Source organism: Dioscorea cayenensis, chromosome 4 (assembly GCF_009730915.1).
Source record: "Dioscorea cayenensis subsp. rotundata cultivar TDr96_F1 chromosome 4, TDr96_F1_v2_PseudoChromosome.rev07_lg8_w22 25.fasta, whole genome shotgun sequence".
NCBI classification, from domain to species: Eukaryota; Viridiplantae; Streptophyta; class Magnoliopsida; order Dioscoreales; family Dioscoreaceae; genus Dioscorea; species Dioscorea cayenensis.
Window position 1 is genome coordinate 449,989 of NC_052474.1, and position 70,594 is coordinate 520,582.

At 38.0% G+C, this 70,594-nt stretch overlaps 6 protein-coding genes across 7 annotated transcripts; all 6 read right to left on the reverse strand.

The window, feature by feature from the left end:
- Positions 1 to 2,812: 2,812 nt before the first annotated feature.
- LOC120258855 (S-norcoclaurine synthase 1-like) lies at positions 2,813 to 5,588 on the reverse strand. The gene is made up of 4 exons (XM_039266304.1): positions 5,295 to 5,588; positions 4,962 to 5,209; positions 3,181 to 3,505; positions 2,813 to 3,077 (listed from the first exon to the last, which is right to left on the reverse strand). Exons 1-4 carry the CDS (start codon positions 5,568 to 5,570, stop codon positions 2,841 to 2,843), a joined length of 1,086 nt encoding a protein of 361 aa, XP_039122238.1. The 5' UTR covers positions 5,571 to 5,588; the 3' UTR covers positions 2,813 to 2,840.
- A 19,851-nt stretch (positions 5,589 to 25,439) lies between these two features.
- On the reverse strand, positions 25,440 to 26,075 carry LOC120258040 (codeine O-demethylase-like). Its single transcript, XM_039265380.1, has 2 exons — positions 25,773 to 26,075; positions 25,440 to 25,685 (listed from the first exon to the last, which is right to left on the reverse strand). Exons 1-2 carry the CDS (start codon positions 26,073 to 26,075, stop codon positions 25,440 to 25,442), a joined length of 549 nt encoding a protein of 182 aa, XP_039121314.1.
- Positions 25,962 to 30,888, reverse strand: LOC120258041 (S-norcoclaurine synthase 1-like). The gene is made up of 9 exons (XM_039265381.1): positions 30,535 to 30,888; positions 30,201 to 30,448; positions 29,678 to 30,002; positions 29,341 to 29,583; positions 28,982 to 29,055; positions 28,652 to 28,720; positions 26,518 to 26,821; positions 26,183 to 26,431; positions 25,962 to 26,097 (listed from the first exon to the last, which is right to left on the reverse strand). Exons 1-9 carry the CDS (start codon positions 30,820 to 30,822, stop codon positions 26,083 to 26,085), a joined length of 1,815 nt encoding a protein of 604 aa, XP_039121315.1. The 5' UTR covers positions 30,823 to 30,888; the 3' UTR covers positions 25,962 to 26,082.
- A 7,845-nt stretch (positions 30,889 to 38,733) lies between these two features.
- Positions 38,734 to 42,448, reverse strand: LOC120258854 (S-norcoclaurine synthase 1-like). Its single transcript, XM_039266303.1, has 4 exons — positions 42,116 to 42,448; positions 41,795 to 42,042; positions 39,151 to 39,475; positions 38,734 to 39,049 (listed from the first exon to the last, which is right to left on the reverse strand). The coding sequence occupies exons 1-4, from the start codon at positions 42,386 to 42,388 to the stop codon at positions 38,804 to 38,806; spliced, it is 1,092 nt and encodes a 363-aa protein (XP_039122237.1). The 5' UTR covers positions 42,389 to 42,448; the 3' UTR covers positions 38,734 to 38,803.
- Positions 42,449 to 55,594: 13,146 nt separating this feature from the next.
- On the reverse strand, positions 55,595 to 57,518 carry LOC120258851 (S-norcoclaurine synthase 1-like). Its single transcript, XM_039266299.1, has 4 exons — positions 57,156 to 57,518; positions 56,796 to 57,043; positions 56,017 to 56,341; positions 55,595 to 55,921 (listed from the first exon to the last, which is right to left on the reverse strand). Exons 1-4 carry the CDS (start codon positions 57,468 to 57,470, stop codon positions 55,676 to 55,678), a joined length of 1,134 nt encoding a protein of 377 aa, XP_039122233.1. The 5' UTR covers positions 57,471 to 57,518; the 3' UTR covers positions 55,595 to 55,675.
- Positions 57,519 to 61,814: 4,296 nt separating this feature from the next.
- Positions 61,815 to 63,364, reverse strand: LOC120258852 (S-norcoclaurine synthase 1-like). 2 transcript variants are annotated; one of them, XM_039266301.1, is made up of 4 exons: positions 63,033 to 63,364; positions 62,679 to 62,950; positions 62,262 to 62,586; positions 61,815 to 62,149 (listed from the first exon to the last, which is right to left on the reverse strand). In XM_039266301.1, exons 1-4 carry the CDS (start codon positions 63,291 to 63,293, stop codon positions 61,904 to 61,906), a joined length of 1,104 nt encoding a protein of 367 aa, XP_039122235.1. In that variant the 5' UTR covers positions 63,294 to 63,364; the 3' UTR covers positions 61,815 to 61,903. The 2 variants fall into 2 exon arrangements, with proteins under 2 accessions (XP_039122235.1, XP_039122236.1); XM_039266302.1 differs by having other exon boundaries at positions 62,679 to 62,926; positions 63,033 to 63,361.
- Between the last annotated feature and the right edge of the window lie 7,230 nt (positions 63,365 to 70,594).

Genomic DNA, 70,594 nt, shown 5'->3' on the forward strand with positions numbered 1-70,594 from the left:
ACAAAAAAAAATTGAACTATATTCTTTTATACATTACACAAACATCAGTATCCAAAATGATACATTAACCGAGTCACCATCACACGCGTCTGCATCTAACCACGTTCACCGCTCAAGCCTGATTTGCCTCGAACTTACAACATTTCTCTAGATCATCAAATCTCAACCATCCGTTCTTATCCAGATCCTCTCATAACTTTTTGCCTCGAACTTAAAACAACCTCCTTGATGATCATCATCACAGCCGTTGATTTGTCTCCCACCTGATAGGTGACGACAATACCGGTTATTCAAACATCTAAAAATACAACTGTACTCCTGTATACAAACTGGAATAACACAAAAACAAACACAGCAAACAGAATCACCTCAATACTCAGCTGCAAACATTCTCACCTTTGCTTCAATTCTTCCAACCCTTTTCCAATTATTCTCTTCAATTAATCAATTTCTAACAGTTTTTAGCCATAAATTCAAGAAGACAATTTGACAATTTCTTCACCTCCAAAGAATATTCAAGGCTGCAATATTCAAAATGCCACCGACACCTACGTCCTCTGTCACAGATCCTCGAGACCGTTGGTCATCTTTTCATAGATTGCATTTATTCATCACACATTTGGTCCTTCTTCTCACAAGTAGTCGACATTTAGCTCAATCCTCCTTCTTTGTCGAAGATTTGGACCACATGGATCCCTTCTTTCCAAACTCATTTCCAACCTCTTTGGGATCTTTGTTCCAGAGCTATCTTATGGAATATTTGGCTCGAGCAAAATAACCGTATTTTTAATTTATTAGCATTACCATCTTACATGATTATGATCAAAATTGCTAATATGATTATCTTTTGGATTTCAGCGTCGGCAGGCAATCAACAATAGTCCCTTTCTGAGGCCTCACAAAAGATTAAGCGCTCCCTCAATTTCATCAACGCTAGAGTATCTATTATTTCCGGCGATTCAAACCCTAACCTTGCCTGAGAGTAACCCATGCTGAGAGCTTCTCACAGATTAGTAGACCTGTGTTCCCAGATGGTGGCTTTCATCTATTTAGTTATTTTATCCTATTTGTGACTTTTCTCTCGCTTTCCTAGTTGTATTTGCCTCACCCCTGGTGAGAGATTTTGTACTTTGTTCTTTTGGTTTGTTTGCTTTATGTCTGTTTGAGTTGGTTCTTTTCAATAAAGTAGTGGTTTATCCACTTTTTTTATTAAAAAAAAAAGAATATCCATGGCATCCCTGAGAATTATTATTATTTTTTCAAAACCAATAATATACATATCAATATTTGTTTAATTAAAATTATGACAAAGAAAGAAAGGAAAAAAAAAAAGAATAGAAAAGAAAACCTGAAAGTAGATGGTTATGTAGGCCATAATCCAATTTTTCTCAAATGAAGAGGCGAAGTATAAAAGTAGAGAATGTCATCCCAGTCTAAATTCTGTCCCTCAGAGATAACAAACAACTGGGCCATAACCATCAAGTTGGCCAGGAGTCTGCTTGAACAGCCTCTTGGTTGGAATTTGAGCCAATATAACAAACTCCAACAAAAACATCATAGAACAAATTAAATAGAAGATGACTGATGAAATCAAAGCCATGAGAAAAAACATGAACTCATAACGATAAATTAGGAGCTCAATGTAAACATGTAAATCTTAACTTGGTTTTGGGAGCACACTTACTACTAGAAAGCACATTAACCAAGGTTCCAATAGCATGCATCAAAAACTAAAACTTTTAATAGAGCAGTATCAAGAGCATATTTGAAGCACCTGACCACCAAAAATCAAAATTAGCCCAAAACCAATCCGATGAAGCAATATCCAGCCAACTGCAAGAAAATAATTAGCCAGTGATTGGTTCAGGATAACAACCAATAAACTAGCACTAATGTAGAAAGGTAGTACATTCCGCTTAAGTACATTCCGGAACAAACTCAAATCAATGACGCAACCCAAAGAAAACAGCAAATAACACGTGAAGGAAAAGCACAAACATCTCACAGACATGTCTCCAAACATTAGAAATCAATTCACACTACTATACATTTGGACGTTAATAGCCCAGTTATTATCCCACTGTCTTTAGTTTCAGCTCTACAGGTAAGGAATGGTATTTTGGATAAGGACGTTCATGGCTGCTGTGATTAAGAAACTTTGTGTATAAATTTTATTCTCAACGAGTAAAGCCACGCACAGTGGTTGCTAACTTGCTATGCTATGTATAGGATTGCTACTTTTCACGCAAACACCAAAAAGCAACGGTTTCTATGCTATGTCTCATTCCTTCTACTGCTTAATGTGATATCACTCAGCTGACTATTATTATAATTATTATTATTGAGTTCGAACCCTAAGAGAGCGTTGGATACCATGCATGATTCAGCAAGTCTATCTTGAACTTCAAAACAAATCAGGTGTCCAAGTAGTCCTTCATAGATGATAAGACAATATAAATGCATGTTTATCAAAGAAAATGCAGAACCCAATCCCAGTAAAACAAGTTTGTACCAAGCCGGGAATCATCCGTAAAAGGACAAATGATAGGCAAAAGGGGTCATCACGGAAATAGGATGCCTTACCACTTTGTTTTTATTAACAATTGAATTCAAATCAATTTACTGCGTGGTGTTAATATTGCATGTATAATTGTTCATACATGTACTGCTGATTTTTTCCCTTTAATTGTTTGAGCTGAACACGCGCTGAAGATTATTTATTTATTTATTTATTTATTTTTGAAAATGTGGATAAACCACTAGGTTAGATGCGAGGATATTTCACGCGCATTTTATTCTAAAACAAAAGTGATAATAGAATACATAAGGTGCAAGTCGCATTATTTGTTCAGTTTCAAGCGACCCAAGAAGCTCTTTCCATCTAGTTTAGATGCTAGGTAGAGATTTGTATAACTCTCAAAGTCCATACTCTTGTAGAGTGGCTCACCTAGCTCTGGATGGGGTCCCACTGTGCCATTACTCTCTGGACCATGAAATACTGCAATAGAGAAGCGTTCTTTCTTTGTGTTTGTGACTGCCCTGTGCTCAATGCTCTTGTATTTTCCATTGCTAATTATCTACGTATAGGAAAAAAAAGACGTAATTTAATTACTTCTTGTACAGTATTATTATGGGTTGTGAACTTATATATATTTGAAAGAGAATCAATGAATAAATTACCTCCAAAGCATCTCCAACATTAACAATAAAAGCGCCAGGAAAAGGGTTGATGGGGAGCCACTTATCATTTCTCTTGATTTGCAGCCCTGGAACATCATTCACTTGAAGAACAAGAGTTAAAATTGAAGAATCAGAGTGAGGGGACAAGCCCAACACCTTCCTATCCACAGGACAGGGAGGGTAGCAGTTTATCCTCGCAACTTGAACTCCATTCTCTAAGTTTCCTGTTATCTCTGCCTGACAAAGTCCTAAGTTTTTAGCCATAAATCCAAGAAGACAATTTGCCAATTTCTTCTCCTCCATGGAATACTCATCCAAAGCATCCCTGAGAATTAAAATTTTTTTAAAAAAACCAACAAATACACTGATAAATATTTGTTTAACTAAGATAATAACAAATAAAGAAATAATCTATACATACGATTAAAGTAGATGTATAATCTACTCCGAGAGCGTTTCGGAGAACAATTTTAATTTTTTTTAATAACATTTAAGTTTTTATTTATATTACTTATAATATTAACAATTGAAAAACATTAATTACACCTAATTATTTATGTAATAAATGTCCATATGACCTTTAAAATCCAGTGTATAAAATAATTGAGTTATTTAATTATATTATTTTATATATGATATTATGTCAAAACTCCTCACAAAATTTTAATATCTCAAATGCGAAGTAGGGGAAAATGCCTGGTAATAATAATAATCAGTGGCAGAACCAGAAGAACAAAGAAAGCGGTGCTTATTTAAAAATTATAAAATTTTTAGATTTTTTTTAAAATTAAAAAATATACATTCACAATTTTTTATCTCAAAAAAAATTAAGTGGCAAAATATTAAATTTTTATAATTATTTCTTTAAAACATATATATATATATATATATATACATACTATTAAAGTAGATGTATAATCTATTTTGAGAGCGTTTCAAAGAAAAATTTTAATTTTTTTTATAACATTTAAGTTTTTATTTTTATTACTTATAATATTAATAATTGAAAAATATTAATTACACCTAATTATTTATGCAATAAATGTCCATAAGAACTTTGAAATTCAAGATATAAAATAGTTTCTATAGTAGGAGTTGTTTAATTATATTATTTTATATATGATATTGATTCAAAATCCTCGCAAAATTTTAAAAACTCCGATGTGAAACCGGGGAGAATGCCTAGTATATTTTATATGTTAAATAACTAATAAAAACCACGGTTTCAACCAATAAATATTCGCAATTTAAAATATATATATATATATATATATTTTCTATATAAATTAATTTGTAATAAATTAGGACCAAACAATAATTTTTTTGGGAAAAGAATGTTTTATGTTATTTAAACTAATTTATAAAATATCTAAATAATAAATTTTATTTTTGTTCTTAAACTATCAGTATTAATTTGTAAAAATAATAATATTTTTAGGAAAATGGAAATAAAGATCCAATGAATTATGAAAATATATTTATATAGAGGGAGGGAGATAGAAGAGAGGGATGCATAAATGCATCCAAATATTCCTCTGAATATATATAAACTAATAAACATATATATATATATAGAGGGATGGAGAGACGGAGAGAGAGTGTGTGTGTGAGTTAGAGACAGTGAGAGAGTAGAGAGAGAGGGTATGGGTGCATAAATGCATCCAACTATTCCTCCGAATATATATATATATATATATATGTAACATTGGTTGGGGGCAAGGGGTGCTCTCTGATAATAATAATAATAATAATAATAATAATAATAATAATAATAATAAAACCTGAAAGTAGATGGCTTTGTAGGCCATAATGCATTTTTTCTCAAATGAAGAGGCCAGGTATGATAGATGAGAATGTCAGCCCAGTCTAACTTCTGTTCCTCAGAGACAACAAACAACTGGCCATAACCATCAGGTTGGCCAGGACGCTGCTTGAACAGCATCTTCTCATCTAATGGAAGCTTGAAGAACTCTTCAATCACAAACATCATCCTCTGACTCACCTCCTTAGGAACATCATGGTTTATCAACTGCATGTTTGATGAAAAGCCTAACTTTAATATAAATGAAGTAGAAAAAAATGGTCGCTTGGATTCATTGTGAAGTTTTGCCAACCTGAAAGAAACCCCAGTTTTGACAAGCGAGGTGGAGCTTGGAGCACTCGGCGTCAGAGAGCTCTGGGTCGAGTAGTTTGTGGTAATCAATGACTGGGATTTCATCTTCGTCTGCCGCACCGAGGATGATGACGGCCTCGGATTCGACTTCAGGTCGGATGTATCTTGTAGGAATGTGATCTGTGGCTGTGAGAGATGTGGCTAGGGCCCGCACGCTGTCCACTGTCAGAGATCCCATCAACCTCTCCGACGCTTTGCCATTGTTCAGGGCGGCCATGTCGACGGGTCCGGTGCACTGATCCATAATGGAGGACGTTGTTTAGTTTACAACTGTATTAATTGGTGTGTGTTTAGTATGTACGTTAGAACATATCCTTAAATAGCATCCTTTTTGTCAGCTATTCACAAATTCAAGAATCAAAATTGAAAATTTTTTTTAGGAAGTGGGACTTGAAGTAATAAGGGTATTTTAGTAATTCGCCGGGCGGTGGAGTTTTTGGGTTTCTTGGGCCTAGTCTGATGGGAAACGGGCCAACGGACACAAGTCACCAGTTTGCTATGCAAACTTGTGAGTCATGCATGATTTTGGCCAAATTCCATCGTTTAGACCTCGAAAACCCTGATTTTGCTATTTTTAGTAATAATTGATTTCGCTATTACTTTGGCTAGAAATCTCTGATTTGTAAGCCGTTTATGGCGTTAGCATTTATTTTGTTAACAATTTTATTTCTTGCCGGTATTTGAAAATTTACCATTTTTAGTATATTTTCGAATTATCTCCGTTTTTAGGATTATTTTCATATCTTTTATTTTTCCTATTTAATGTAAGCTTATGGGCGAGAGTAGGATCAGTTTTGTAATAGTTATTATCTTGAATAATAAAATTTACTCTCTTTTTTCCAATTCCTGGCTATCTTTGATCAACAGGTTTTGAAGACTTGTACTGGGTATTCGTGCGTGAATCAACAGTTCGAGTATACCGCTGCATCAGACCCCAGGGACGTGCACAAGTCTCGGTGGAACAAGTGGGGACGGGGCCATGCTCAAGTGGGCGCTGAAACCACCCGTACACAACCACTTTTCACAACTCCCAAAAATGTGCCCCCAGCCAAGAATCGAACTCTCATCACTCGGTGAGAGCTCTATCGGCAGCCTGTGTACCAATAGACCCGAAGGTAGTTGGCAATCAAAATCTAGAAATTGGGCCAAAGTCCAATGGTGAACCTCAGCATTTGCTAATTCCACTTATTATTATTTTACAGAGTCAGAGATTTCTAGATTATTGATATCAGTAATCCATTCAAATATTAAAGTGAACTTAAAAGAGCCAAAGAAATTATAAAGCATTCAAAAGAGCCGTGTTAGAATTTAAAGAGTTGATTCAGATATAAAGGCCTAATGATACATATGATAATAAAAAATTCTAGGAGCACTTTGGAGGAGCTTTTCGTATCCAAATCTCATAGCAGTATTATTTTGAATCCACGTTAGTCCAGATTGCTGACCTCATTTTATAGATCTTTTACAAAAATAAATTATATATCGCATTAGTCCAGATTGTCAAGCTTAATTATTTTAAAGAATGTTGATCAAGAAACGTATCATCCACGTTAGTACTAGATTCAATTGGGTGGGATCACTCTCTAAGTCATGAGAAGTTTCTAATGTTCTAATTTTCAGCTCAATGTCCTTGATGGCCTATCCAAGGAATGCATGTGTAGCGATTCGGGGCGGCGGCTAGGGATTCTGAATGGATGAAGACGTGAAGGAGACCGGGAAGAGGCAAAAGAGAGAGAAAAGATGATTAATTGAAAGAGTAACAATCTTTTTTGGGTGCCTTGTTCTCTACGTCACTCATTACAACCATATCATCCCACAATAAAGTCTGGAAACTCCGTGACTAAACCCTAAACCCTGACACTTGTCTGCATACTGTTGCTTCCCTTTTGCATACTCCCTCCTTGACTCTTGATCGCCTGTCATAATTGTCAAATATTCTTTTGTTGACCGCTACAGCATGCAAGGAATTTTCCAATTTATAGGGTTTGATCTCGTGTGAGTTATTAGGCAAGAAAAAGCCATGCAGTGCATCGGAGGAGAAGGCTTTGGATTGTAATTTTAAGTTTAATTAATAACACAATAACAATATAATTATCCCAATAAAAGTTTTCAAATGTGAAAACTTTGTTTTATTTTTTTTATTTTTTTTTGAAAAAAAATGTGATAAAAAACTACAAACAAAAGTGGGGCATGATCCGAAGATATTCTAAACAAGTGACAGTTGATGTAAGAGCTAAAATTGAGAATCCAATAAGAATTAGCCATACAACAATCAAATTTGGTCTAATACTGAGCTAGTCTTGAAAGAGACAATGTGGTTGGAATATCATGACTTGAATTGCAGTAGATGAAAAACATGAACACAATATTTTCACCATTAGTGGCTTTTAATTAATGAGTTCATCTCCCCTGGTTCTGGAACCAGAGAATATATTAATTTGAACCTATCATATTCTGACACGTGTCTAATATGATATTATTATATTTTTTCTATTGTGATTGGGGACACATGTCAAGTTTTAATAAGTTGGAACCAAAATATTCCCTGGTCCCAGAACCAGAAGAGATGAGTTCGCTTTTAATAGGACAAAAATGATGCTAGTTAAATTTTTGTTGAACAACAAAATATGAAGACTACTGGCAATCCAAATTGTGGCTAAGGGCATAACCAAAAGACAAGTGTTTATTTTGCCCATTCCCATGTACAAGATTTAACGGTATACATTGGCTTAACATGTTTTTCCTTTTTAATTTTAAATAAGAATTATTAATTTAAAATAATAATAATAATAATAATAATGAATTATTTATTTTTGATATTAAATTATAATAATTAAAGTGAATAATGATATTCAAATTATTTTATAAATGAAAATGTTTGACCATTCCTTATTAATTATTGTTTATTTTATATAAAATTTTAATTTAAATAATAAATTATATTAGTTAATTATAATAATTAAAGAAAGTTATTTAATTTAAATATTTAATTATAATAATTAAGTTGAATAATGATATTGAAAACAGGAAAGTAACTATTCATCACCATATAATTTGCATTATCACAATAAATTCCTTCAAGTTTTGATATCCCTAAGGGGGCATTTGGTTCGCGGTAATGTGCAAACATTACCAGGAATCTGGTGGTAATCTGTTCAGATTATCATGTTTGGTTACTGTAGCAATGATAATGTTGATGGTAATGTAAGATTACCAATAGTGAAATATTACCAAGTAAGGTGGTAATCACATTACCACCAAAACAGGTGTCCATCCAGATTACCAAGTTGGTGGTAATCTGGCATGTATTTTTTTTCCAATTATACCCCCACTCATTTAATCTTATTCCTTATTACACTCCCTAGTTTTTATTTTCCTTTATTATTTTTAATATTATAATTTAATTATTTATTTATCTAAATACTTTAAATTAAGTTTTTCGAATTTTTATACGTAGACATATTTTGATAAATACAAAGATATTTTTAAAAAAATTGTGAAAAATTATCTTTTTATATTATAATTTAATTATTTATTTATTTAAATACTTTTAAATTAAGTTTTTTTCAAATTTTTTTATACGTAGGGGGTATTTTTGGTAAATACAAAAGGTATTTTTTAAAAAAATTGTAAAAAAATAATTTTTTTGATATTATAATTTAATTATTTATTTATCTAAATACTTGAAATTAAGTTGTTCAAATTTTTTTATACATAGGGGTATTTTTGGTAAATACAAAAGGTATTTAAAAAAATTATAAAAAAATAATTTTTTTGATATTATAATTTAAATTAATTAATTATTTAAATACTTTTAAATTATATTTTTTTAAAAATTTTATACGTAGGGGTATTTTTGATAAATACAAAGGTATTTTTAAAAATTGTTAAAAAATAATTTTTTTAATATTATAATTTAATTATTTATTTATCTAAATACTTTTAAATTATATTTTTTTCAAAATTTTATATGTAAAGGGTATTTTTGGTAAATTTGACATATTCATCGAGGTGATTACCATGACTAACTAAACATAGTAATGAAAGATTATCAGTAATATAAATTCTCAACCAAACATGGTAATCTCACATTACCACAACATTCCCAAGCATATAACATTCCCGATCACATTACCAAGGTAATCTCATTACCATGGTAATATATCATTACTGTGAACCAAACGCCCCCTAAAAGGTCTATCCTTTAATGTTTTTTTTTTAATCCAAATGCTTTAAATGGTGTTAAAAATACAGTTATGTGGATTTAGAATCTACCATACTGCCCCTAACCAAAGAAACACAAATCCAAGCTCACGAAATGATGATAATACCCTCTGAATGGCATTTGAAATTACCATACTACCCCCATTCATTATAATATCCTCACATGTGATGAAATGACCAAAATACCCTTGAAACAGGGCATTGGGAAGCTATGTGTTGACAGTTGTACGGTTAATAAAATTATGCACTAAATGTAGTTAATAAACAGGAAAAATATATAATCCACAGAAATCATTGGTGATACACAAGACATTCGTATAATACTCAAAAACAAGTGTAGTAAATAGGAATGATGTGTGTAAAAACCCCAATATCATTCAGTCAGCTATGACTGCATTATATGAATGGTGATTATGGTCCAAAATAAAAAAAAAACCCCAATGTCATGCAAAACCCCATTTGCGTATGTTTGCATGTTGCCACACATGTATGCTTGCATGGGAGGCCACACACTTCCCATCTTCTGCAGGAGTACTTCCATATCCACAAGCTGACTATGTTGTTGTTCTTGTCTACAACTTTGTAGTTGTTGATGTTAAATAGGCCCACCCTGATATTGTGATTGTCTTCTATAATTTGTTCCACTTTCTTCTATATCTTAGGACAAAGGTATGTTTCCCACATGTTTAATAGTTTGCATCTATTTGCTAGCATATTCATAAGTTTAAACCAGCAGATTAACATATCAACTACACGTTAACTATGTATAATACACAAAAAATAAACACTATAAATTTAAATGTAGTATAATAAACATCAACTGGGTATAATACATGGAAATTGGCTATTATACACACAAACGTTTAATAATACACACAAACATTTAATAATACACACAAACTATCTATTAAAACACAAATACTCTGCAAATACACATATAGATTAACCTTACATCTTACACCAAGCTCGCCATCGGCAAATGACGCGTCTCTCTAATCCAAACAAATCGTAGTTACTTACCTCGCTTCCATGAATGACGACCTTGACAATCTCCTTCATCTGACAGGGCCATTTGTGACTTGGTGGGAGTTTGAAAATTTTTCTTGGTGGGAATTTGAAAACAAAACTTTTCATTTCATCTGACAAGGGCATTTGTGGAAATACACATTAAATAGACTAACGGAGGTAACATCAAGGATAAAAAGTATATAGCTTAATAAAGCAAGGACTGTTTGGAATTTTGAAATGTCAGAAGGACTGTTTGGGGAAAATGAAACTATTCAGGGACTTATAAGTAATTTTCCCTTTATTATTTCACCAACCCGTCTCTTACCCTCAATGACCACTAAATTTTTTTAGAATATCTGATCCATAACCCACTACCTGATGAATCAGTCTCACTTGTTTAAAAAAAAAAAGAGAATTTTGAATCATGTCATGTCTTTGTCTCCTCTATTACGTGGTAGTGGCGACAGTGTCATCGAGAGGATTTCTTCTAGAGAATTCTCCTTTATTGTCAAGGTAGGCTATTCTTTGCTCTCTTGATTGATGCCAATCAATTGTGGACTATTAAAAGTTCTATGGTACTATGACCATTGATGCTTGTAGCAAATCTATAGCTCTCCTCCTGTTTGGTAAGTAGAATTAAGTGCTTGTTTTGTTTTCACATATATACAAATGTCATCCACACTCCTATGTTCTTGAAAATCAAGGTCAGTGATGTAAGGGTTATATGAGAAATGGAATTTTTTTGGAAATAAATTATGTTTGTCCCTATGCCTTTGAATTTTCGTTGAGCATGTATATTGTTGTTGCTATGAAAGTGAGATTTTTGACAAGTTTGTTGAGAAGTAGAGAACAATTGTATCTTGGTTAATGTTGAAGACACATGGGGAGCTAGCTTCCCATGAAAGGGAGAGTTCTGGGAAATAAAAATGGCCATGCATGCAAGAACCAAACTCTATTGATTTATCAAACTTGCCATATTTTATTACTGCTAGCATTATAGTCTTATGTATACCACTTTAGTGGGTGTTTTCCTTTAAATTGACGATCAAATCATTGATTTGTGGAGCTTGATTTATCAAAAATTCCAATGCCCTATAATTCTCTTAAGTTTTAGTATGTAATTCCTTAATGTTTCTAGTTTGGTTTGGTTTAGTTTTAGCCTGATGCTATTTCTCTGCCATTGCTATTGTTGCCATTAGAATAGAACCCATAGTTGTGAGTGTACAACGTTGGTTGAAATTATAGTTATTATTAATTTACTATAGGATAAGATGTTCTAGTGATTGTGTTCAGAAGCACCCCATTAAATCTTGTTATTTGTGCAGAAGGAGTTCTGATTTCCTTGGAATTTAATCTCAATATAGGGTGTTTCGAATAGGGGTGGCAATAATCTGTCCGAACCCGCCGGCCCGGTTTTGTCCGGCCCGGAATAAAAAGGGTATGGACATAAGGTTTGCAAATGCGGGCCGGGTCCGGACATGGCTTGGTTGTCCGAATTTAAATCCGGGCCGGGTCCGGACATAGAAATTCGGACAACCGGGCCCTTTTAACCCCTAAAACTTTAAAAGCCCACAACCTTAGGCCCATTTGTTTTAAGCCCATTCTTCTAAAAACTTTAAACATATATTGTTTTTTCTATTAACACTTAGATTTTTCTATAATTTGAGTTGAGTTTTGGATTATTGATGTTTTTTTTACATTTAATATGAATTAAATTATTTTTGTATAATTTAATATTTGAGCGAACTTAAAAATAGCTTATAGAATTCGGACAAATTTGAACATCCGGACAACCCGGTTTTAAAATAAACCGGATTTGGACATGGCAAATTTGTCCGGATTTAAAACCGGGTCGGGTCCGGACACAAGTTTTTCTATTTATATTAGTAGTTGTCCGGACCCGAATTTTTGCCACCCCTAGTTTCGAATTAAAGATGCTTGATTCAGTGTAAGGCATGGAATTTGTTCAGCCGTTAATTAGGTAAGTAACACCACATATAAATGTATGTATATATGTACAATCTTTTATTACCGACAATTATGAATTTATGCATTTATTTTTAAAATTATTTTTAAAGTTTTCTTCTATAATCTTGGTAGAATACCCTATTTAGTCCCTTTAATATAGTCAATCTGCCCCTTTGATCCTTCTAATATAATTTATTCCTAGGAGATCTCTCTATTTTAACATTTGAGAAATGTAAGTCCCTCATAAGGACCTCCTAGGTTCAAATTATATTAGAGAGAGGGAGTCACATTTTTCAAATATTAAAATAGAAGGACCTCCTACAGACAAATCATATTAGAGGGACCAAAGGAGCAGATTGACTATATTAGAGGGACTAAATCGATTAATATTAAATCGTTGTTGGACTTTAATTAATTTTTTGATATTAAATATATATTGAATTTTAAATTGTTTTTCTTTTCTTGAAACATAAACTCCCACATCTTGACTTTGTTAATTTTTGCAATCTTGATTATATTTGTTAATCCTTGATATATTAATTTATTAATTGTTTTAAATATAATTGGATTGTTTTTGCTATAAAAAAAGGGATCATGCATATGTTCATATGTTCTCTCGATGAATTATTCTGCAAATCCTGACCTACATGAAGTTCTGTCTGAAATTTTGATATTTTGTTTTGTTTTCGGATAATAAAGTCTTTTTGACATAAGTACGTTTTGTCTCCAATTAACTAGGCACTAACCCTGTCACTGGAGGTTAATCAAACACTGATCATGTTGACATGAAACTCTGATAAGAGTCTATAGTTTCACACCGTTACCATCGGTGAAAAAATAACAGTTTCTGATAATCTGGCTCAAGAAACCTAGGGTAAACAAATGAGCTCTAAAAATCTGGCTCGATTCACCGAGTTTAAATAAATAATCTCTGATATTTTGTTTTGGCTATAGTGATTGGAGACATATATTTTTGTATGTTATTAAATTTTATTTTGTTGACCACTTTGATTTTATGAACTATATTTTTGATAAATATTTGTACTATCTAATATGATTTGATTTGTTTCTGTTTTTTTTTTAAATCTCGAAATTTCACATCATCCCATTATTTGTAGTGGATTATATACTAGGTTATCAAGCTCATAATCTGGTTGTTATTTGTTTTCATCTCAGGAGTATAATAGCTTAGCAGGAGTGAACCAATAGCAAACATGTCCCTAGTCTAATTTGAGCTCAAATTTTTGTCTATATTGTAAACTCTGAGTTAGTATTTGGTAAATTTTGTATATTTTTGGTTTTGACTTTTGGAATTTACTGTTTTGTTAGATTGTATGTTCAATCTTGAGATAGATTCTGAGGCGTTGCATGCCTATTGTGCTACGCACTATGGGTGTGTGATTGTTTGTCCCCGCACCTGGTCCGATGAGCCTAGTTTGGGCCGTGACTACCACACAAATGCGAGACACCAATTTTAGCTTGAAAAACGTCTTCAATTAAGTGCTAGGAAATCACAGGACCGGTAAGCCACTTGAATTTTCATTATATCAACAATGGGGTTATAAGAGCATCTATAACCGGGCATGGGATTTGAAGCTAATGCCTTGATTTGGCACATGACGCGCTCCAACAGTGCCCCAAATCAAATTTTTGCTACATTGAAGCGCAAATAGCTACGAGTCACTATAGCAAGAGTCTTTTTTTTTTCTATTTAATAGTTGTTTAATAAAGTTTGGGTTATTAATTTACAATTTTGGTCTACTTTTAGCCACATAAATATACATCATTATAAAATTTGTACTTATAATTTCATATTTTAATCAAATTAATAACTTATAATTTAATTTTATATTTTTAATTAATAAGAAATAAAAAATTGAAGAAAATAATAAAAGAAATATAAATTCATTAAAACTAGGGTAAATTACATGAACAATCAAATAAAAATATAGTAAATAGTCTTAACATAGATTGTCATCGACAACAATAAAAAAAACTACAACACACAAAATATAACTAATGAAGTTAGAAGTATATGGGGCTAATAGTCTGGCATATTACTGCCACTTCCACAGATATTGCTGAAGAATTTATTATACATATTCGTAACAAATATAAAAAATAAAATATATATTTAAATAATATAATATTTAAACTCAATGGTTAAAAGTGAAAAAGAATTAAAGTTGATTAAAGTTGTTGACGGTATGAATATATAAATTATGAAGTGGAAAGAATATTCTTTTAATATTTTATTTAAGAGTTAAAAATACTAAAATAGAGTTGTTGGTTGAAGAAACTTTCAATGTAGAAGTTATATTTTTTTTATACTGAAGCTTCAAATATAAAGTTTTGTTAAGAAAGAAGAAATGAAAAATCAAACCTAGTTAGTTGCCCTTTTCACAGTGTTTCTAGGCAAATTTTGGGGAGCTTTTCAATGTGTTGACCCTTCTCTACTCCCTCACCGAGGTCTGCTCCGTTTGGGTGCTTAGGGGGAGTCTATACCCTTAGCCTCTAGGAAATCTCTTAATCCACGCTATCTGCAGGGCTATTTGGACTGAGTGCAACAATCTAAAACCATGTAATTAAAGATATGATTTTTGCACTCAGTCCAAATAACCCATCGTATCTTTAATTGCAACAATCGTATTTGGACTGAGTGCAACAATCGTATCTTTAATAACTCTAATATTAGTATACTAGAGATGGCTTATCCAAAGTTCTAAATTAGAAATCAATAGTCTTTAGCAAATCCTTAATATATTTACACTTAAGAACTAACTACGTATACTAGTAGTTATGTGATTTTATTAAATATTATTCCAAAGTAATCACATCACTCATAATAATTATACAAGACAATCACCCTCTAAATACTAGTGTCCAAACCAATATGTAGTTCAAAGTTCATAATAATGTAAACATTGCCCATATACTTAAAAAGAGAAGAAATGATCTTTTCACACTATATAGTTATCATCACTTAAATAGAGGACATTCAATTATCATATAAAAACCTTGGAACTAAAACTATTACAAATAAAATAATCATGATTATGAAACAAAATGGAGGTAAGAAAACAAATCGGTATGCTTGCCAATGCAAGCCATATCTAAAACATGAATCAAGTGTCATTTATAATCTTCCTGTGGGTGAAGACATAAACACACAATAGATTCATCTTTATTGATAAACATAATGGATAATCAAATTTCTTAATGCTTGTGGACGACTTAAGAAATAAGAATTCTTCATTATTTTATCCTAATTATTCATGAAAAATACAATAAAATCCCTGTGGGGCAAAATTATCATATTAATCATGACTAATCACAACTTATGTCATTTAATCTTAATGTGATCATATATGCACTTTAATGTGTGATTTTACATAATCATGACAACTCCATAATTAGTCTAATACACATGATCACATGACATCCAACTGTATGCATAAACAAGGTTCAATAATGAGTATAAAATATAAATCAATTTAACGCAGAAAGAAAGCATCTCCAAATGTCATTAATCAAAATGTAATCATGTAAAAACTCTTAATGTATAGTTTTTCATAATCATAGTTATTGTGACTAGTCCATAATCAATTAAAACTATACGATCACATGACATAAAACCTTATTGGTAAATAAAGATTTATCAATACAAAATATAAACCATGTTCGATACAAACAAAACTACTAAATATTAATTATAATTAATATGAATTTATGTCATTCAATCTAGATGTGATCATGCAAGAGCGCTTAATTTACAATTATTCATTATCATAGGTGTTGAGGCAACTCTATAATAAATGAAAATCGTACAATCACATGACAGATAACCTTATGCACAAGTGAAATTTAACAACATAAACAAAACTTAATCCAAATAAGGTATATTTATTAATTATAATTAATCATAATATATGTCAATAATCCTAAATGTGATCTTGCAAAGTCTTAATGTATAATTTACATGATCATGGATGCTATGACACTTCCAAATCAGGAAGTTTATACAATCACGTGACATATGCCAATATGCATAAACAAATTCAATGCAAATAAAACAAGTTCGTATGCTTACTAATGCAAGCTATACAGAAAGAGAACATGAATCAATTTGTTATCACAATCTCCATGTGGAAAAAGATATAGATACAAAAACATATTCACAAGCACCAATAAAACTAATGGATAATTAAAATTCCTTAATATATGTGGGCTACTTAAGAAATAAAAATTAACCATTATTTTATCCTGATTAATTATGTAAATATAACAAAATCCCTGTGGGCAAAATCATTATATCAAACATAATGAATCACAACATGCCACCTGATAAAACTAATAAATAATTAAAACTACTTAATACATGTGGGTGACTTAAGTAATAAAAATTATTTATTATTTTATCCTAATTAATTATGAGAAACATAACAACATGCTTGTGGGGCAAAATTAGGGGTGGCAATAATCTGTCCGAACCCGCCGGCCCGGTTTTGTCCGGCCCGGAATAAAAAGGGTATGGACATAAGGTTTGCAAATGCGGGCCGGGTCCGGACATGGCTTGGTTGTCCGAATTTAAATCCGGGCCGGTCCGGACATAGAAAATTCGGACAACAGGGCCCCTTTTAACCCCTAAAAACTTTAAAAGTTCCCACAACTTTAGGCCCATTTGTTTTTTAAGCTCCATTCTTCTAAAAAAACTTTAAACATATATTGTTTTTTTCTATTAACACTTAGATTTTTTTCTATAATTTGAGTTGAGTTTTTGGATTATTGATGTTTTTTTACATTTAATATGAATTAAATTATTTTTTTGTATAATTTAATATTTGAGCTAACTTAAAAAAATAGCTTATAGAATTCGGACAAATTTGAACATCCGGACAACCCGGTTTTAAAATAAACCGGGTTTGGACATGGCAAATTTGTCCGGATTTAAAACCGGGCCGGGTCCGGACACAAGTTTTTCTATTTATATTAGTAGTTGTCCGGACCCGATTTTATCCGGACCCGAATTTTTGCCACCCCTAGGCAAAATTATTATACTAATCATAATTAATTACAATTCATGACATTTAAACTAAATGTGATCAATCACACTCTTAATGTGTAATTAATAAAATAAAGTAAAATAAAATAAAATCATGGATGTTGTGGCCACTCCATAATTAACAATAATTCATTCAATCACATGACATACCAACCATATAGATGAACAAATTCAATGTAAATAATTAATTATACAAATTATAATTAATCCACTTAATATATGAATAATTCATACAGACAAACCCTTTGAAAATAAATAAATAAATATTAAGGGTTCAACATGCAAAAGCACACTTGATTTGTTTAAAGCAAAATAATTTTGCAAAAACATCCATTAATTTATTTTATTTAAACATCATTCAAAATAATGATTAATGTAGGACATAATAAAATCAAATAAATTATAAATAAAATAAAATAATAAACTTAATATTAGGTTTTTACCCTAACTTCTTATATGATCAATCATGGTAGTGTCACATCGGACACTATCTTTGCACGGCCTGGAGTTTGGAGCCTACACTCCATGTAACTCCATTATGCAAAGTTATTTGCAAAATTAAAATAATCGCATGTTTATATCCAATATATAAACTAAAATAAATAACCAAATATGATCATAAAGAAGAAAAACATCATGCATCTATTAAACAAAGATATAGTGCTCAAATATGATTACAACTAATAATCATGGTAATATAACATCTATTAATTAAAATAGATCGTCAAATATGATCATTAATAATAATAATAATAATCAATGCTAAGCAGAGGTTAAACCTCGCTCTGATACCAACTGTTAGAAATTTAATCAGAGTACGACATACGATATCTAAGCACGTAAATATGTCGTATTATAAAACCAGAGTATGACATCTAATATGTCACATTAATTAAGTAATTAATATGTAGGGGAAGCAGGATCACTTACCTCTAGCCATAGCAAATCAAACAGCACAAATGAAGGGACTAAGATCTGCACTTGAAGAAACCAAAGTCTCTTCCAATCTATCATGTTCTCTCCCATCAATGGGGCTGGGTATTCTCAAGAACGTTAGATTGGGGACCCCTGGTGCTGTACGATATATAATCCTTACCATCAAAGGATTAACTCAACTTAAAATTTAAGTAGATCATTATCCAAAGTGCCAATTAGAGTTAACTTAGAATTCCATTAGATAAATTCATGGACCACTTTATTCAGTTTGAATCCAGATTGGATTATTATCAACACGAAATTAATTCAGACTAACATTCAAACTAACAGGAGGCAGCCGACGATCATCGACGGAGGGTTCTCAATAGACTGTTGGTCAATCGATGCGGTATGGTAGATATTCTAAAGGACTAGCAGTTCACCAACATTCGGCGCTGTCAGTATGGAGGTACGATCAGCTTATAAGACACGCTATGGATTAAAGGCATGTTGATAAATCATCGGCGATATCAGGTTCCACTGACTTCTCGAAAGAAGCATCACATAAGGCACATGTGATTCGAAAAACCAACATCACTTCCGCCATGCATGGTGTGAACGTCCATAGGGTTAGACCTGACCGTGGTTCGGTTCAAACCGTAGAACCAAACTGGAACCGTCACTATTGGAACAGAACCAGAACCGTAAAAAAGGTTTCGGTTCCAAACCGGAACCTTGAACCGGAACTTTAAGGTTCCGGTTAAGGTTCTTATCAGTTGAAAACCGGAACCTGAACCGAACGGCTGGTTCCGGTTCTATTTTATTTTTTTAAATAAAAAATATGTATAATATATTTTTTTATATATTTTAATTAATTGGAATTAAATTATTTAGAACCGAACCAGAACCGGAATCGTATTGGAACCGAACCGAGAACTGGAATCTTATGACTATGGTTCGATTCCGGTTTTATAATTTATAAAATCGGAACCGGCTGTTTTGAACCGAAACCGAACAGAAACCGAACCGTGGTCAGATCTACATAGAGTGAACGAGGGCCCCACACCATGTTCTCCCAAGCTAACTTGGGTACCTCCCATAGAGCCCAATTTGTTGCCACGTGATGAGCAAAATGATGAGAGATTAAGCCATGTGATGGAAGCTTCTATGAGCTTTCAAAACATTGATAGTGGGCCCATGTGCTCCACTCGTTCCAAAAGCAAGCCTTTGGAGGATTTATATCATCCGAATGGCCCACTTGCTCCTCTTGTTCCAGACACAAACCTCACGGGCCTGAACCAATTAATTGGTGGGTTGGTTAATCCTAAAGAAGATGCCACTCGTCCAAATCTTCCTATATTGATGAGGCCATGTGAACATCCCAAAAAACCGTACTCACGACGGATTGCAGAGGCAGGGTTTGTAGTGGGCCTCTCTCATTCGACCAAAAAGAAAGGCGCCCATGGAGATTCCGATGAAGCCCCTGAAAGCAAAAAAGTAAAGCTCGAAGTTTCTGGTCTGAGCATTCAGCGCAGCTTTGTGTTGACAAATCCCTGTGCCTATATTACAGGCAGAAGTGCTACCGGTGAGAAAGACCCCAATCAGGATGAAGGCTAGCTTTTCCGTTTTGTTTACTCTCGTTTCCCGGAAGTTACATGTAATACTGTTAGAGAATACTCAGAAACTTTTTATCAGAAGTCTCGAGGAGAAGATTGCTCAGGAGTCTCAAGGTTTTGGCTCAAATATTGAGCTTTGGTGCAAGCTGTTCACGTGCATGGAGTTGTATGAAATTGTGTGCTCTGATTGGACATGGGAAGCTAGTTGTTTCCTAGTGCATTATGTTATCCTAGCTAGCATTTGCTTTTTTACTTTTTAGTTGTATGCGTTGTCATCTTCTGGTTGGGAGTGTGTTCTTTTGCTTTTTGCTTTTTCTCTTCTTATATGTAATGGTAGTGGAGTAAGAAAGGTCAACAAAGTTATTTTCATCTTGTTGAAGTTTGTTTCCTGGTTATCATCTTCTAAGAGCTGTGAGTGTAAACAAGTGTGAGGTTTGAGTGTCTGAATTTTATCAGTGGTATCAGAGAGACGGGATGGCCGACTGTAGCTCATCTTCACACAACTCACAAGCCAACGTTCCTATTTTCAAAGGTGACAACTATAATCTGTGGAGTCTCATGATGAAAACCATGTTCAGATCAATGAAACTTTGGAATGTGGTGGAGGACGGACTCAAAGAGGAAGAAGAGGAGAATAGGAACAATGATAGCATTGACAAGGATGCCAAAGCTCTATTCTTGATCCAGCAAGCCCTTGATGCGAGGATTCTCATCCGAATCTCCTCAGCTTCAACAGCAAAAGAGGCTTGGGAGATATTGAAGACAGAGTTTCAAGGAAACTCTGATGTTATCTCAGTGAAGGTACATGCACTACAACAGGAATTTACAGAAATGAAGATAAAGCATGCTGAAAATGTGCAAGACTACATCACCCGAGTCTTGGACATTGTCTACCGCATTAGATTGCTTGAAGAGGAGGTACCTGACAAGGTTGTTGTCTCCAAGATCCTAAGAAGCCTTGCACCTAGGTTTAAGCATGTGGTCTCCTCAATTATTGAAGCAAAGGATCTTAAAACACTATCGGTAGAAGTGTTGAGTGGTTCTCTCAAGACACATGAGTCCATGTTAGCTTTGACTCCGGATGATGAAGAGGAAAAAGCATTTCATGCTGGTTCCAGTGAGGTGAACTCATTCAATGGAGGACGAGGACGCGGGAGCAGCTCCTTCAGAGGGCGTTTTCGAGGATGAGGAAGGACTGGAGGATGGCATGGAAGCTCAAGTGAAAGCTTAAATCAAGCACTTGATGACACTAGAAGATATAAGCAAGGAATGCAATGCCACATATGTAAAAAGTACGGGCACATGAAGGCACAGTGCTGGTTTAGAAACAAGGGGGCGAATGTTGCAAGTGAAGAGGAAAAGACACCAGAAGAAGGCTCACTCTTTGTGATGAGTGCCGGGCTTGGATGTGAAGAACAAACGGCGGCAACAGTCTGGCTTCTTGACAGCGGCTGTTCAAATCACATGACCGGAGATCGAGACCTTTTCAAACAACTTGATGATACACCTAAGCAAAAGGTTCGACTTGGAGATGGGAAGACTCTTGAAGTTGAGGGAATAGGTACCGTTTCTCTTCATGCAAGTTGTGGAAGAAAGAACGACATCAAAGGAGTGCAGTTTGTGCCTCAGCTGGCACACAACCTTCTTAGCGTAGGACAACTGATGTCCTCTGGATATTCTGTGTTGTTTGAAGATGAAGAATGCATTATTAGAGACAAGAAGACCACCAAGGAGATTGCAAGGGTAAAAATGACTGCTGGGAGGCTTTTTCCATTTGATATGGAGGATGTTGGTGCAGCTCAAGTGACTCAAGGGGTGATAGAGAAATCCAAGCTATGGCACAAGCGGTGTGGGCATATAAATTCAAATAGTCTCAAACAAATGGCTCAACAGGCACTTGTTGAAGACCTTCCTAATATATCACATGTTGAGGCATGTAAAGCGTGTGCACTAGGAAAACAACACCGAACTGCATATCCAAAACATGAGGCTAAGAGAGCACAACAACCACTTGAACTCGTGCATGGAGATCTCGTCGGACCCATGCAAGCACCTACACTTGGGGGTAATGTATATTTCTTCTTACTAACTGATGACAATACTCGTTTCAGTTGGGTATATTTTATGCAAAACAAATCAGAAGCCTTGGAGCACTTCAAAGGATTCAAGCAACGTCTCGAGAAGCAGCTCGGACTTCCACTCAAGGCCTTTCAGAGTGACAGAGGTGGAGAGTTCGTGTCTCGAGAGTTTGATGGTTTTTGTAATGATCACAGGATCATGCGACAATTAACTGCTCCATACTCGCCTCAGCAGAACGGTGTTGCCGAGAGAAAAAACCGAACTGTTACAGAGATGGCAAGGACCATGCTCATGGAGAAAAAGATGCCGGTTGCTTTATGGGGAGAAGCAGTAGCCACTGCTGTTCATATTCTCAACCGAGCTCCTACTACTGCACTAGAAAACCAAACACCATATGAAGTATTGTTTGGGAAGAAGCCAACCGTGAAACACTATCGGGTGTTCGGTTGTGTTGGGTTTATGTTAACACTCACTCATTCTCGTAGGAAGTTTGACCCGAAATCAACCAAGTGCATTTTCATTGGCTACTCAGAGGAGTCAAAAGCCTACAGAATGTTGGATCCTACCACTTGGAAAGTCTTCATCAGCCGTGATGTCTCATTCCATGAAGAAGCCATGTATGATTGGCCAGATGTTAACACATCCACTCAAAAACTAGTGTTCCTTGATAATGAGACTGATGACTTGACTTTTCTACATCCATCCAACCACTCAAGTGACTCAACTTCTAGTTCACCGGAGTCATCACTCAATCAAAGCTCAGATGAGACAACACCAGTGAGGTATAGATCCTTGGATGATATTTATACTTCATGCTCTTTTGCTCTAAGTGTCACAGATCCATACACATACAATGAAGCCATGAAAAGCCAAGAATGGAGGGATGCCATGAGTGAAGAAATCAGCTCAATTTTAAAGAACAACACTTGGGAATTGGTTGCACCACCGGAGGGAGTCAAGCCAGTGGGTTTAAAGTGGATTTTCAAATCCAAATATAACCCAGATGGATCACTGAACAAGAGGAAGGCTCGAATAGTTGCCAAAGGTTATTCTCAACTAGAAGGAGTCGATTTCACCGAAGTGTTCTCACCAGTAGCTCGCATGGAGACAATCCGATTGTTTCTTGCCGTTGGAGCTCAACAAAGGTGGCCTGTGTATCAACTAGATATCAAATCGGCATTCCTAAACGGTGAGCTAAAGGAGGAGGTGTTTGTGACTCAACCTGAAGGATATGAAGTCGAAGGAAAGAAAAACTATGTTTATCGTTTGAGGAAGGCTCTCTATGGGCTTCGTCAAGCTCCGAGAGCCTGGTATTCCAAAATAGATGAGTTCTTCTTGCAGTTGGGCTTTGTGCGCAGTGAGAATGAACCAACTCTCTACAAAAAAATGAAAGGAACTAGTGATGTTCTACTCCTGTGCATGTACGTAGACGACATTATCTACATGAGCTCTTCAGGTGAGATGTTAGCTGAATTCAAAAGTGCAATGCTGAGCACATTTGAAATGTCGGACCTTGGGTTACTTAATTATTTCCTTGGCTTAGAAGTCAAACAGCAAAAGGGGTCCATTTTCATCTCACAGAGAAGATATGCTGAAGGGTTGTTGAAGAAATATGGAATGCTTCATTGCAAGTCCATCTCTAACCCTATGAACACTAACGAGAAGTTGCGTCGAGATGATGGCTCAGGAGTTGTGTCCAGGTTCATGCAAAGCCCTACTATGCACCATCTAGGAGCGGTGAAGCGTATATTTCACTATGTCTCTGGAACGATGGGACATGGTTTGCTATATGAGTGTGTGAGTAACCCCAAGCTCACTGGCTTCACAGATAGTGATTGGAGTGGTTCGTCGGATGATCGAAAAGAGCACAACCGGATGGGTATTTACTATGGGTTCAGCGGTCATTTTCTCGGGTGCTCAAAGAAGCAAGACATCATAGCATTGTCAAGCACCGAAGCCGAGTACGTCTCAGCCCACCTCCGCAGACTTGTCAAGGAGTATGGATGCGTCGGGTTCTCGGAGATATGAATCAAGCTCAAATAAGTCCAACCGTGATATATTGTGATAATCGTTCTGCCATTTCAATTGCTAAAAATCCAATCTTGCACGGAAGGACCAAACACATTGAAACAAGGTTCCATTTCATCCGTGGACTTGTGAACGACGGTTTAATTGAGTTGATCCATTGTCGAACAGAAGAACAAGCAGCTGATGTGTTTACAAAACCACTATCAACCCAAAAGCACGAGTACTTCAGGGGAGTGCTTGGTGTGAGGAGTTTCTGAGTATAAGGGGCATGTTAGAGAATACTCAGAAACTTTTTATCAGAAGTCTCGAGGAGAAGATTGCTCAGGAGTCTCAAGGTTTTGGCTCAAATATTGAGCTTTGGTGCAAGCTGTTCACGTGCATGGAGTTGTATGAAATTGTGTGCTCTGATTGGACATGGGAAGCTAGTTGTTTCCTAGTGCATTATGTTATCCTAGCTAGCATTTGCTTTTTTACTTTTTAGTTGTATGCGTTGTCATCTTCTGGTTGGGAGTGTGTTCTTTTGCTTTTTGCTTTTTCTCTTCTTATATGTAATGGTAGTGGAGTAAGAAAGGTCAACAAAGTTATTTTCATCTTGTTGAAGTTTGTTTCCTGGTTATCATCTTCTAAGAGCTGTGAGTGTAAACAAGTGTGAGGTTTGAGTGTCTGAATTTTATCAAATACAACCTTTGTTTCCTCTCAGTTCTCTCCTGTAATTCTTTGTTGTTGTTCGCCTATTCTTTTGCACATCTAGTGGATGGTTGTACTCTCTTTATTTTTATAATGCATGTGGTTTATCTATTTTTTTCAAAAAAAATAGGAATACAGCAGCCATCTTCGTCATCTCCTCTAGTACCAATCTACAAAATAGTGCATTTATGCTACTCCTCTGCCCGTGATTTTTTCCCATTTTAGGTTTTCCACGTTAAACCTTGGTGTCTTTTCTACTCATTTTCTATTTCAGGATACCTTACTAGTCTGTTTTTATTATCAATGTATTCATATCAATTTACATTGTGTTAATAATGCATGCATGCATAATTGTGCATATATGTACGGCTGATTTTTCCCTTTAAATGTATGAGCTGAACATGAGCTGAGGATTATGATCAAATGGTGTTTATCTAGTCAAATTGCTCATTTTATTATGAAACAGAGTGATAATACAATACAGAAGGTACAAATTGCATTATTTGTTCAGCTTCATGCGACCCAAGAAGCCCTTTCCATCCAGTTTAGATGCAAAGAAGAGTTTCATATAGCTCTCATAGTCCAGACTCTTGTAGAGTGGCTCATCCTCCAAAACAAGCTCTGAATGTGGTCCAATTGTGGCATTAGTGTTTGGACCATGAAATGCTGCAATAGAGAAGCGTTCTTTCTCTGTGTTTGTGACTGCCCTGTGCTCAATGCTCTTGTATTTACCATTGCTCAATATCTAAGGGGGAGAAACACACAATTTACTTCTTTTACAGTATTTGTATGGTTTGTGTACCTGTATATATTGAAGCAATGAATTAATTACCTCCAAGACATCTCCAATATTAGCAACAAAAGCACCAGGTAGAGGCTTGACAGGGAACCATTTATCATTTCTCCTGATTTGCAGCCCTGGAACATCATTCACTTGAAGAACAAGAGTTAAAAAAGAAGCATCAGAGTGAGGAGAGAAGCCCAACACCTTCTTATCCGCAGGACATGGAGGGTAGCAGTTTATCCTCACAGATTGATCTCCATTCTCTAACATTCCTGCCATCTCTGCAGGATCAAGTCCTAAGTTTTTAGCCATAAATTCAAGAAGACGATTTGACAATTTCTTCACCTCCATAGAATACTCATCCAAGGCATCCCTGAGAATTGATTTTTAAACCAATAATACACATATCAATATTTGTTTAATAAAGATTACAACCAGAAGAATAGAAAAAGAAAAACCTGAAAGTAGATGGTTTTTGTAGGCCATAATCCAATTTTTCTCAAATGAAGAGGCGAAGTATAAAAGTAGAGAATGTCAGCCCAGTCTAACTTCTGTTCCTCAGACATAACAAACAACTGACCATAACCATCAAGTTGGCCAGGAGGCTGCTTGAACAGCATCTTCTCATCTAATGGAAGCTTGAAGAACTCTTCAATCACTAACATCATCTTCTGAATCACCTCCTTTGGAACACCATGGTTTATCAACTGCATGTTTGATGAAATGCCAAACTTAAAAAAAAAAAAAAGAAAGTAAAAATGGTGGCTTGGATTCATTGTAAAGTTTTGCCAACCTGAAAGAAGCCCCAGTTTTGACAAGCGAGGTGGAGCTTGGAGGACTCGGCGTCGGAGAGATCGTGATCGAGTAGTTTGTAGAAATCGATGACTGGGATTTCATCCTCTGCGGCGCAGGAGATGATGACGGGCTCGGATTCGGCTTCAGGTCGGATGTATCTTGTAGGGATGTGATTTGAGGTAGTTAGAGATGCGGCCAGGGCCTGAACGCTGTCCACTGGCAGAGATCCCATCAACCTCTCCGACGCTTTACCATTGTTCCCGGCGGTCATGTCTACGGCGATGCTTTTGCCCGTGAATTGTTAGGTTTAGGACCTGATTGGAGTACTGTGTTTATTTGGAGCTTATTATTAAAGAAATATATTAGAGCTTTAGATAAATGCATGGTTCCAAAATTCAATACAGGGAAATTGTGCCCAGGTCGAATTATTTATTTATTTTGTGGACAAAAGCCACAAACTCCAGTCAAAGGAATTGCATATATAATAATATCTACAATCTTGTGTAATGATCTTATCTGGACAAAAGCCACAAACTCCAGTCAAAGGAATTGCATATATAATAATATCTACAATCTTGTGTAATGATCTTATCAAGTCCAAACCTCAATCATAGGATCATAGTTTAATTTTAAAATCTCCACTCAAACACAAACTGCAAGTTTTTGATAAAAGTGGATAAACCACTGATTTATTCGATAGGAAAAAGTCGAAAAGCAGACAATGTACAGTCAAGCGAAAAGGAAGAGGAAAGCAACGGAGAAAAGAAAAAGGGAAGGAAGAACACCAGCAGTAAATGATGCTGAACGAAACGAAAAGCAAAACAATGTAAAAGAACACAAACAAAGATCCACAACTGTGAGTCGAGGCAGAAGCTCACCAAGAGGCGACAGAGGTCAACTCAGCCGGACCCAGAGGAATCAAACTGCAAGTTTTAGAATTGCATAGTTCAGAACATTTATTTTTTTTTTTATTTTTTATTTTTTTTGGCCATTAACACATTTCTAGCAATTTTAAGATTTCTTATGCTACTCCCTGTTTAGTTCTATTAAGTATAATAATAATAGTATTTCAGTTGACTAAACGGAGTTCTAGCCGATGTGGATAAAGAGCTAATTATTTTTTGATAAAAAAAGAGCTAATTATTCAGTTATAAATAAAATATGTGGATAAGTAGTATATGCAAATGGATAACGAAGAGCTATTTATTGATAAAGATGGATCTTTTTAGCTTAGAAATGTTGCTATAGTTCCAAAAAGACAATGGAGTTAGAAATTTTAGCACCATTGGACGGAATTTGAACCACCATAACAATAAATTAGGAGCTCAATGGAAACATGCTAAATCTTAACTTCGGTTTTGGAAGCACACTTGCTACAAGAAAACACATTAACCAAGGTTCCAATTGCATCCATCAAAAACTAAAAGAACTTTTAATAGAACAGTATCAAGAGCATATTTGAAGCACCTGACCACCAAAAATCAAAATTAGCACAAAACCAATCCGAAGAAGTAATATCCAGCCAACTGCAAGAAATTAATAATCCAGTAAACCTTGGTTCAGGAAAACAGCCAATAAGCTAGCAGTGTATGTAGAAAGGCATTACATTCGGAGTAAGTAACAAACTCAAATCAATGACCCAACCCAAAGAAAACAGCAAATAAAATATGTGAAAGAAAAGCACAAACATCTCAAGAAAATGTCTCCAAACATTAGAAATCAATTCACACTATTATACATTTGGATGTTAATACCCCAGTTATCCCACTGTCTTTAGTTTCAGCTCTGCAGGTAAGGAAGGGTATTTTAGATAAGTACGTTCATGGCTGCTGTGATTAAGAAACGTTGTGTATAAATCTTTTTCTCAACGAGTACAGCCACACAGTGGTTGCTAATGATATGTATGGGATTGCTAATGCTACTTTTTTTACATTCACTCGCTCACTCTCTTGTGATTGTATAGTATAGTTTTGAAGTTCATCTTTAGTCTATTTTTTTTTTTTTTCGGTGCCAAAAATAATGTAGGTTATTCTGCTTCTTCGTCTTTCCATCACAACCGTCCACTTTTACAGCGTGTGTATCATGTCGTGGAAATCTTGCATGGGTCACATCTCTCTCTCTTTCTCACACACAGCCCACTTCTCAATTGACCAGTCAATCCATTTCTGGCCACTGCAGCAGCAGATGGGGATTTAGAATCTCTGTTAAGTAACTTAAGTCAGAAAACAGTAAACCTTCATGATTTTTTAACAATGCTTTGCAAGGATAACTTTTTATTGAACAATTATCTCTCATTCCTTCTACTGCTTATAGTGATATCACTCTGCTGGCTATTATTATTATTATTATTGATCGTTCAAACCCTAAGAGAGCGTTGGATACCATGCATGATTCAGCAAGTCTATCTTGAACTTCAAAACAAATCAAGTGTCCAAGTAGTCCCTCATAGATGATAAGGCAACAGAAATGCATGTTTATCAAAGAAAACGCAGAACCCAATCCCAGTAAAACAAGTTTGTACCAAGCTGGGAATCATCTGTACAAGGACAAATGATATTATGATAGGTAAAAGGGGCCATCACCGAAATAGGATCCCTTACTACTCTGTTTTTATTATCAATTGAATTCAAATCAATTTACTGAACGGTGTTAATAATGCATGTATAATTGCGCATATATGTACTGCTGATTTTTCCCTTAATTTTTTGAGCTGAACACGCGCTGAAGATTATGATCTAATGGTGGTCATATAGTCAAATTGCACGCGTATTTTATTCTAAAACAGAGCGATAATAGAATACATAAGGTGCAAGTTGAATTATTTGTTCAGTTTCAAGCGACCCAAGAAGCTCTTTCCATCTAGTTTAGATGTGAGGTAGAGTTTCATATAACTCTCAAAGTCCATACTCTTGTAGAGTGGCTCACCCTGTAAAACAAGCTCTGGATGGGGTCCCACTGTGCCATTTCTCTCTGGACCATGAAATACTGCAATAGAGAAGCGTTCTTTCTGTGTGTTTGTGACTGCCCTGTGCTCAATGCTCTTGTATTTTCCATTGCTAATTATCTACCAAAAAAAAACAAATAATTTACTTCTTTTACAATATTACTATGGGTCTTGTGCGTGCATATATTTGAAAGAGAATCAAAGAATTCATTACCTCCAAGGCATCTCCAACATTAGCAACAAAAGCACCAGGAAGAGGCTTGACAGGGAGCCACTTATCATTTCTCTTGATTTGCAGCCCAGGAACATCATTCACTTGAAGAACAAGAGTTAAAATAGAAGCATCAGAGTGAGGGGACAAGCCCAACACCTTGTTATCCTCAGGACAGGGAGGGTAGCAGTTTATCCTCACAGATTGAGATCCGTTCTCTAAATTTGCTGTTATCTCTGGAGGATCAACTCCTAAGTTTGTAGCCATAAGTCCAAGAAGACAATTCGCCAATCTCTTCACCTCCATGGAATACTCATCCAAAGCATCCCTAAAGAATTAAATATTTGTTTAATTAAGATTAGGATAAAAAAAGAAAACAGAGCAAATAATAATAATAATAATAATAATAACAACAGTCTATATTCGTTTTTGTTTGTTGAATAAAATTGTGGTTTATATATTTATTTAAATAATAATAATAATAATAATAATAATAATAATAATAATAAAAAGAAGAAAAAAAAACCTGAAACTAGATGGATTTGTAGGCCATAGTCCAATTTTTCTCAAATGAAGAGGCCAGGTACGATAGACGAGAATGTCAGCCCAGTCTAACTTCTGTTCCTCAGAGATAACAAACAACTGGCCATAACCATCAACTTGGCCAGGACGCTGCTTAACTAGCATCTTCTCATCTGATGGAAGCTTGAAGAACTCTTCAATCACAAACATCATCTTCTGAATCACCTCCTCGGAAACACCATGGTTTATCAACTGCATTTGATGAAATGGTAAACTTTTTGTAAAAAAATTTGAAAGTAAAAAAATGGTTGCTTGGATTCATTGTGAAGAGTTGGGACCTGAAAGAAGCCCCAGTTTTGACAAGCCAGGTGGAGCTTGGAGGACTCGGCCTTGGAGAGTTCATGGTCTAGTAGTTTGTGGAAATCGATGACTGGGACGTCTTCCTCAGCGTCACCGGGGATGATGACCGGCTCGGATTCGGCTTCGGGTCGGATGTATCTTGTAGGGATGTGATCTGAGGTAGTGAGAGATGAGGCCAGGACCTGCACGCTGTCCACCGGCAGAGATCGGATCAAATTTGGCGACTCTTTGCCGATAATCCTGGAGGGCATGTTGTTCTGATCCATAAAGGTCTATCCGACGTTGTTTGGTTTAGAACTTGATTGGAGTACTACTATGTTTAGTTAGAGAGCTCATCCTCCAAATATATTGGTATTTGGAGACTGGCTCAATGATTCCCAAAGTTAAGATAGCGCAATTGAGGCAAAAGTCCAAGGATGGACGTCAGCATTTACCAATCCCACCAATTACCGTTCACAAAATCGTGCACAAAAGTCTGAGATTTCTAGATTACTAAAAGCCATATTCATGAAAGTTGAATTAAAGAGCCAATGAAATTTCAAGGCCTAATATATATATATATATATATATATATATAATAAAATGAATAAATCCCAATTTACAAAGCCTAATAATATCTGTAACATAATATTAAAAAAATGGAGGAGTTTAAAAAAAATAATGGTGTTGCATTCTTCTTAATTTGTTTTTCTTTATCTGTTTGTTAGTGTTGACTGTTGTTGTTTTTCACCTTCTCTTGTGATTTATTTATTTTTATCAAAAATAAAAAAATAAAAATAATGACTACCAGATTGATTATATAAGCTCAAAAAACTTGCTTTTATGAATGACTTAGGCGTTCTTGATGTGGCGAATGAGAGTAAATCTCTTAGTTATGAGAAACATCTAAAAGTACAATCACTCTTGCAGGAGCTTATTAAATAAAAATAATTAATTTAAATAATTAAGGCTCTCTCAGAGAGACACAGAAATGAGAGAGAGAGAGAGAGAGAGAGAGAGAGAGAGAGAGAGAGAAGAAGAAGAAGAAGAAGAGTGAGAAAGAGAAAGGGAGAAGGTGGAGAACAATGGAGGTTACTGAGCTTCTTCCTCCTTCCATCATAACCGTCCACGTTTACTGCATGAGCATCATGTTGTGGAATCTTGGAATGAGATGATGGACCATATCTCTCTCTAACTTCAGTGCTCCATTGACCACTCAATCCAGTTAAAGCCACTACAGGCTACAGGAGCTGATGAGATTTTGGAAGCTCTGTTTGGTCAGAAAACAATAAACATTCATGATTTTTTTTCACAACTTTGCTCTGCACAGGTAACTTTTTATCAAAATGTTATGTTTTATGCCTTCTACTGATTATTATTATTATCATTATTATTATTATTATTAAAGAGACCTTTGGATGCCATGCATGATTGGCCAAGACCAAACCTTCAAAACAAATCAAGTGTCCAGGTAGTCCTTCATAGCTGATAAGACAACAGAAATGCATGTTTACAGAAGAAAATGAAGAACCCAATCCCATTAAAACAAGTTTGTACCAAGCTGGGAAACATCCGTAGAAAGACGAATGGAACAATGAACAATGAACAATGAACCATGAACAATGAACATGAGTAGAGGAGCACTCATAACTCACAAGTGCTAATAAGAGCGGAACAATGAAGTGGAGCTTGCTGGGTGATCTGTGGAGCGGCGATCCCGGTGGGCGGACAGTGAGCAAAGAGGACAGCGAAGTGGCAGAGAAGGTTGGAAGGGGGAAGGCTTCAGACGGCGATGGGGCAGATACGGCTGGGTTGTCGTATACCCAGGTTGTCAGCTCGTCCTCATCGGAGGGGCGTTCTTCAACCTTGAAGAGGGGGACCTCCCATAATATGGATCGAAATGTGAAGTTGGGTGCTAAGCGACCTAGGTCCCTGCTTGACGGAGCGTGCGGCATTTGTTTCCGAACTTCCCACTCTACGGCGGAGTGCCGGCACCGAGTTGTGTGCCTTAGATGTTCGGGGTGGGTCATGTTGCTGCACGGTGCCCAGTGGAAGATAGGAGAACCCCAAGAAGGAGAAGAATTCATGTGAGGTCTAAACTAGTGGGTAGTAGGGTTGCGGACTTGGAGAGGACGGAGGTGAGGCTTTCGGAGGAGGTGTTGCCTCTTCGAGAGGTGTAGGCTGGAGGATCGTTCTCTGCTGGGTCGTCTCGACCTACTGTTTGCCGAGCATCTCTCTCTATCTCCCTCTCGCCGGTAAGCTTTGACTTGAGGGAGGAGCTCGCCAAGTTTGTTGTTCTCTCCTTGGTAAGTGGGTATGTCAACGAGGGGAGTGTGCTGGAGGTTATCCCTTCAGTCCTCACGGTCGAGATGGCTGGTCCTATTGTGCTGTTGAATGAGACGTCCTTCCTCATTCCTTTTGAGAATTGGAATGAAGTGAGGGAAGTGGTCAAGCTTGGGACGTTCGACATTATGACAAAAGATGGTAAGTGCACTGTTGACTTGGCTCACTAGATGGCGGAGGTTGGGGCGCTTGGTCGTGGCGATGGAGATGGACAGTGGATGACGATCTGGAACCTCCCCCCCATGGTTGGTGCTGGAGCGTCATTGAATGAGTGATGAGACCTATGCGGAACCTGATTACCCTATCTAAGCTGTCAAAGACACATAAGAGGTTCGTGACGGTGGTGGTGCGTCGTCGTCGGGGGATGGTGTTGCCATTTGGACTAGACTTCTCGTTTGGTATGAGAAGGTATCAAGTGTTGATCACGGAGGAACGTTGGTCCTCTCCGACGTTCGATCGAGCAGCTGGGAGCTATGTCCTACCAGAAGTTACTGAAGAGGACGAGAGCCAGCTAGCGGTGCAACGATTCACACATTCGGTAACTAGGGCTAAGAAAGGCAAATAGCCAGAGGTCTCAGATCCGAAGAAACAGACAGCAGGGGCCGTGAGGGAACAGGAAGTGGCTAGTAAAAGCTCGATGGAGTTGCGAGGCAGAAGCATGACACGGCCAGAGAGTGGTGGCGGTGTCATCATTCTTCAGAGATGCGAGATGGAGCCTGGGGTGAAAGGAAGGTTATTACGTCCCAACCTCCGTTGTTTGAGCGTAGCTCCCACAGAGAGGTTCACAGCATCCTGCAAGGCGGTTACCGCCGGTTGAGCAAAGCTCCCGCGGTGGTTCGTCGCGGGGAGGACCCCGTCAATTGACGAACCAGGCTCGACCGGAGGTCCATGCAGGCAGTCGAGATCACAGGGAGGGGCTCAGACATCCAAGAGGATTTGACTGGAAGACAGTGACAAGATGAAGATGCATGGCTTGATGGATCGATGTGTCGAACGATGGCGGGTCCGCACTCCTGCGTCGCATGTCGCAGATCAGGTTGATACACGTGGAACGTCAGGAGGGGTCGAGGTTGTTGCGAATGTGGAGGCTATAGGGTCCAAGGTTATCGGGCCCGGGATTGATGCAGTGGCGCCAAGAGTGATGGTGGACCAAGATCAGATTAAGTTGTCTGGGTGAATCAACATGGTCTTGGCCAGATTGACTCGCGGGACAAGTTGGGGATTGGTGGTGGACCATCTTTTGGGCTTGAGATGGTTCCAGTTGGGCCACCAGGTAAGCTTGAGAAGATCCCTGTTGTAGATGGGCTGGGCCAGAAATTGGGCTTCGGTCAAGATGGGCTTGAGATGGACCCTGTAGCTAATGTGGTGGGCCAGAAACTAGGAATGGGTCAGGATGGTTTGCAGGCCGATGAAGAGAATAGGTTTAAGGATCCAGTAATGTGTGAGGTGAACTTTGTGCTTAATACCTCTCATACATGCAGCGGGCCTAAGGTGGGCCGGGAGGTGGGCTTGGGTTCTCAGGTGGATCAACATATATTTGGGTTGCCTGGTGTTATTGATGTGCCATCACATGTGGACTCACATTCTGCAGATAAATTGTCTTCGGATCTGGAGGGTGACTCGGATGAGTCGGCTTCAAAATTTGAGAGAAATTTTCGGGAACTAATGCTGGGGTTTCAGAGTAGCAGCCAATCGGGGCATCGTGATCGTCCTATGGGCTCTAGGAGAAGTGAAAGACAGAAGAAACCAACGTCAAGATTTAATGAAGAGGTAGGGTTTATTCCTGAACGGCCAAGATCTACAAAGAAGAAAATCCTTCAAGAAGGGTCTTCAAAAGGTATTATTTCCAAACCTCTTCTTCTTTGAGATTGGTCTAATGCTCAACTATCTAGCTATTGTAATGCATGTGGTATTGATTTTACCGAGTCGGCTAGTGTTTGTCTAAATAGTCTGTGTACGTTAGAATTAGCACGATCTACCCAGGTGCTAGAACAGGCGGAGACCTCTCCTGAGCTAGGTCCGCGTTTCGGATCAATGTTCATGAATAATATCTCTCGGAACGTGAAGAGTCTGGGGAGACCCACAAAAAGATTTCTTGTTAAAGATTTCCTTAGTCTCTACTTTGCTGAGGTGCGTTTTTTGCAAGAGTCCAAATTAGATTCGATTTTGTAAGTTATGTGAAGGGAGATTGGAGGCTCTAAACTGGATCAATTTAAGTGGGATCTCCAACTTTGTAAACCACATGCGGTAATCAGTTTAAGTGGGATCTCCAACTTTGTAAACCATCTGGGAACCATAATCTCCAAGAGATTCGCGCTGCTAATCAGTTTAAGTGGGATCTCCAACTTTGTAAACCACATGCGGTAGGAAGGAGATACTTTTGGACAAATAGACAGGCGGACCTGCTAATCAGTTTAAGTGGGATCTCCAACTTTGTGAACCACATGCGGTAGGAAGGAGATACTCTTGGACAAATGGGCAGGCTATCGGCTCGGTTCCCACATATGTTGCAAAAAAGCCTCCCTCGATTGGGATCTGATCATGTCGCTATTCGGCTCAAAGTGGGGGGACATTGTTCTATTCCGAGGTCATTCAGGTTTGAGCTAGTTTGGTATACGGCAGAGGGCTTCGGGGATCTGGTTCAACAGTGGTGGGGTAAGATGGCGCCTGTGGGCTGTGGGGCTTTTGTGATATCCAAAAAGCTGGCTGGGCTTAGAGAACGTCTACGGCTGTGGGCTAAGGATAGCTTTAGGTTAATCAAACTCAAAAGTTAAATTTGTTATAAGAGGTGGAGAGCTTGGGCATTCTTAAGGAATCTAGGTGGCTTCTGCTTAACAAACTAGCGCATGAGCAACATCTTTTGCAATCGTTGGCGATTATTCGTAAGCAAGAAGAGAATATGTCGGAATGAAATGTCGGAATCTAATTCCTAGAATTAGTCAAGATGGGAGGCTGATTTCGGATCCAAAAGGAATTGGGAGAATCTTTGTGTCTCACTTCCAACAGGAATTCTGCAGTAAGCGGTCTTCGCGCTTCAAAGTAGATCTTCCCAATCTCCTAGCTTACAAAACCCAAGTGGAGTTGGCTGATTTGGAGCATCCCTTTACAAGGGAAGAGATCAAAGATGCGGTCTTCAGTTTAGGGGGGACAAAGCTCCAGGACCGGACGGGTTCCCGATACACTTCTTTAAACATTCGTGGGAGACAATCAAGGAGGATATCTTCAAGCTATATAAGGATTTCTATTTTGGTAGGGCTAATTTGGAGAAGATTAACTGGGTTAACATTGCGCTCATCCCTAAGCTGGCGTCCCCCGAAGGCTCGGGGAATTATAGACCTATCAGCCTTATCAATTCATCCCTTATAATTATCTCGAAGATTTTAGCTTCACGGCTGAGCAAGGTTATGGATGAGCTGGTGGATAATGCCCAACTTGCCTTCCTAAAGGGTAGATGTATTCTGGATAATGTGGCTACGGCGGAGGAACTGATCATTAGTATGAACAAGAGAAAGCTGCGTGGGTATATCTTGAAAGTTGATTTTGCGAAGGCTTTTGATCTTGTGGATTGGGAGTTCTTGTTGGATCTTCTCAAAGCGAGGGGATTCGGGGCGAAGTGGCTAGCTTAGATCGAGACTATCCTTGCATCCACTAAAACTAACGTGCTGGTCAATGGGTCGCCAAATGGATATATTCGGTACCAAAGAGCATTGCGTCAGGGGGATCCGTTATCTCCGTTGTTGTTCGTTTTGGTTACGGATGTGCTTAGTACGATGTTCAATCATGCGCTGGAAGCAAAGGTTCTTGTGGATGTGCCGTTGGGTCCCTTTAAAAATAGATGCAACCTCCACTATGCGGATGACCTGCTTATTTTGACCTCAGGAGAGCTGGAGGATCTCAGAATTGTCAAACTTATTCTTTACCTCTTTGAAGGGTTGTCGGGCCTACAAGCTAATTTCTCTAAGACATGTTTGTACTCTGTCAAGTCAGGAGTTTTACCGGATGAGGCAGCGGCCTTAACTCTGAACTGTACAACTGGGTTTCTCCTGGTAACATACTTGGACATACCAATATCTGGTGGTAGGCCACACAAGCAAGATTAGGAGGGCCTTATCGTAAAGGTGAGATAGCATCTGTCCTCCTGGAAATGCAGCCATCTATCTATTGGAGGTCGGCATACATTGGTGGTCAACTCTGTTCTTTCCGCAATTCCAATATACTGGATGTCTATTTTCAGATTGCCTACTTTGGTCATCAAAGCGATTGATCGGATTAGAAGGACTTTTTGTGGTCGGGACCGGAAATTGACAAACCGGGTTGTAGATTAGTGAGTCGGAAGATCCTTTGCCACGCTCGGGAGCAAAGTGGTTGGGGGATTTTGGATTTGCATAATTTTAATCAGGCGTTGCTAGGGAAATGGTGGTGGAAGTTCTTAAACAATCACAATTGGGGAGGGACTGAGGTGATCCAATTTAATTATGGAGATGCGAGGTGGAATTTATTTCCTGGCCTTCGAGAGAGGGTGTCGTTCTTTTGGAGAGATGTCTTAAGTGTGCTCCCTTCTTTAAGATGTTGCATTACTAGTGAGATCTACTCGGGCACTGAGACCTTTTTCTGGAAAGACAGATGGCTCAATGATAGGGCTCTTATGAACATTTGGCCAGCTCTTTTTAGTAAAGGTAGGCAGCATGATGCGACATTCAATAAGCTGGGCCATCTGCTTGAGGAGCATCCTTTTTGGCAAGAGGAGGATATTGTGCAAATCTACGAAAGGTGGAGGGCTCAAGGGCAGGATGAGAAAGATAAAAAAAAAGATGGTCCATCATTGGTAATGGTGTGTTCTCGGTGAAATCTCTCTACAATTGCTTAAATGATGGGGGTTTGAGGTGCGAAATAGTGAGGTTCTTTTGGAAAAGTAAATGTCCCAAAAAGATCAACATTTTTAATTGGTTGGTTTGGAAGAATAAAATTTTATCGCTAGAGAACCTAGAGATCAGGCGTTGTAACAATCTTCCAACTGCTACGTGTGTGATGTGTCACGCGGATGTCAAATCTGTTGTCCATTTGTTCCTCAAGTGCCCGTTTGCTAGAGAGGTGTGGAGCTACTTCTGCAGGATGCTGCTTCTACTTCAACCTCCAAGCTCGATTAGCTGTTTATGGGTTGATTGGAGATGCTCTGTGAGGCCGGTCCTTAGGCTCGCGGTGGATTTAGTGATCAAGGCGTTAGTTTGGAATATTTGGCTTGCGCGCAATGATAGAATTTTTAATGCTAAAATTATGCCTACACATTGTATTGTCCTAAGTATTAATCGTATGCTTCTGTCATAGTTCGATACTCTTGCAGATAACGTCAAGATAAAAATGGAAGACACCATGGCTATTGTCAGGCACAACCTCGAGTCCCTTGATTCAAGGAGCTAGTTAACAGGGATGACACTTCTGCTGAGGAGGCACCCGTCAATCACTTGGGGTAGTCCTTTTCTTGTGATTTGGTTCGAAGGATGATCCTCATCCTCTAGTGGTTTGTTTTGCTCGTTCTTGTATCACTTCTGGTGGTGGGAGCGGTTTGTTGTTTCTGTGTCAGTGTCCAGTATGTTTTCTTTTTAGTTAATTGAAGTAGTTTATCCACCTTTTCAAAAAAAAAAACAACGAATGATAGGCAAAAGGGCAAAATGGTGATCACGGAATTAGGATGCCTTACTACTCTGTTTTTATTATCAGTTGAATTCATATCAGTTTACTTCATGGTGTTAATAATGCATTTATAATTGTGTGTGTATATATATTTGTGCTGCTGATTTCTCCCTGTAATTATATGAGATGAACACAAGCTGAAGATTATGATCTAATGGTGAATATATAGTCAAATTACGTGCGCATTTTATTCTAAAACAGAGCGATAATGAAATACATAAGGTACAAGTCACATTATTTGTTCAGTTTCATGCGACCCAGGAAGCTCTTCCCATCCAATTTAGATGCGAAGTAAAGTTTCATGTAGCTCTCATAATCTACACTCTTGTAGAGTGGCTCACCCTTCAAAACAAGCTCTGGATGTGGTCCAATTGTGGCATCAGTGTTTGGACCATGAAATGCTGCAATGGAGAAGCGTTCTTTCTCTGTGTTTGTGACTGCCCTGTGCTCGATGCTCTTGTACTTTCCATTGCTCAATATCTACGGCACAATATATATATATACAGATAAGTAACTTCTCTTTCAAAGTATATGGTTTGTGTGGGTGTATACATTAGAATGAGAATGAATGAATAAAGTACCTCCAAGGCATCTCCAATATTAGCAACAAAAGCACCAGGAAGAGGCTTGACAGCGAACCACTTATCATTTCTCCTGATTTGTAGCCCTGGAACATCATTCACTTGAAGAACAAGAGTTAAAAAAGAAGCATCAGAGTGAGGGGACAAGCCCAACACCTTCTTATCCTCAGGACATGGAGGGTAGCAGTTTATCCTCACACGTTGAGCTCCATTCTCTAACATTGTTGCCATCTCTGCAGCATCTAGTCCCAAGTTTTTAGCCATAAATCCAAGAAGACAATTCGCCAATTTCTTCACCTCCATAGAATACTTATCCAAGGCATCCCTGAGAATTGATTTTAAAAAAAAACAATGAAAAATCATATCAATATTTTTTTAAAGTTGGATAAACAACATAGATTAAAAAAAAAAGGTATAATACCCTAGTTGGTCCCTGTACTTTTTTCTCTCTTCCCTTTTGGTCCCTCTACTCAGAAATGCTCCCGACTAGTCCCTCTACTTTTAAAAATGTGCCCACTTAGTTAAAAATGCTCCCAACCAGTCCCTCTACTTTTAGAAATGTGCCCACTTAGTCCCTCTAAGTGGGCACATTTTTAAAAGTAGAAGAACTCGTTGGGAGCATTTTTAACTAAGTGGGCACATTTTCAAAAGTAGAGGAACTAGTCGGGAGCATTTCTGAGTAGAGAGACCAAAAGGGAAGAGAGAGAAAAATACAGGGATTATTTTGGTGATTATACCAAAAAGAAAAGTACAACAATACAGAGAAGACCAAAACAACACCAGGTGTGGGAACATACAAAGCAAAACATATCGAGAGACAATTCAAAAAGAAAAGCTAATAGTGATGCCTTAAATACAAAAAAAAATACAAAAAGGTAACCCCTGTTGCATTCAAATCAATATGTCGGAGTTCATATAACACAAACTCAGTTTGATGGTTATAATACTATTTATAGGTTGTCCACTTTTAATAATAAATATAAACTTATAATTATTTAAATACTATTAACAAACTTGTGGTTAACCACTTCTAAAAAAAATTATTTAAAAATTAACTTTAGTTAAAATAAAATTATAATGAGTATAGTTATTGCTTTGAATTTGAATAGAATTATAATAAGAATGAGGGAAATATACCAAATTTTTTTCAATACCAAACGAATTGAGAAAGAATATTTTAGTACTTATCTATAAAAATTAGGGGGATATTCAGTGTTGTAATAGTTTTCACGGAAGTAAAATCATGAGTTATACTAAGTTTTGGGAAAGAATAATTGAGCAAAAGCTAAGATGTGAAACTAGTGTTTATTTAAATCAGTTTGGTTTTATGCCTAAAAGGTTAATTTTAGAAGTAATATTTATTTCAAGACAATTGATGGGGAAATATAAAGATAGAAAGATTTGCACATGATTTTTATTGATCTAGATAAGACATACCATAAAATTCTTATAAAGGTCCTTTGATGGGTTCTATAAAGGGCAGCGTTCGGTATATAGATCTTATAAAAAATCTGTGTAATAACTCAGCTCTAACATTAATTTCAAAATTGTAGGGGAGTGTCTGGAGAGTTTCCTATTAATATAGGTCTATGTCAAGGCTCAACATTGAGCCATTACATGTTTGCTTTAGTTATTGATGAATTGACCAAGTATATTCAAGATTAGATCCCTTAGCATATACTTCTCACTAATGACGTAGTTTAGTTGGTAAAAGTTTAGAATTTTCTAACTTAAACTAAAGATATGGAGAAATACTTTAGGCACTTAAGTAAAAATAAAATATTTGAAATGTAATTTTAGTAATAAAGCAAGTAAAAATGCGATATGAGTTAAGTTGGATGATATTGAGATCGGTAGAAAAGAAAGTTTTCGGTATTTAAAACGGTGGGGAAATTATAGAAAATGTCGCAAATCAAATTAAGGCAAGTTGAGTAGAATGGAGGGGTGCTTCTAGAGTTTTATGTAATCAAAGATTACCTCTTATATAGAATGATAAGTTGTATAAAATGGTTGTTGGTCTAGTTATGACATGCATAAAAAGTTGGGCAATTAAGAAACAACATGCTCAAAAGATGAGCGTGTGGATGGGATAAGAATCTTGGGCTGAACATTAAGCGCTACTAGAAAGGATCAATCAAAAAAAAAAAAAAATTTATTCAAAATAGATTGAAAGTAGCACCTATCACTAATAAGTTAAGAGAGAATTGATTAAAATAATTGGGCATGTTGTTAGACGAACCATAGATGCTCTCATAAGAAAGACAGAAGCTCTACTTTTCAATTGAAAAGGAAAAGGTGGACTGAAAAAATATTTGGTAAAATATGTACGTAATGATATGACATAGCTTAATTTATCTGGTCTCTAACTTTTTTAAAAAAAAAATTAAAGCACTATAGAAGGGAGGATTTATATAGCTGACCTCATGTAGCTGGAACTAATAATTTGTTGTTATTGTAGTCTATTACTCTATATAAAACTTCTCCCATGCTTTTTTTTATCAATATATTAGTATTTAATTAATAAAATTATTTGCAGACATTCCATCTTTTATTTTTTTCCTTCAAAAACAATATCGGTTTAATTAACACTATAACAAAAAGAAAAAGAAAAAAAAAAAGAACAGAATAGAATAGAATAGAAAACCTGAAGGTAGATGGATTTGTAGGCCATAATCCAATTTTTCTCACATGAAGAGGCAAAGTATAAAAGAAGAGCATGTCAGCCCAGTCTAACTTCTGTTCCTCAGAGAAAATAAACATCTGGCCATAACCTTCAACTTGGCCAGGAGGTTGCTTGAACAGCATCTTCTCATCTAATGGAAGCTTGAAGAACTCTTCAATCACTAACATCATCCTCTGAATCACCTCCTCTGGAACATCATGGTTTATCAACTGCATGTTAATTTGATGAAATGTCAAACTTCAGTAAAACTGGTTGCTTGGATTCATTGTTAAGAGTTGGGACCTGAAAGAAGCCCCAGTTTTGACAAGCGAGGTGGAGCTTGGAGGACTCAGCCTCGGAGAGTTCGGCGTCAAGTAGTTTGTGGAAATCGATGACTGGGATGTCATCCTCGGTATCGCCGGGGGTGATGACGGACTCGGATTCTGCTTCGGGTCGGATGTATCTTGTAGGGATGTGATCTGAGTCAGAGAGAGTTGAGGCCAGGGCCTGCACGTTGTCCACCGGAAGAGTTCCGATCAACCTTGCCGACACTTTGCCATTGTCCGAGGAGGCCATGTCAGACTGCAGCGCCTTGTCTAGTGCATGTGCTGACCTAAAAGGACACTAGTGTTTGGTTTTGTTGAATTTAAGAGGACGGTGTTGGATTGGAAGATTGGAACTTGATTGGTGGGTGGGTGGGTGTTAAAAGCTTTATCAGAATGTGCACATAATTACCACAATAATTTTTTTTAGAAAAGATTTACCAACAGTTTATTAAAAACGCACCATAAAAGACGGAAAGAGGCTCACATGGATACATAATAAGGCTACTATATATAAGAGGAGTATGTCATTTGTCTAAGGCTGCACTGATACAGTGCAGATTGGTCCTCGACCCAAATATTTTATATTTATTATAAAAAATAATAAAATTTCTTTCAAGACCCAGTTCCAAACCCAAATGAGAACCAAATGAGATCCTAGCGGCTTTTTTTTTTCTTCAATTGTACACAATGGGGACTCCACTCTTTTTTGGCTTGATAAATGGGTGGAGAATCGTACGCCAATGTTACTTTGGCCAGAGCAGTTCATCCTCTCCAATCGCCCCTTTGATATAGTTCAAAATCTGGCTCATTTATTACAATCTCCTTGGTTCGTAGACGGGACTCACTCTACAATTGGGCTCTTAAGTAGCAGTGTCCCAAACACACATGGTTTGAGAGATAGCAAAAAGTGGAGTCTTACGGCAAATGGAAGATACACAGTCAAATCGTTCTACGGTTTTCTTAGACACAGGGGGGGTCATGTGTAAGACCACCAATTTGATTTGGAAGAGTCCTTGTCCAAAAAAAATGTGTGTTTAGTTGGCTAGCTTAGGACAATAGTATCCTCACTCTAGATAAGCTGGCAGCACGAGGATGTAACAGACTCCCCACTGCGACATGTGTTATGTGTAACGCAGGCATTGAAACTGTTGATCACTTATTCTTTTCCTGCCCATTTGCCACGTTTATCTGGAATTCTCTCATTCCAATTTTTCGATTACCGTCACCTCCACAGTAAGTTCATGCTCTTTGGGGATCTTGGAGGCCCAAACTCTCTTCTCATGTGAGAGATGCGGGGGACCCTCATTATCCGTGCTTTTAATGTGGAACATTTTGGCTAGAAAAGAAATGCTCGCATTTTTTTAGGGATACATACTCTGCATGTAAATCTGTATTATGCAAATGTATTCATATGTTTCTACTTTGGTTGAATGCAGTACCAGATAAAAAGAAGCCAAGATTGGAGGATTCAGCTGTGTCTGCTAAACGCAGCCTGGACTTCCTGAATGACCAGACCAAGATCCGTGAAGAAGACAAAAGTCGAGTAGTCGATGATTTTTTTGACCCTAACCTTTGGGTGGGTTAGGGGTCTTATTATGTTATTTTTGTTTCGACCTTGTTATCTTGTACTTTGTTTTTGCTCCACTTCTAGTGGATGTTGTTTGGACTTATTTTCAGTTAATGCATGTGGTTTATCCACTTTTTCAAAAAAAAAAAAAATAGGTAAGTTTAAAAAAAAATTACACATTTAGGTAAAACGGTAATTAGATTACCGTTTTATATGGATTTAATTGGAAAACGGTCAGTGTAAAAACATTGAAAACGGTAAGCATATTACCGTTTTCTATTTAAATACATAAAAAAACGGTACTGAGGTTACCGTTTTACCCAGTATTTTCAGACTCGGACCGAACCAGGCGGTAGGACCGGGTTGACCCGGACCCAGCCTTAAAACCGGTCCGGTTCAATATATAAAACCGGATTTTAATAAAACCAGGGTTGAACCGGCAACCCGGGCGATCGGACCGGTGACCCAGTGACCAGGCTGAGTCATCAACCCGGGTTTGCACCAATTTTTTTTTAATTCTTATTTTATTTTATAATATATTAATGTTTGGGGGTTATAATGTAAAATTATAAAACTAAGGAAGGGAGAGACCAAGGGAATATTTTTATTTTAATGTTTTTATGAATTTTTTAGTTGTGTATTTCCTTGTGAATATTTTTATACTTCTCAATTAATTTTATATTAGTTTATTCTTATGTTATTTGGTGTATTTCACATTTTTAATGTAGTGTATTTCAATATTTATTTATATAAAATACTGGCTTAAATTTTTAAAAATCATGTTTTTATTTTTTTTATTTTTTATTCTTCAATATTTAGTTTTTTAATTATATATAACTAAAAATTATATTATTTTTAATAAAAATTATTGACCCCGGTTGAACCCCTCGACCCCTGACCCTACCCTTCTCCGGGTCGATGCCCGGTTTGTGTCTGAAAACACTTTTACCTAAATATGTAATTTTTTAAAATTTACCTATTTCAATAATTAAATAAAAAATTTGCAATATTTTTTTTAAAAAAAAGCCAATCCTAGCACCCAAATATATAAAAACTCTTCTGTCAAGACCAGATACTAGCCCCAAATTATTTTTCTGTTTTTTTTTCATATCAAAAGTAGATAAACCACTATTTTATTGAAAAGAACCAACTCAAACAAGCATAAAACAAACACACAAAAAACAAAGTATAGAAGCTCTCACTAGGGGTGAGGCAAAAAATAACCAGGAAAGCAAGAGGAAAAGCACAAATAAAATAAAACAACAAAGTTTTTTTTCTATGATTTGTTCCATAGTTTCTTTTTGCTTGTGTCTCTCATATTTTTTATTGTTGTTTTATTAGTCTTCTACTTTGGTTAATTTTTTTGTTAAATCACTCAACTTTATCGAAATATCAGTTTGCTCACCGAATTTTGGTTTGTTTCAAAGTGCTCACTAAAGTCACTAATCATTTCACAAACAAGTCACTCGGTGGATTAACATTGTCATTAGCTGACGTGGCGGCCCGAAAAAACCCAATCAGCAAGCCTCCACGCCGCCTAACGACAATGTTAATCCACCGAGTGACTTGTTTCGTAAACGATCAGTGACTTTTAGTGAAAGACTTTGAAAACAAAACCAAAATTCAGGGAAAGAAACCGATATTTCGATAAAGTTGAGTGATTTATCAAAAAAATTAACCCTTCTACTTTCAATTTTATTGTATTTTTTTAATGCATGTGATTTATATATTTTTTATTTTTAAAAAAAATTATTTTATTAGAGAGCCAACAACTAGTGGTTAAACTTTTGTAAAACCACCATGGATATGAATCTAAATTAATGTGCATTGATTTACAGATAAATTGGAGAACTATGTGAACAGTAATAACAATATAATGGAGGAGAGATTTTTGACACTAAGCGACAAGAACCCCTATTTAAGGTTAATAGTTTGGGACATGCACATCTGCAAACTCAGCAATATTATGAATATTACGCAAAGACCCGGTATCAATAGACCAAGAGGCCGTTGGTGAAGGAGAGATTTCTGCAATCAATTCTAGCTTTGCTTTTATTATCATTGTCATCTTTAATACAAACCACAAAAGAAAGCTTGTTATGTCATTTAATTTAATGCAATGTGGTCCAAATGTGCGGATTTGAAAGATATTGTAAAAAATAGGGTTTATTCAATAGCCAAACCAAAACATGCTCTTGTTATAGTTATAATTGTATATGTGAGCTTTGAACCATTTTAGTCAAACATGTAATATAGTAAAACTCACAATATTTTGAAGATAAGGGATTCAAGTTCGAGGTCCAATTTACAGAGATAGGGGCATCATTATATAAGATGAAAAAGAGATGGTAAATTTCAGGTATCTTATTCTGATGACAAATTATTACCATGACATCAAAAGGGGATGTATGCATCATCATATACCAAACATGCAAATTGCGAATTACAAAGAATCCTTCATTTTTCTCGGCTAGTGAAAACATAGGACAACCAGAAGAAGAACAGAGAATCAGCACAGTTGAAACTTGAAGCCACTCCATTAGTCCCTCCAATTATAGGCACAACTTGGGTTGTAGCAAATGAAGAACACAGACACAGCATCTTCACCTTTGCCAACTTCCAGTAATGAACAATGAAGAACGAAGACTATTTAGGGTACTTGATTCCTTTGAATTTAATTAAATTAGACAAGTAAAAACTGAAAATTAGAAAAGGTGCATTATGGTCAATATCAAGAAAGAGATAAGATTTTAATGCAAGTGATTTATTCATAAAAAAAAAAACAATAAAACTACAAAACGGGGAAAAGAATGCCCAAACCAGAGAAACAAAATACATCATGGAATAAGAGTTTTGGAATTGTGTAACATCTTAAAAGCATCTATCAATGTCTTGTGTGTGTGTTTTTATATATATATATATATATAATAATAGGCGATAAGCACTCTTTTTTATGAACATAAAAATTACTGAACAGTCAACCATTGGATAGCCCAATGGTATGACATCAAAGTGTAAGGGGGAGATCATGGGTTCAAATCTCTCCCCCAACAATATTGTTTCCTGTATTGTTCATACACTGTTCACCCGGGATTCCTATACTATTCTCATACTGTACATATACTGTACATCCGGGTTCTAGTACTGTTTAGTACTGTTTATATTAATAAAAAAAGGGCGTTTGTCGTCTATTATTCAAAAAAAAAATTACTGAACAGTACTGGAGCCTGGATGTACAGTTTATGTACAGTATAATAATAATAATATAAGAATCACGGGTAAACAATATATGAACAGTACGGAGAATAGTACTGCCAGGAAGGATTTGAACCAATGACCTTCCTCTTTACACTTTAGTGTCATACCATTGGGCTATCCAATGGTTGACTATCAATGTCTTGTATTTATTCATCTTTCCAAAAAAAAATTGAAAGATAAAACTACATAACAATTGGGGAGAAGAATGCCAAAACCACCTTCTATTTTTATGCCCGATAGTCATGCATATTTCGAGTTTTTTCCCCCCACACTTTCAAACTCCCATCTCCACCGACCTCCCTACAAGAGTTGTTGGGATGGTGGGCATATCCAGCTGTCATCTTCTAGGAGAGGTGCTGGAGGGGTTATTATTAGAGCAATAACTTGAAATCTTCGATCGGAAAGGAATACACATATTTCATGATAAATATTTTATAGTTTCTTTTGTGATTACCAAAATAATTTATATGTTTATGTCATAGATTGCAACAGCACCAGAAGCTAAGAAAGCTAGGTTGAAAAGGTTTGTTACCACTACCAAGCATTGCATGGAGTTCTTTGGCCAGCACGCAACACTCGGCAATGCGTGATCAGTATATTAGAGTGTGGGCTCAATAATTTGCTCACAACCTTACCCCGGCTTAGTTAGGGGTTTCTCTATCCAATCCTTGTCTTGGTTTTTAGTTATGGTCTCTTTTTCCTTTCGGTTTTTGTATTGTTGTTGTACTTTGTCAATTTCCACTGCTAGTGGGCCACATTGTTGTTACTCTCTTCCTCTTAATGCAAATTGTGGTTCATCTGGGTTTTTTTTCTTTTTTTAATGCCAAAACTCGAGAAACAAATTACATTATGGAAAAAGAGCTTTGGAATCGTGTAATATCTTAAAAGCATCAATTAATGTCTTGTAATTAATCATAGAGTTAGGGAAGCATGACCATTTCAAAATATAGATTGATGGATAAACCACATGCATTAAGATAAAAGGAAGTACAAACAACTGACATAAAACACAGACACTCCCTAGCCCCAAGGGGCTGGGAAAAAGAGAGAAACAGAAACAAAAGAACACGATACCACCAGGGGTGATCACAACAACAAGAGCAAAACAAGCCAAACAACCAGACAACCCAGAGGAGACCTCTAGGGACATACCAGACTAACAAAACCTAATCCGCGCCAGAAGTCTGGAAGGTCTCAGGGGGGACGTCCGTTGTCGGGTCCGTCGAGGAGAGAAACTCAAGGCTACGCTTGATCTTCGAAAGAGGCTCCTCCAATCTTGCTTTCTTTGACTCTAGAACTGTAGAAAACCACAGAAGAAGCATATGCTCAATTTTGGATTATAATTATACTTGAAGATATGAGCATTTCTTTCAATCCAAATGTTCTAAGTGATTGCGCGAGCAATCAAATCCCAGAGGAAAATGAGTGGCTTCTTGAGAGAATTCCTCCAAGGGCCCCACAAATCCTACAGAGTCTTAGGAGCCCTCCTAAGATCCAAGAGATGGCGGAAGAAATCCCAAATATGTGAAACCGCCGGGCACAGAATAAGGAGGTGATCAACCGACTCAACATCAGCATGACAGAATACACATGTTATTGAGTGGAAGTGATTACAACTACGTTTTGCAAGATTTTCCAGAGTTAAGATTTTATTATCACGAGCTAACCAGTTAAACAGGTTAATTTTCTTCGGGCAAAACCCTTTGAGAATAATGGGGGTCCAACCACATCTTAAACCACCATCGTTTAAGAAATTGTAAAAGGATTTAACAGTGAAAGCCCCATTGGCCGTTAATTTCCACCGTTTTTCATCTCTCGCCTCCGTGTGAATAGAGTTGACCTGGATAACCAGATCCCGGACGAAAGCAAAGTCATCCAGTGGAAAGGGCAGATTTCTCCCTGCTACATCTTTGATAGAACATAACTTTCTCAGAGCTACATGAAAAAGGTTAGGCCAAATATCTGTCGGTGCCCTCCCATCAATCCAGTTATCAAGCCAAAACAGAGTAGAGGCCCCGTTCCGAACCAACGAGGTGAGGTTTTCCTAAAGGCCGGCAAGACACGTAAAATACCATTCCAAAAAAAGGATCTTCTAGCACAATGCTTGTGGTAGAGATTCCAAGAAGGGAAGTTTTGAAAGTAGTTTGTTTTAAGGACCAGTTCCCCACACCACTGTCGCTCGTTGATGATTTTCCACCACCACTTGCCAAGTAAGGCATTATTGAAGGTGGTAAGATTTAAAATCCCCCAACCACCCTGCTCGCGAGATCTGCAGAGTCTCGTCCACCCGACCAGTCTCATTTTCGATTGATGTGCGTCGGGTCCGGACCAGAGAAAATCTTTTCTAATTTTTTCTATGCAGTTCACTACCCAACAAGGTAATTTAAAAATAGACATCCAGTAAGTCGGGATAGCAAAAAGCACAGAATTAAGAAGGGTAAGACGTCCCCCAAGAGAAAGCAGCTTGGACTTCCAAGTTGCAAGCCTGTTGCGAATTTTACCAATCAGGGTCTCCCAATCTTGTCTCCTTGGCCGACCCCCGGAGATTGGGACCCCCAGATAAACCAAAGGCAACGTGCCCGCAGTACAATGCATAGTGGTAGCCAGGTGGGGCGGGGGTTCGCAGTTTCTCCGAGCGGAGTACAAGCAGGTTTTGCTCGAATTTACCTTGAGACCGGAGAGTCCCTCGAAAAGGTACAGAATAAGCTTGATGATACGGAAGTCCTCTTCACCCCCAGCAGTCATAACTAGCAGATCATCAGCAAATTGGAGATGACACATCTTATCCCCGTGCTCACCAAGAGGCACTCCGTGGAGAATCCCCGAGCGCAGGGCGTTATTAAACATTGTACTAAGAACATCCACCACTAAAACAAACAATAGTGGCGAGAGTGGATCACCTTATCTAAGACCCCTGCGGTAGCGAACATATCCACACTGTGTTCCATTGATAAGAAAGGAAGCCTTAGAACTAGAAAGGATAGCCTGAATCCAACCCGTCCACTTAGCACTAAAACCGCGGGCACGAAGCAAGTCAAGAAGGAACTTCCAATTAACAGTGTCGAAGGCTTTGAAGAAATCAATTTTTAGAATCAATCCCTGAATCCGATGTTTTTGTAGATAGAAGATAAGTTCATGGGCTGTGGCAATGTTATCAATAATGCAACGACCCTTAATGAATGCAACAGGGGAATGGCATTTCGGAATTAAGGCAATCTTGGCCCAATTAATTCTTTCAAGATTAGCATTCCCCATGTAAAAATCGTCACAAAGTTTGAAAACATCAAGCTTAACAGTGTCCCAGCACTTTTGAAAGAACAAGAGTGGGAATCCATCAGGTCCAGGGGCCTTCTCCGCACTCATACCAAAGACAGCCGCCCTAACTTCCTCCTGCGAGAATGGCATGTCCAGGTCCGACAGGTCATGATTCAGTTTTTGACCAAGAAGGCTAGACCAGTTAGGGTGGATGCGATGTTCCTCGGTCGATCCAAATAACTCTTTGTAAAAGGTGGTGAAGGTTTCACCAATCCTCACATTATCCTCCACACGTTGACCATCATGTAACACCCCAGGAATGAAATTCCTGTTCTTACGACCATTAGCCACAGAGTGGAAATAACTTGTATTTTCATCTCCTTCCTTGATCCAAGTAATCCTCGCACGTTGTTTCCAATAAACCTCTTCTTGTTTGAGAATCGAAAACATTTCCATTATGAGCATGCTATCCTTCCCTCTTTCCTCCTCAGTAAGGGGGCGGGATTCCTTGCGAGCATCGATCAACCCAATCTCGTGTAGAAGCGCCAACTTTTTGAGTTTGATCGAACCAAAGTCCATTTTCGCCCAAGTTTTAAGGCGTTTTTTCAATAGCGCGATTTTTTTTTTGCCAAAATGAAAGCCCCACATCCCACAAGTTGGGGGAAATCCCAGCAATCTTTGATCAAATCAAAGAAATTATCAGCGGAACACCAGACCTTTTCAAAACGAAATGGACGAGGCTTGGGGATGTGAACTCCAGATTCAAGACTAATAGGAACATGATCAGATCCCAGTCTCGGTAAGCAATTTTGGAGGACTCTAGGGAATAACTTAGTCCACTTAGGGTTGACAAGGAAACGATCTAATTTCACCCAGATTGGATCCGATTGGCCATTGGTCCAAGTGAAGTGTCTCCCAAAAGAGGGCGGCTCCAACAACTGGAGTTCCATGACTAAATTTTGAGCTAATCGGATATCCTCACGATGGAAGGAACCATTTGATTTGTCAAAGGGGTCAAAAATAGAATTAAAGTCCCCACAAATCACCCATGGAACTGATGAGTGAGGAGCACAATGCCTAATCTCATCCCAAAATTGGGGCTTAAGATGTCTAGCATTTGGCCCATATATTGAGGTACACATCCAAATGATTCTATTTGCTTGATTGGTGAATTCAATAGTCAAACTAAACAAACCCTGGTGTTTTAGTATACCAATAAACAAGTTGCTATTCCAACCAATAATAATTCCACCGGCTGATCCAATTGCAGGCACAAAAGAAAATTTGTCCAAACGAGGACCGCCAATAGACCTCCAAGTAGCAAGATCGATTGAGCTAAGTTTGGATTCTTGGAGACAACAGATATCAGCGTGATGAAGTTGAAGGAAATCTCTAACTAGGAATCGTTTCGAAGGCATTCCTAAACCTCTTACATTCTAGGAAATAATATTCATTAGAAAACTAAAATTTGCCTACAGCGGTCCCTGCTCCAGAGGTCCCCGCGAGATCCCTTTTAGAGGATGAACGATTCAATTCACGCATACGTAAATATGATAAACATTTATCTCTATGATGCAAAGAATCGAAAGTAATTCCACATGCAGAGCAGTAATTTTGCAATTGAATATCAGACCATTCAGCAATAAGAAGAGGGTTAGAGGAAGTACCTTCTTCAGGGGTTGAAGTAGTAGTTCCTTTCTTCTTAACTAATTTAGGAGGCTGAGCGACGAACCCTGATTCCTCAGTCCAACGAGAAGAAGGCTTCTTTTTCCGCTCGCTACGTCTGGTACCCTGTACGGGGTCATCCCCCTGCCCTGTATGAAGTAATCTCTTGACTTTCTCTTCAAAATCCGACTCAGAATCCTTTTAGGTGCTGTTATCAGAACTGACAACATCATGACCCGATTCTTCCAATTCGAGGTTATCATTGTTTGTGGCCATAGTCTCAATGTGATTTTCTTCACTCCATAATTCTAGTTGTTCCGTTTGTGGCCTATCTTCCTCTCGTGATGACCATGATTGAATGTCCTTGGAAAATTGGCAAGGAACAAGAGTCCAAATACCATGCATGAATACCCAATTGAAATTAGGTGGGAGATTATAATTAGGCGGTGGCATTGTGGGGTCACAAAAATTGTCTTTAGACAAAGGCGTGTCACTATCAATTTGCTGAGTGGAATTAGGTTCTCCTGTTATAGCTTTAACATTATTGGGCCCCAACAATATCCCAGTATGGTCCACAATTATATCAACGTTGTGTCCATTACAAGGCCCAATATGATCCACTGAACTGGGCCCAGTGAATGCAGGTCTCTCCCTAGAAAAGGCCTCATTGTTTACCAACATGGAATTTGTAATATTGGTTGGGCCCTGTGACCCGACCGTCTCAGTTGCCGCGCCAATCAGCGTCTCTGGTCCCGTCAACGCCTCCCGCGTGTTTCCATGCACCCCAGCAACCTCAACCAATGGTGTGGCGACAGCAACGACCTTGTTTGCCGTAAATTCAGGTTGCATGGGTTGCGTGCTCTCCGTCTTACGACCGCTGGGAAATAAAGGGGCGACAACAAGCGACAATAGACCATCGGTCCGAGCCGGTTCGCTCATGTCCGCCGTCACTTCACTCGCCCTCTCCGGAGCGGGCGACGGGACCCTGGGAGCCAAGCTCACCGGTCGAGTCCGAGTTCCAAGATTGACCCCGGGAGCGTCGCTCACCGGACGGGTCTGAGTTTCCTCCGTGGTAGACAAGGAGGCCCCGGGAGTGGCACTCACCGGCCGGGCCCTTATTGATTGCGTCCGGGGACGCTAGTAAGCATCTCGGCCTCCACTAGAATATCCTCGCTAGTCCGCCGAATTCGCTACACTCCGCTTTGAATCAGACAGCGAACCTGACCCCTCTTCCAAAATCTCTTTCCCCTTCGACTCCTTGGATCTACTGTAGTCCTCCTTCTGCTGCTCCATAGAGGAGTGAGACCTCTCCCTCGCCGGACCCAACATAGGATAGCAATACTTCTCAAGATCTTTACGAAAGGAAGTGAAAGGCATCCTGTTGTCAGTGATGAGAATGATGAATTTTCTCATACCAAAGCTGAATTCCACTTCATGCGGGAGGGCGACACGGAGTCTGCACCGCACCAGAACTGAAAAAAACGCCTTATGTGGTTTGCTTGGCTGCGGGATCGCAACCAGATCGCCGATTGGTCTCAGCAGCTCCACCAAAACAGACCATGTCCAAGCATGGAGAGGAAGGTTCCAAATGAGAAGCACTTGGCCTTTCCCCGAGGCTGCACCAACTGCACCGATGTCCGCCGTCCAGGGGGAGATGAAAAACACACATGGTCCCATCCTCGACGGTAAACTGATCTCACCCACTTTGCTGGCCTTAACGGCCTCCTCTTTGCTGCTAAGGGAAGCCAAAAAGGAGTTGCCCCGGTATTCATACACAGCTTCGACTCTCGGCGTGTTCAACGCTCCTGGCAGGAACTCCAAGAGAATGTCCTCATTTGTTTGGCCGGAGATGATGTCGACCACCATAACTTTGGAGAGATCCTTCCTTAATTTAGCAGTCTCCTGGGTTGAAGAAACAGACAAAGAAGAGCGAAGAGGATGATAACGATCCACCGCCGGCAGGCTCTCTCTCCGCACCGCCACAGAGTCCCTTTCTCTCGCATTATGTCGCGCTCGTCTGTTCCGCGGTGGCGAAGGCAGCTCCACCCTACAGTTAGCTGCCAGATGTCCAGCGCCACCGAATCTCTTGCAGGTCAAAAGGTGCCTACATTCTGAGGTTTTGTGGGAAGACCGAAGGCAATGACCGCAGGTGGGTGACAATCGTGGTCGCTTGGTACCCGTCTGGCTAGGAAGACACCGAGGTGAAGAGGAGTTTGGACTGCGAATGTTTTTCCTTCTAACCACCTGTTCCCAACCCTCAGACTGCCCCGATTCCACCGTCGTTCCCTCCTCCTTCGTCAAAAGGTCAACCGGAACGTCCGTCGGAGACTTCGGCGGGCTCGCCGCCTGAGTGAATGTAGTACCTTCTCGAACAAGACTATCACTAGCCAGGGAGCGTTCCGGTTCACTCTGCTGGTCAGCTATGGGGGGCCTGGATGATGGCTGCAAATGCCGTCTGTGAGCCACGTACCGCTTACCCCCTCTCGCACGGCTGAAGCCTCCACCCCGTCTGCCAAGGAGATCCCCATGCAGAGAGTCCATTCAAAATATAGATTTAGAAAGGTCATTGATTTTGTTTTATTTGAAAAAGTCAAATATATCACTATCTATTAGTAACCTAAGCCAGAGTTTACAAAAAAAGGAAAAATGGCATAGCAAAATAAAAAATAAAAAATAAAATAAGAGTAAAATCCATTGGGTGTACAGAGATAGACTTAAGAGGGTATGTAGATGAGGAAGGGAAGCGCATGTGAGTCAACCACAGGTAGAATACTCATACCTGCAAGAACATGGCCTCTTAATGGTTGCATTCAGAACAAGTGAGATTCTTAGTACGAGGCAGATCAGTATCAGCCATTGCATACTTGTCATTCTAAGAACCTTTACCAAGAGACAGATTAATCTTAATTATATAGATAAAGTAATTCTTAGCTTCTTCATGCATAGCAGCCACAATCCGTTGGTTCTTCACAAACAAATAATCTCAAATGTTGTACCAATGCTCACTGCAACTTTTTGAAAAAAGGAACTGCAGCTGCAGCTATTTTATTAACAAAACAAGAAAGATACAAAGAAGTTCAGGAAAAAACTGAAAGGGAATACAAATAAACAACCCCAAAACAACTAACCAAAACAAGTAAAAAATAAAAACCAACATCTTGAATGGGCTTCATCAACCAACGAGGCTTCTCCATCTATTGTTAGATCAAAATATTGGTTGATTTGTTCTCTTTAATAGATCCTCACCTTTATCCCTTGACGCTCACGAGTGCCTGAAGAACAAATCTAGTGTCAAGTAGTCCTTCACAAGCTGGTGAGCATGTTTGTGAAAGAAAACACAGAACCCAACCCCAGTACAACAAGTTTGTACCAAGCTGGGAATCATCAATGATTCCGGTTAAAGGGGCTATCACGGAAATAAGATGCCTTACTACTCTGTTTTTATTCAATTCACTGCATGGTGTTAACAATGCTTGTATAATTGTGCATACATGTACTGCTGATTTTTCCCTATAATTGTTTGAGCTGAGCACTAGCTGAAGTGGTGTTTATATAGATTCCGGTTAAAGGGGCTATCACGGAAATAAGATGCATTTCTACTCTGTTTTTATTCAATTCACTGCATGGTGTTAATAATGCTTGTATAATTGTGCATACATGTACTGCTGATTTTTCCCAATAATTGTTTGAGCTGAGCACTAGCTAAAGTGGTGTTTATATAGTCAAATTGTGAGCTCATTTTATTCTAAACCAGAGAGATAATCAAATACAATACATAAGGTACAAGTTGCATTATTTGCTCAGCTTCATGCGATCCAAGAAGCTCTTTCCATCCAGTTTGGATTCGAAGCGGAGTTTCATATAGCTCTCATAGTCCATACTCTTGTAAAGTGGTTCACCCTTCAAAACAAGCTCTGGATGAGGTCCAACTGTGGCATTAGTGTTTGGACCATGAAATGCTGCAATAGAGAAGCGTTCTTTCTCAGTGTTTGTGACTGCCCTGTGCTCAATGCTCTTGTATTTCCCATTGCTCAATATCTCCGACACAAGAAATTAACAAATAAGTTATTTCTTTTTCATAGTATGGATTGCGTGCGTGTATAAAAAAGAATCAGAATTAATGAATAAATTACCTCAAATGCATCTGCAATATTAGCAACAAAAGCACCAGGAAGAGGCTTGACAGGGAGCCATTTATCGTTTCTTCTGATTTGCAGCCCTTGAACACTATTCACTTGAAGAAGAAGAGTTAAGAAAGAAGAATCAGAGTGTGGGGACACACCCAGCACCTTCTTATCCTCAGGACATGGAGGGTAGCAGTTTATCCTCACAAATTGAGCGCCATTCTCTAACATTCCTGTCATCTCTATAGGATCAAGTCCCAAGTTTTTAACCAAAAATCCAAGAAGACAATTTGCCAATTTCTTCACCTCCATAGAATACTCATCGAAGGCATCCCTAAGGAAAAAAAAAAAAAGATAACAACAAATACTCCGATCAATATGGTGGAGTTCATATAATAAACACAAGCTTAAAGATTAATTTAAGTTAAAATAAAATCATAATTTGAGTATTATCTGCTTTAAATGTGAGTGAGATTAGTCAATTTAAATCTTAATAAGACTTGATTTATAACATCCATCACTCTATACAAAATGCCATACAGAAAAACTTTTGAGTGTAGCAAATTATAATAGTATTAGTGCTTCTACTTTCTAGTGTAAGAGCGTGGTAATGTCTTTTACCAATCCATCAGCGTATATTTGTTTGTTTCTTTATTATTAATATTTGATTAAGAAAATTATCAGTAGGCTCAGTATTTTTGGAAATTTTTCCTTTCTTTTGACACAACATTTCTTACATAAACACTGCAAGTCCTCAACATAGGAAAGAAAAAAACAAAAAAGAAAACCTGAAAGTAGATGGATTTGTAGGCCATAATCCAACTTTTCTCAAATGAAGAGGCGAAGTATAAAAGAAGAGAAGGTCAGCCCAGTCTAGCTTTTGTTCCTCAGAGAAAAGAAACAACTGGCCATAACCTTCAAGTTGGCCAGGAGGCTGTTTGAACAGCATCTTCTCATCTAATGGAAGCTTGAAGAACTCTTCAACCACAGATATCATCCTCTGAATCACCTCCTCTGGAACACCATGGTTTATCAACTGCATGTTTGATGAAATGCCAAACTTACAACAAAAAAATAAAAATAAAATAAAATAAAATAAAGATCTCAAAATGGTTGCTTTGCTTGGATTCATTGTGAAGAGTTGGGACCTGAAAGAAGCCCCAGTTTTGACAAGCGAGGTCGAGCTTGGAGGACTCGGCTTCAGAGAGCTCCGGGTCGAGTAGTTTGTGGAAATCGATGACTGGGATGTCATCCTCGGCGTCGCCGGGGATGATGACGGGCTCGGATAAGGCTTCAGGTCGGATGTATCTTGTAGGGATGTGATCTGAGGTTGTGAGAGTTGCGGACAGGGCCTGCACGCTGTCAAATGGAAGAGATCTGATCAACCTGGCCGACGTCGACGATTTACCATTGTTCCCGGCGGCCATGTGGACGGCGAGGGCCTGTCCAGTGTACTGATCCATAATGGACGTTGTTTGGTTTAGAACTTGATTGGTGTGTGCTTGAAAGCTTATCCAATGCTGCAGGTAATTAAAATTACTAATTTATTAAAAATACGTTCAATATTAATTATAAATTTATCTTAGTATTTAAGTTGTCACCAGTTTTAAGTCTGTTAGGAATTTGTGGAGTTGTATAACTTGAATTCTACTTAACAAACACGATGTAACGTAAAATAATAGAGTAAAAAAGAATAAAACATCAAAATGGGATGCGTCTCGCACTACGAAGAATTGTTCAAGAGTACAAAATTACATCTCACACATTTTTGCTTATGTGTGTGACATCTCTAAGAATATTCAAAATATTTTTTAATAATTTTACTCAAAAACTATCACACTCGCTTTTTGATTTATCCCTTATTTGTTCATAGGGACATTTATGACTTTACACACAATTCAACATCCAAATATCTTCCCTTTTTATAGGCAAAGATTTTAAATAAAAAATAACACATGGACAACTTTAATTACACACAATGGTGGTTTCAAAGTCAAAAAAAATGGCTACCAACTGTTAACATAGGTTCAAAATTAAAATTAATGGCTACTAACCATTAACATGATTGAATTTTTTTTTTTATTATTATTATTTAAACATATGGACAACTAAATTTATCTTCATTTCTTAACAAATTTGTCATTAAAAAAGAGCTTTGGAATTGTGTAACATCATAAAAGAATCGATCGATGTAAGATGTAAGAGTTAGAAAACTATGACCATTCTAAAAATATAAAATTAGAATCAAATCAATTTTTTTTTATATAAAAAAAAATATGTATAAATCACAATTTATTAGCAACATAAATTAGAAGTTATAAAAAAGAAGGATCGACAGAAGTAGGATCCACTACATGTTGAAAGACATACTTAAAGGGTTGATAGATGAGAGCGGAAAGGGCTGGTTAGACTAGCCTTAATGGAAGTGAAGATAAAGCTGAAGCAATCAATTGGTGTGATAAGGAGATCCTGGAGTTTACAGGGTCCCATATTGGCACTCCAGTTCAGGATCTCCTTTTCACACCAATTGACACTAATTGATTGCTTCAGCTTTCTTTTTCACTTCCATTATTGCAAATACTTAAAAGGAAATATTTTGTTAATTTGTAGAAGGTCCAACCTTCTCCGAAAAGAGGTCCTGACGTGAGATCTCCACACATAAATAGGGGTGTAATCGATCGAGTTTGACCCGAGCAATAGCGAGCTCGAGCTCGAGCTCAACTGAAAATTCGATACTCAATTCTCGGCTCGAGCTCGATCGAATATTTATTTTATAGCTCGAACTCGACTCGGTACACAAATCAAGCTACTCGAGCTCGCTCGATTAAGCTCGAAAAAGCTGAAAATAATCATAAACATTATGCTCGAGCTCGAGCTCGACTCGAGATCGAAAGTTTTTCCCCTTGATTTTTATCAAATAAATCTAATATTATATATATACATTCATGCTCGATTAGGCTCGCGAGCACTCGAGCCAAGTATCATAATACTCGAACTCGGCTCGCTCGACTACTCGAGCTACTCGAGCTCGAGCTCGGCTCGACTGTGACCAAGCCGAGTTCGAGTTTTCACCGAGTCGAGCCCGAGTAGCTTACGAGCAGAGGTGTATCATTTACACCCCTACACATAAATGAAGGACAAATTATAATTTTATTTTTTATTTGATACATAAGAACCAAATTAAATATCAACATATACATGTAGAAGATAATCAATTGTCACACAACCAAAAAGATTGAGGACAAATTATAATTTTTTTTTTTTTGGTACTTAAGAATCAAAATCTGAACAAATACATGTAGAATACTCAGACTCGGAAGAACAGCCCCTGAATGGTACGAGGTTGATTAGTGTCAACCATTGCATCCTTTTCACTCCAAGAACCTTAACCAAGAAATTGATTAATCTTAATCATATAGATACAGTAATTTTCAGCTTCTTCCATTATAACAGCCAAAAATTTGTTGAGTCTTCACAAACAAATAATCTTAAATGCATAAATTAAATTTTTCACATGTGCCAAATTGAAAATTTTCAAGCGCTTGTTTTCTGTGTGTGTGTGTTTTTTTTTTAATTGAAATGGTTCATTCACTTTTTTTCAAAATTCAAGCGCAATCAATGCACAAATAAGAATAATAAACAAAGAAATCAACTACTACTGAATCTATGTGGAAAACACTGAAATGTAAAGAGGAAAATCACCGGTGGAGATGCTCCCGATGGAGGGGATTCTATCCAGGAGTTGGGTAGTGATCACTGTGTGTTTTTTGGCCAGTCGGGTATTGGACTGGCATGTTTTTGTACCCATTTCTAGTGGGCTTTTGTATTTTCACCAGCTGGTCTGACTTATGTTATTTCTCTTTTTAATCGTACGTGGTTTATCCACTTTTTTTAAAAAAAAAAATTCATTATTAGATCAACAATTTAAAAAAAAATTCTCAAGTAAATCCACACTTGAGATCACCAAAAACTTAAAAAATAACCATCTAAAATTGCCATAGAACTTGTTAACTTATTTCAAATTTAATTGAAGAAGTAATATAAGCAAAATAAAGTAAACCTTTCTTCAATCCACCGAACCTCCTCTTTCCTTCTTAGTCACTGCATGTGCACAGAGAAATAAAATTAAGAAGGTGGCCTTCTACATGCACACCTTTCTTTTTTGGATATTTTTATAACAAGCAGGCCTGATTTAAGTTTGGCTCACTCAGTCCAACATGATCATTGGCATTACTCAATCTAATTTTATTGATGCACAGACATGAAGCCATTCGTTCATTCAATCAAACACAATGTAACAAACACAAGAAAACATCTCAAAACAACAAGAACCATTTGTGCTTCATGACTAGGTTTGAATGAATTAAAATGGTTAACAACTGAAAGTTACAGTTGATGCAAGTATAGCGCACAAAGAGAGAAAAAAAAGGAGTGATTATTTAAAAAAAACAACGAGAAGGGAAAGATCATGGGATGTTCTCAATGGAGGAAGTGTAGGGCTCATGGTGGTTCAAACTTCGACCTTATCAGCGTGTTCTTGGAGGCGTCATTGTTAAAGCTGTTGTGTGACATATTTGACTTGCTAAAAATGATTGCATGTTTAATGTTGTTTCTTTGTCATCACATTTAGTTATTTCGAAGGTTGCACATGATTTGATCATGTGGTTTCCCAATAGGCGAGGTTTGATGAGCATGCTTCAACAATCCGTCGCAGCTTGGCGTTCTCAAGGGCAGCGTGATAATCCTACCAGTGGGGCTACTCCCGGTGAGGGGATTCTACCCAGGGCATGGGGTAGTTCTTTTGTGCAGGGGTATACTGGCCAGTTGTTTTGCTTAGTTCTAACGGGTGTTGTATTTCTTTTTCTTTATCTTTTAATGCATATGGTCTATCTACCTTTTTAAAAAAAAAATCATGAGAAAAAAAGTCAAGAGGTATTCTCAATATTGGGGGGGTAAGGAGATTAAAAAATAAAAATGATCGAGAGGTAAAAAAACTGAATTATGTGCAAAAAATCTGAAAATATGAAAATTTCATTGGACTGTTGTGGCAGTCCCAAAAGCAAGGAAAAGAAAGCTATTAGACTCTATCACTAGCGTTCAAAGCAGTTTGGTGATGATAGAGCCCCATGTCGACATCCTCGGTGGTCGACCGATCAATGGGATAGACCCGGAGCTTTGGGAGAAATAGGATTATTTCTTCCTTTCTAGATGGCGGGAATGTTCTTCTGCAGTCACCTTTCCTTTGCTCTTATTGTGTTGTTTTCCTGTTTGCTTGTATTTTTTCCACACCTAGTGGTTGTTCTGTATCTGTTTTTCTTCAATGATATGTGGTTTATCCACTTTTTCAAAAAAAAATATATATATATATATATATATGGAAATTTTGAATTTATGTGTAAAATCTGATGAAATATTTAAAAAAAAAAATTGAGTTTATTTGCAAAATTTATAAAAAAAAATATATAATAATTGAAAAGACCAAAGGTTTATTCATATAAATGCTTTTAAAAAAAAATTGAAGATAAATCTGATGTGATAAATATGCATGACTGGTTCAAAGTTCTATTCAAGGGACCCAGTTACCTACTACAAGTTAAAGCATTGGTTGGTTGTTCTTTTCAAAAGAGCTCAACGCTGCTTCTTAGCACGATCACAGAGTGATGGAAAGCATCTTTAAAGTCCATGATCTATTGTTAGATCAAAATATTGTTGGTTAACTGTTTTATTTAATGGATCCTCACCTTTGGCTCTTGAAGTTAACGAATGCTTGAAACCCCAAAAGAACAAATCAAGTGTGCAAGCGAATATACAGAAATGCATGTTTATATATGAAAGAAAACGCAGAACCCAAATAGGAGTGATAAATGATAATACAATACAAAAGGTACAAGTTGCATTAATTGTTCAGCTTCATGCGACCCAAGAAGTTCTTTCCATCCAGTTTGGATGCGTAGCGGAGTTTCATATAGCTCTCATAGTCCAGACTCTTGTAGAGTGGCTCGTCCTCCAAAACAAACTCTGAATGTGGTCCAATTATGGCATTAAAGTTTGGACCATGAAATGCTGCAATAGAGAAGCGTTCTTTCTCTGTGTTTGTGACTGCCCTGTGCTCTATGCTCTTGTATTTTCCATTGCTCAATATCTACGGCACAATATATATATATATATATACAGATAAGTAACTTCTCTTTCATAGTATATATAATGGGTTGTGTGGGTGTATAAATTAGAATGAGAATGAATGAATAAAGTACCTCAAATGCATCTGCAATATTAGCAACAAAAGCACCAGGAAGAGGCTTGACAGGGAACCACTTATCATTTCTCCTGATTTGTAGCCCTTGAACATCATTCACTTGAAGAAGAAGAGTTAAAAAAGAAGCATCAGAGTGAGGGGACACGCCCAACACCTTCTTATCCTCAGGACAGGGAGGATAGCAGTTTATCCTCACATATTGAGTTCCATTCTCTAACATTCTTGCCATCTCTGCAGGAGCGAGTCCCAAGTTTTTAGCCATAAATCCAAGAAGACAATTTGACAATTTCTTCACCTCCATAGAATACTTATCCAAGGCATCCCTGAGAATTGATTTTTTTTTTTAAACCAATAATACACATATCAATATTTGTTTAATTAAGATTACGACAAAGAACCAAAAAGATAAGAAAACCTGAAAGTAGATGGTTTTGTAGGCCAAAATCCATTTTTTCTCAAATGAAGAGGCGAAGTACAAAAGTAGAGAATGTCAGCCCAGTCTAACTTCTGTTCCTCAGAGATAACAAACATCTGGCCATAGCCTTCAAGTTGGCCAGGACGCTGCTTGACTAGCATCTTCTCATCTAATGGAAGTTTGAAGAACTCTTCAATCACTAACATCATCTTCTGAATCACCTCCTCGGAAACACCATGGTTTATCAACTGCATTTTTGATGAAACGGCAAACTTTTTTTTGTAAAAAAAAATATATATATATATATATATGAAGTAAAAATGGTTGCTTGAAATCATTGTGAAGAGTAAGTACCTGAAAGAAGCCCCAATTTTGACAAGCTAGGTCGAGCTTGGAGGACTCGGCGTCGGAGAGTTCGGGGTCGAGGAGTTTGTGGAAATCGATGACTGGGATGTCATCCTCGGCGTCACCGGTGATGATCATGACGGGCTCGGATTCTGCTTCGGGTCGGCTGTATCTTGTAGGGATGTGATCTGAGGTAGTGAGAGATGCGGCCAGGGCCTGCACGCTCTCCACCTCCACCGGCAGAGATCCGATCAACTTCCCCGTGGCCATGTCCGCCGCCGCGATGCCTTGTCCATCAATAAAGGACGGTGCTAAGTTATAGAACTTTGATCGGTGTGTTTAAAGCTTATCCAAAGCTGCAGATAATTAAAACTAATAATTAATTAAAAAACCTTTAATATTAATTATAAAATTTTCTTACTATTTAAGTTAGGTCACCAGTCTCAAGTCCAGATTTATTTTTTTTTTATCTAAAAAAATTTAATGTTAAAAAAATATATATATATATATTATTTTTTTTTTTTTGGATTGCTCTTATCTTGGTTCTCTGCAGTTCCTGAAAGTTTGAGGGCGAAGCTTGGTGATCCTATCGCTTCCATCAGGCCTAGCTTAGAGTTCGCAGGACCTCATTCTGAAGGGGTGGAGGTTGCTCCCACTCTAGAGGTTGATCAGGGCGGCGGTGAGGAGTAGCTTTTGTGTTTTTTTGTCGGGAAGGAGACCTGTTATTTCTCCTTTTCTGTTATCTCTTTTTTGTTTCCATAGCTAGTGAAAGGGGTCTTGTACTTTTTGTGACTTTATTTTAATGTATGTGATTTATCCACTTTATTAAAAAATAATAAATAATAAATAATAATAATAATAATAATAATATGGAGAACGTATGTTTGTGTGTTTGTTTTTTTTACAAATGGACGGTAAGCATCTCCTTGGTTTTTGTGTTTGTGTATTTGTTAACACACGATATAAGAGACATTTCTGAATTCAATTGATTATTATCACTTTTCATTTATTAATGCAATGTGATTCAAACCAAAGATCATACCCAGTTAAAATATTAGATTCTGATAGTAGTGGAATTGACTTTTATTAATATATGAGTTACACGTAAATAGAATGGGATAATATGCTAAATTATTTATATTATAAAAAATAAATAAAGAAAGAAAAAAAATTAACTATACCAACACGTCTTTTCTCTAGTGGTAGTGGCCCTAAACATATTTTATAAAAAAATTTATTACATAATATTTGAAACGCACCAGATATAGTGATGTTATAAAAGATCTTTAATCATGGGAGCAAGCAAGCTTGCAGCCCAATTTTTGCATTCATTGAGTGAATGCACATGAGTTTAATAATTCATTTCTAATGGTGTATCTGCCTATGACTTATCCATTTTATAAATATATGAAATTTTAGAAAAAAACCTCATAAATCTTTTTAAAAAAAAAAAAACTCATAAAAAAATTGTAAAAGATATTTGGGTTTACTCAATAGCTAAACCAAGGTATCCCTTTGTTTTGGTTATAATCAACTTACATGCGATGTTTTACTAGTTTTGTCAAACATGAAACACTGAACAAAAATACAATATTATGTTAAAAATCTATTTTTAATTTTTTTTAAATGGTGATAAACCATATTCAATAAAAATCTATTTTAAACTTTTATCAAAATCTGTGTTAGAAAATTTTATAATAATTAAATTATTCATAAAATTATTATTATTATGTTGTTTAAATTTGAATATCTTATTTAATTAAAAAAACGAGAAATTGCCAAAAAAAAACCCTCTAAGTTTGTAAAATTACCAAAAACACCCCGTTAGTTTTGCAATCCCTAAAAACCCCCTCCTTTTAAACACTATGTTTTTCAAACCCCCAAAGCCTGTAACGGATGTGAACGGAGTGAGTTTCAAATTTTATGGACGAAAATGCCCTTGCATGGGGAGTCGTGGCTGCAGCCATCTCGGCGGTTTGAGAGGAAGTGGGGTGAGTTTCCGTAGGGTAACCCCAAGAGACGAATTTATTGGAGCCGTTTACTTGCTTTTTCTCAACTCGCGTCTTGGTCTTTCCATTTCAAAAGTTGTCTCCAAGTTGTCTCTCACCGTCGAAGCCTCTCAGTAATTGGCATTTCATCGACTTTTTCCCTTTCCACGGTATCTCGAAGGAGAAGTCCCCCGGCAGCAACTAGTTGGCATTTCATCGGTTCTAGATCTAAGGTATTGAGTATGGTTTTATGTTAAGCTGCTCATTACAAAGAAAGATTTTTTTGGTTTTGTTTTGTGCTCCCTGTTTTTTGTTGGAAGATATTGAAATCTGCAGGGGGATTTCTCGGCTGGGGTTTTGTTAGTCTGCAGGGAGATTTCTCGGCTAGGGTTTTGTTTTGTTTTGCATTTTCGTATGTATACACTATCGAAATAGTTTTTTCGATTGTTATGATTTGTGTAATATTTATAATATACATTTCCCCTTTCGTTTGATATGGTTGCAGTTTTACAAATGAGGTTGACGTTTAAGAAATGAGATGTTACAGCTTAAACTTTGTTGTCTCTGTTTAAGTATTCCCGTCTCTGTTTAACATTTGATATCTCTGTTTAATAACTGAGAGGTTACCGTTTAAAACCTTATATTTCCGCTTAAACTTTTGTCAATCTCGCATGTTGAATGTGTTGTTATTATGCTGAGACTTGTGATTATAAGCGGTCGTCCTAGTTAATGGGCGATGCTATTTGGCACGGTTGTGGAGACCTTAGGCGAATTGAAAGATAACATGACCCCTCGACACCGGGAGATTATTCGAAGGACACCGTTTGCGGCGTTATCGAGTGGAAGCTATATACCAAGAGGGCCCTTCTTGATTCTCTTTTTGCAAAAGTGCGATGGTCGCACTGATAAATTCGAGGATCGGGAAAGCTCGCGGAGTTTTCGGGGCCTCGGGGATGTGGCCCTCGTTCTTGATCTGCGTTGCGATGGCGGCCGCGATCGTGTTCGAAGAAGAAGACCCAGCTCGGCGTTCGAAGGCGGTATTTATCAAAAACCTCACGAGACGCGGAGACTCCGTCAAGAGCATTCTAGTGCAGACTTGTTCGACGGAGGGAGAAGAAGATAATTTTTGTCAAACTCGATGGTGTACCTCATGGATGCGGTCCTCTTCCCAAATACATCATGCTCGGTTCCGAGCTGGATCATTGATTAAGTCGATGATCTACCGACCCATGGGAGGGCGATCTGGCGTAGGTGCGAGGCGACGCACTGAAGTGGCTTATGGAGGATATTCCCTAAGCGACTCGCTCGAGTGCAAGATAGATCTTGCTAGGGAAGAAGACCCGACACAGGTACATTAAAAGTTGCTCGGTCGCGCTTAGCGTCGGTTTCTACGGTGACCGGAGCGGGTAAGAAAGTCCCGGCTTTAGCGAGGTCCCAAGGATCTTTGTGCTACGGTGAAAGTACTACGGAAGCAAGCGGCGGTAGAAACCGACTTGTCGTTGCTCGATGGGGAAAGAGGTAATAAATCATGGACGATGTTTAACATAAGTCTTTAATGTTTAAACATATTATTTAGTGTTTAACTTTAGTATTTACCGTTTAAAACTTATTTATACTTGTTTAAATATTTTGTTCTCCGTTTAAATATATTCTATAACGTTTAAATATATAACCAACATGTTTAAATATAGTTTTTCTGAGTTTAAAATGAATGATTTATTGACGTTGTTTGGTTTACATATGTTAGTTTCACGAGTGGATTCCGTGAATCTTTGAAGAAGAAATATTTATTGGGGACTGACCGAGCGGATGGATGCTATTGCTCGGAACCACTGCTTGAAGGCGGGGATGAGAGGCGGCCTCATCGTGCTGGCGCTCGGCCGTGATTCTCCCTACTTCCGGCCCACCACGCGCCGCAGATCCTCGGCCAGGAGAATCCCTCCCCACCCCGTGATTGTAACAACCCCCTACCACGAGCAGCGGTCCCCGATTGTGGCGGCCCCAGGACCATGGCGACCCCTCGGCCGTGGCGACTGACCCGGCGACATTAAGCGAAGATGTCGCGCAACTCTTATGCGGGCGTGCGGATATTGATAAGCGAGTTTCCTCGGCAGTCGCTCGTGTTGAGCAGCTGGAGGGGACGTTCGCGACCCAGCTGCGCCATCCCTCGAAAGCTGAAGCACGCGGGACGAGCGAGGCGTCGAATTTGGCAGCGAGCGACATCGTCGGGAAGGTCGTTCAAGGCGGCCATATTCGAAGAGACTTGCAAAAGAGGAGAACAATCGCCTCTGTCTCCACCGCCGGTGACGATAAAACAATAGCAACACCATCGGCGGTGATGTTATTCTTGAGGCTATCGCCGTTGATGACATAGCCGTGAGCGGTGGAGGACATCGTCGATGATGTGGCCGTTGCCGCGGTTGAGAAGGTCGTCAACTCTCTCCTTAATGAATCGATGGACCCGGTGGAACCGATTGCGAGATGCGGCATCGAAGATGGACACAATCGCTTGCGGATCGAGAACAAGCTAAGGGTGTGTCTCCCGATGATGATGTACGTCGTGGCCACGGTTGAGAAGATCGTTGAATGCATTGCCGTGGCCGTGGCGTGGCCGACGATGCAGCAGACGAAGCGGGGACAGCAATCCCACCACAAATACAACCATGTAAGGATGTATGCTGCGGTTGATGTTGTCGCCGTCGTCCCGCGTCGAAGCCGAGGCACAATCCCACAACAAGAACAACCATGTAAGGATGTGTCCGCAGTTGATGTTGTCGCGATCGTCCTCGCGTCGAAGAAGATCTTCTTTGGTCTTCGAACACCGTGAAGGTCGACGGCGATTGCCCCATGAAGACCCCAGGCCAGAACGGCGAGAGAGATGATCGAAAGGCCCGATCAGCAGATGGGACCGGGGCGGCTCGAAAAGCTTTTTATTCCCAAAAATGGGTTGGCTTTGTCTCATCTTAACAAATATGAGCAGGAGTTGATGAGGATCTTCCTCAACTACTCTATGGATGGGTAAGCCTTAAGTTTTTATGATAGTGTTTAAAGTTTTATTATAGTGTTTAACGATTTTCTAATGGTGTTTAATGTCATTATGTTATCATTTAATTTTTCTACTTAACGTTTAATTATATATAACATCATTTAACATTTGATAATATCATTTAAACATTTACTGATATGAGTCTTTATTATATACATTATCGTTTAACCTCAGTGATCGTGTGTGTGGAAGAATGATGTTGTCAGCCTCACAGGACAAATTGTACTGCATTGCTTGAGGGAAGGAGATGGTCACGAGATGATGTGATGGGCAGCTTTTCAGTATGCATTATACAAAAAGTCGGTGACGAAAGAGCCATATCCTTACAAGAGCGCGCCTCCATCACCGGGACAGCTTGCGCTTTTTTATGTCAAAAGTGGGGACCCGGCGTATGAAACAATTATGGCTATGGTCGGGGATCTTTGTCTATGACATACTGAAGTTCAAATTGTCATCCTCCCGATAATCATGAATGGCCACTTCCATGTACGTGCGTCCTCGACAATGATAAACAAGAATACATGCATTATTCTTCATGTCCAGGAGTGACGATAAAGGCAGCGTTGGACATGGTAAGATCTTCGATTATGTACGATTAATAGTGTTTGGTATTTAATCGGTATTCTAATCTCAACTTGCATATCTCGACAAAGGAATCTATTCGACAATTGTGTCGATATGCGATTCGCAGTCGGCGACGGCAAAGTACCCACTACGTGCGCGACACGGAAACCCGCGCCCGGAAACAAGAGGCGTCGATTCGCCGTACGTCGTCATGCGGTTTATCGAGCGATTACTTTGGGGTGAGAAGTTACGGTTACAGCAGACGGGCGTTCCTTACCTCGGTTAAGATATCTTACCCGCATACTTAAGGAGGGGAGGCGGTCGGCGTCTATGACAAAAGGGGTCGTCGCTGAAGCGGGTTAAGATTTGTGACGAAGAACATGTCTTGTATATCTCGATGTCGATTTTGTTTTTCGAATGTAAACTTGGACATTCGATTCATTGTTTTTCGTTTCGAATAACATGACTTGTATATCTCGATGTAAATTTTGTTTGTTTTTCAATTGTAAAGGCGAGGTTAAATTCCATTCGGGTTTCATTTCATTGTTTAATTTACGTTGTAATTGTGTACATTTCCGTTTAATTGTTTAAATATACCATATATCGTTTAAACATCAGTTGAAATATTTCAAATTACAATATATCCGTTTAAAATAACAATGTCTACTGTTTAAATACATTCGATTCGTTGTAAAGAGTAAGAGTTTAAATATGGAAAGTTGCCCATCAATACGCGATGTTTCCACTGTCATCGATCGGCTTATTTACGATGCCTAGTCGGCGACGGTTTTCATTCAGAGATCGTCGATTGTGACCCGGATCCATGGCGGTGAGCTGCAATGTAACTCCACGGACATCAAAGCGCTTGCGACTCGATCCTCTTTTCGTCTAGGCCGCCCGAGTCTGCCTTCGTCGCAGGCGATCGCATGAGCGAAGCTCACGATTTCCGTACGAGGCATCGTCGTCGGGTATAGGGGAATATAGCTTCCTTATGCGCCCTGATTTGTAATTGTCGATGGTGAAGTACCCGCTAATAAATCGATGTACGTTGGTGTCTGTCTGCATTATTGCAGTGCAAGCGTGTTTGCAAAGGATACCATAAACTTGCCACCTTCGACATGAACAAGTTACGATGGCGAGATCTCTGAGGTTCTTTGCAGCTCGGTCGATCAGCCGTAGCGATCATCGACACATGACGACCAACACGAAGATTTCGGCTGTCCTCAGACAATGATCTCTACTTTTCGAATGTATGTACGGGCATAAGTAGGGTCTCCCATTTGTTAAACGCTTGCTCACACGGTTACATAACATACGCATCAACTTGAACCTTGCGAAATAAGGTTAAACAAAAGGCGAGTGATGGTTAAATAATTAGTAAACATGTTTAAACATTATTGTAAATATTTAAAGCGAAAGTATTAATATTTAAAAGGCAGACAAGTGTAATTAAACAAAGATTGAGAATGTTTAAAGGGTAACACTAAATGTTAAGTGTAAACCAACATTCATGAGACCTTATGGGTCGACCATTTTAAATCGCGATGAAATGGCGAGCTTCCTTGATCAAGCATTGAGCGACTCACGTGACGTTTGAATACATCTAGCCCTCGACGATCTTCTACGAGCGGATAATTCGACCCGATGTGCCATATCCGATTTATTAATCAACCCAGTTGATGAGCTTGGGTGATGTGGCCTGCGAGTTCATTCACGGTATCGTCGAAATCTTTAGCGCGTGGATGCCCACGCGATGCGGAAGCATATAGACCCGACACTCCTCCCTCGATGCCTTCCCAGAGTCGGCGTTGGCTTTTCATAAAATTGGCCTCCAAATGTCGAGAGCGATGCGCGTGTGGCGAAGAGAGAAGACTCTCGCGATTGCGCTCACGAGGCCCTTGGACTGTCCGACACGAAAGTAATTATCTCGTGATAATCTTCAGTCCCTCGTATAAAAGCATCGCCCTAACTTA

What these genes read in the sequence shown, in the direction of transcription:
- LOC120258040 (XM_039265380.1), bottom strand. Translation starts at nt 26,075, where the DNA reads ATGGAGGTGAAGAAATTGTCAAATCGTCTTCTTGAATTTATGGCTAAA. An exon ending in ATATTGGAGATGTCTTGGAG is followed by an intron (nt 25,686 to 25,772) that starts GTAATTAATTCA and finishes TCTCCCCCTTAG; the next exon opens with ATATTGAGCAATGGTAAATA.
- LOC120258852 (XM_039266301.1), bottom strand. Translation starts at nt 63,293, where the DNA reads ATGGCCACGGGGAAGTTGATCGGATCTCTGCCGGTGGAGGTGGAGAGC. An exon ending in AAAATTGGGGCTTCTTTCAG is followed by an intron (nt 62,951 to 63,032) that starts GTACTTACTCTT and finishes TACAAAAAAAAG; the next exon opens with TTTGCCGTTTCATCAAAAAT. An exon ending in ACAAAACCATCTACTTTCAG is followed by an intron (nt 62,587 to 62,678) that starts GTTTTCTTATCT and finishes ATCAATTCTCAG; the next exon opens with GGATGCCTTGGATAAGTATT.
- LOC120258851 (XM_039266299.1), bottom strand. Translation starts at nt 57,470, where the DNA reads ATGGATCAGTACACTGGACAGGCCCTCGCCGTCCACATGGCCGCCGGG. An exon ending in AAAACTGGGGCTTCTTTCAG is followed by an intron (nt 57,044 to 57,155) that starts GTCCCAACTCTT and finishes TCAAACATGCAG; the next exon opens with TTGATAAACCATGGTGTTCC. An exon ending in ACAAATCCATCTACTTTCAG is followed by an intron (nt 56,342 to 56,795) that starts GTTTTCTTTTTT and finishes TTTTTTCCTTAG; the next exon opens with GGATGCCTTCGATGAGTATT.
- LOC120258854 (XM_039266303.1), bottom strand. Translation starts at nt 42,388, where the DNA reads ATGGCCTCCTCGGACAATGGCAAAGTGTCGGCAAGGTTGATCGGAACT. An exon ending in AAAACTGGGGCTTCTTTCAG is followed by an intron (nt 42,043 to 42,115) that starts GTCCCAACTCTT and finishes ATTAACATGCAG; the next exon opens with TTGATAAACCATGATGTTCC. An exon ending in ACAAATCCATCTACCTTCAG is followed by an intron (nt 39,476 to 41,794) that starts GTTTTCTATTCT and finishes ATCAATTCTCAG; the next exon opens with GGATGCCTTGGATAAGTATT.
- LOC120258041 (XM_039265381.1), bottom strand. Translation starts at nt 30,822, where the DNA reads ATGGATCAGAACAACATGCCCTCCAGGATTATCGGCAAAGAGTCGCCA. An exon ending in ACAAATCCATCTAGTTTCAG is followed by an intron (nt 30,003 to 30,200) that starts GTTTTTTTTTCT and finishes TTAATTCTTTAG; the next exon opens with GGATGCTTTGGATGAGTATT. An exon ending in ATGTTGGAGATGCCTTGGAG is followed by an intron (nt 29,584 to 29,677) that starts GTAATGAATTCT and finishes TTTTTTTGGTAG; the next exon opens with ATAATTAGCAATGGAAAATA.
- LOC120258855 (XM_039266304.1), bottom strand. Translation starts at nt 5,570, where the DNA reads ATGGCCGCCCTGAACAATGGCAAAGCGTCGGAGAGGTTGATGGGATCT. An exon ending in AAAACTGGGGTTTCTTTCAG is followed by an intron (nt 5,210 to 5,294) that starts GTTGGCAAAACT and finishes TCAAACATGCAG; the next exon opens with TTGATAAACCATGATGTTCC. An exon ending in ATGTTGGAGATGCTTTGGAG is followed by an intron (nt 3,078 to 3,180) that starts GTAATTTATTCA and finishes TCCTATACGTAG; the next exon opens with ATAATTAGCAATGGAAAATA.